This window comes from Lepisma saccharinum, chromosome 4 (assembly GCF_977018435.1).
Source record: "Lepisma saccharinum chromosome 4, izLepSacc3.1, whole genome shotgun sequence".
In the NCBI taxonomy this organism is placed as follows: Eukaryota; Metazoa; Arthropoda; class Insecta; order Zygentoma; family Lepismatidae; genus Lepisma; species Lepisma saccharinum.
In genome coordinates this window covers 111,700,456-111,772,544 of record NC_139232.1, presented here as the reverse complement: position 1 = coordinate 111,772,544, position 72,089 = coordinate 111,700,456, and the positions used below count along the sequence as shown (strand labels likewise).

General features: G+C 37.6%; 2 protein-coding genes across 2 annotated transcripts in view; both read left to right on the top strand.

The window, feature by feature from the left end:
• Positions 1 to 11,821, top strand: part of LOC145987335 (protein Star-like) — a 12,233-nt gene extending 412 nt beyond the window's left edge. Inside the window, exons 2-5 of the mRNA XM_083121855.1 lie at positions 3,538 to 3,731; positions 6,011 to 6,205; positions 9,270 to 9,479; positions 11,085 to 11,821. Coding sequence (XP_082977981.1) covers positions 3,538 to 3,731; positions 6,011 to 6,205; positions 9,270 to 9,479; positions 11,085 to 11,228 — 743 coding nt within the window. The 3' untranslated portion in view covers positions 11,229 to 11,821. The remainder of the gene's footprint in view (positions 1 to 3,537; positions 3,732 to 6,010; positions 6,206 to 9,269; positions 9,480 to 11,084) is intronic.
• A 1,702-nt stretch (positions 11,822 to 13,523) lies between these two features.
• LOC145986769 (protein Star-like) lies at positions 13,524 to 69,905 on the top strand. The gene is made up of 5 exons (XM_083121157.1): positions 13,524 to 13,651; positions 51,379 to 51,572; positions 56,403 to 56,597; positions 60,178 to 60,393; positions 64,415 to 69,905. The coding sequence occupies exons 1-5, from the start codon at positions 13,549 to 13,551 to the stop codon at positions 64,613 to 64,615; spliced, it is 909 nt and encodes a 302-aa protein (XP_082977283.1). The 5' UTR covers positions 13,524 to 13,548; the 3' UTR covers positions 64,616 to 69,905.
• The last annotated feature ends 2,184 nt before the right edge of the window (positions 69,906 to 72,089 follow it).

Here is a 72,089-nt window from a genome sequence, read left to right as displayed (position 1 = left end):
ATAAAGGTGCAGAATAGCGACGTGAAACAGATTGACCAATGAGTAGCTCTGCTTTAAACAAATAAAAATGAGGAAACTTTTGGATGCAAAAGAAAATGAACTGTTGGTCGTGCTTTGCCATTTACAAATATAGGTACAGAATGGATAAGTGATATAGCATGGAAGAATGAACCTTAAATTATGCTAACATAACCACGTATAACTGTTGCTAAGACAAATTAACTAACGTGACCAAATCAAACCTAGTACACAAAACTATACCTAACCTAACCTCAGCTTGCCATATTTCTCTTTTAGTGTATAAAATAATAGCTTTTTTACACTAACATACAAGAATATAAAATATATTGACACCAGAGAAACAGTGAAAATAAAATTTTACTTCTTAAATGAAGTACTTGTTTGTGAACTCTGAACTTAATTTGCATACGTTACAAGATCACGAGATACAAAAGTCATTTCTAAGAAACATAAGATGTATTCATATATTTGTCTGATGATTTGGCATTTCTTAATATTTCCTTGCAACATATAATTGAACAGAGCATTGCCCGATATATTTAAATTAACTAAAGACTGTACAATTGATTCCACTCTTGTCCCATAATATGTCTTGTTTCTATTGTGCATTCATTCATTAATGACAATATACGATCTACATTAGAATTATGGACTGAGAAACTATACATTACTTGTCATATTGACATCAGTGTGATGTATTGATTTTTGAATTGAATTTTCTAAGGCTTGTTAATTCATTTTTCACGACACTGCTTCTTGTTCCAATCATCTGAATTACATTTAAGTTATTCGAGAACACCGACCTCTGGAACAATTTATTGTTATTCACACTCTTTTAAGTTAAAACAAGTTTATTCAGCTTGTTCCCAAGTCATAAAGGTTGAAAGCGACATTCATGACAAGAGTAATTCAACTAAACAAATAGTTTCACAGAAGGTTTCAACTGATTGCTATTCACATTATTCCTCTAAGAAAGAAGAACTTGTGAGATCGACAAAACTATCAGGGCCCCTATCTAATTTTCTTCCCTCAATTGAAAAGTTTATTTTTAAACTATCCGTAGCCAGATACAGGGCAAATTTACATAATGTATAAAATTGTACAGGACATCAAAACAAATCATGAAATATAAAACAATTCTGTAATAGTGTAATGTCTGGCAACCTAACCTAACCCATCTTAACTAATCAAGGGTTCGATACCCGGTGGAGGCACGTGTGGTTCTGATCCCACTCTAAACTGTAGGTCCAGTTCCGATTAGCCTTATTGTGCATAAAGTGGACTTAAAACCAAAAACTCAAACTAATCAAGCTTAAGCTAAATGAACCTATTATAGTCTAACACTATGTATCTTGAAGCAACGAGTGCACATTGCACGGTGGTTCGAATCCCACTTTAAACTGTAGGTCCAGTCCCGATTAGATATGTGCAAATAATCATATCCTAACCAAACTTAATAAACTAATATAACTGGCTCCGACGAAACGTTTTCAAACCTTACTTAACCGTAAATTAACATAAACTAAACCGATAGAACCGACCTTGTTCTCTGATTCGAGTTTCTTGAAGGGCGTGCCGAAAGTAGGAGCACATGGGGCTGCTACCCCCTCCCAATGTGCATGCCGAAAAAAATTGGAAGAAATTGGAGAAAGCTACATGCAAAATTTGTCGGAAACGTCTAGAAATTTCAAAATAATTGCGAACCATTGACGCTAGCCCCACGAACCATTGACGTGTGGTTAGGTTAGGCAAACATAGTTAAAATTTGGTTTCGTTGTAGTATCAGGAATATATATATATATTTCCTTGTGAAACCAAAAAAAATCCCGAAAATCGACGGTTTCCATTCCGAAAACTAACGCCTTATTTTCGCTTATTTTGCAATATCTAGACGTTTCGGACAACTTTTAACTTCAGATTCGTGATTAGGAGGCCTCAATTAGTGAGTATGCCAAATATGAAGAACATCGGAGAGGTGTCCGGTCATCTTAAGAGTTCCCGAACTTCTGTTACTTATGAATGGAAAAGTAAGTAAGTGTGTGCGTGTACAGGGTGAGCCAAAGGTCACGATGGGATTATTGTGAAAGAAAATACTGCAGTAATCAATGCAGAGGCTTAATTGAACTGAACAAGATACGTTAAAGAGTGAAATTGGACAAAAATACCTGCACGCCGCCACAACATGGCCTTTACCTACAGCATTCCGGCGAACTTCTATCGGAAAATCTGCCTCCTAACCATACTATTGGTACTGACTGACCTCTATCGGAAAACAGGTGAATTATTACCACACAACGCATGCGAGAAACATAAACATTCCTTTCAACCTACGACAACGTTTTACGTCCACTTTGCCTACGATTAATGCATTCTTGCACTATAAATAGCATCCCACTATCACTTGGTGACGGGTAACTTATGTCAAGTAACATTACAATTCTCGGAGCCGCAGTTACATTTGAAAGGCAAGATTTCTGAAATTTTACCCCTGGTCAGGTGTGCAGAGTTCCCTTGTCGCTGTTACCTAGCTTCCTAATCCCGTAATTACAATTTATATCACAGGGTGTATACAATTTCAGAAAAACAAAATTCCTGGACTTTTCCAGGTTTTCCAGATCAAGAACCAACATTTTCCAGACCAAGTCATTGGGGCAATTCATGCATTTTAAATATGTGCGTAAAAAGGTCAATATATATTGGTTAAATACCACACTTAGAATGCCACTCCATGAAGTTTTTAGAAAATTCACTTGAAATGTAAAAGTGGTAACTAGAAGGGGAAACTGAAAAGAAAATGATTGTTGGAGATCATAATTATAACATAAGTAATACATAATTATAGTAAAATTCAGTAAGATATGCATTATTTTCCTGTAGTTTACGGTTATTACAAGCATAAGAAAACAGTTTTTCTTTGTGACGTCTCAGGAGAACACACGCTCCTTTCATCAGACATTTATTTTCATTTTGACTAAACATACAGTTATAACAATGGTTAGTAATTTTTTAAACAAAAAGAATCCGTTATATAATGGATGTTGTCAATGTTACATTGTTGTAATATAGCAACTTAACTGTGAAAAGAAGCAGTCTGTTTTATTTTTATTTCAGATTTTTTTTAGAAAAAAATTATGAATCCCAAATATCATCAGGTAATTTAAATTCATCATTGTTTTCACAATTGTTATAACTGTATATTTAGTCTGATGAAAGGAGCGTGTGTTCTCCTGAAACGTCACAAAGAAAAACTGTTTTCTTATGCTTGTAATAACCGTAAACTACAGGAAAATAATTCTACAATGCAAGCAATGCGTACATACAAGAAAAACTAAGATATGCATTAACGCAAATATCTACCAAACACAAAGTCCTAAATTAAAAAAACTCCTAACACCGCAGTGTTGCCGTACGAAACACAAACACTACGAACTTATTCATTACCCAATGTATTATATTCTATATGTTAAAAAAGCACAGTAGAGTTTTCTTGATAACATGGTTCTTATTATTTTCCAGGATACCAGTTCTACGTGGAGGACATTCTCCAAGGCCCTATTTCCCAGGATGACCCGCGTTTGGTGCAGTTCATACGGTGGAACCACCTCTCCCCGCCCGCCAGCCTTATGCAGCCCTACAACCTGAGTGCAGCCCCCCACGAAGACACCTCCATGGGGCAAGCCAAGGAAGTGCTCGCGCTCCTCAAGAATAAAGTAAGTGTGTTTACAAGCTTTGTGAGTTGCATGTATTTTGGTAGGCACCAGTCAGCATGGCTTCTGCTGTCCCAACCTGAATACAAAATTTGCTATATGTGAGTGAGCAACCACCAATATACACGTTGATACATGGTTCCATCCACGGAAATTCCTTATTTCTTACTCTACTTTTACATATCCGCTCTTATTTTAGAAATACTAATAATAGGACATTTTGATTGTATGCTATTAAGTAATTTATTTACATTGCAATAAAGAAAAGTGATTTTAAAGATAATAATAGGAGTAATATTAACAAGTGAAAATTATATTAAACAGGAAATAAAAAGTAGGCTTAATTCAGGAAATGCATGTTACTTCTCTCTTCATAATCTTTTGTCTTCTCGTTTAATATCTAAGAAACTAAAAGTTAAAATATACAAAACAGTAATTTTTGCATGTAGTATTATATGGGTGTGAAACTTGGTCCCTTACATTGAAAGAGGGACATAAATTGAGAGTATTTGAAAATAAGATCCTTAGGAAAATATTTGAACCTAAAAGGGATGAGGAGACAGGTGAGTGGAGAAGGTTACATAATTTAGAACTACATAATTTGTATTCATGTCCAGATATTATTAGAATGATTAAATCAAGAAGACTTAGGTGGACAGGCCATGTGGCACGAATGGGAGAGGAAAGAGGAGGTCACAGGATTCTTGTTGGGAAACCTGATGGTAAGATACCTGTAGGAAGGCCAAGACGAAGATGGACCTAAATGAAATCGGTAGGGATGGAAAAGAGTATATAGATCTTGCTCAAGATAGGGACAGATGGAAGGCCTGTGTTGCTGCAGCCATGAACCTTCGGGTTTAAGAAGGCTAGAGAGTTAGTTAGTTAGTTAGATTTTAAAGATAACTTCGTAATTTTCGGTCAATAATTATTATTTTGCACATCATTTCACAAGTATACTCCATTCTTTTCTCATTTTATATTCCCTTGTGTTTTTCAAATGCAAGGAGCCAAAATGGTATAACGAAGAGAGAGCCCGGTGGTAGTTCTCTCTTGATCTAAGGTTCAGTACACCCTTGCTTGGAAACAGTATTTGGGTGTAATTCGTCACACTTAGTTTTACTCTCTGTCGCTCCTCACCTTCAAATTTCCTCTTAAGTTGTAATTCTAATAAACCATGGAAGAAAGTTACATAGTACATATTTTGGTAAAGTGATATGCTTCCATTTTTTTACAAGTGGACATTATCAAACTGTAGGTCCACCCTTGCAGGTCCGTGTAACACAAAGAGTGTTCTTTAACTAACAATTAACAAACATTATGTTTGGAAGTAACGATTTATTTATTTCTATTTTAGTTAGCCACCTACATAAATTAGTTAGAATTGTTCATGCTTCTTTTCTTAAAAGTGTTGGTGCTTCATTTCACTTTCTATATTTAGATCACGTTCAACACTTATGTTACATTAGCACATAATATGTTGTATAAGTCTCAATATTACTTTTCTTTTAATATAGAGGAAAAAACTGCTACGTATTCGTCGTAACAGATTTAAGGCAATCATAAGTGACTATACCATTAAACTATCAATAAACTGATGATGATTTTTACTTTTAAAACAATTACAAAGCATATAATAATAATACTATTAACAACTCGAGTGTGAAAAACACTACGCTTGAGATTAAATAAGTATATAAACAGCTATTTCTTTTTCGATGAAATATACACTGTACACCTCATAAGTCATAAGTCATCCATCCAATCCGCACCAATACATCCCGGATGCTACGCTGCAGGGTTCAAACAGTACTTTCATAATAAGGGGAGGCGGATGTAGGGATGTTTTTTATGGGAGTGTACAGGTAAAGTTAGTGCCAAAAAGATCTTTCTGAAGAACTTTAGAGGGATTGTCTTGCTGAAAATTTGTGTAAGTCTTTTTTATGGGGGGGGGGCGATAAGAGTCATCCTATGTGTATCCTATGTGTATAACAAGTCTTTATCCTAGAGACAACAATATAACTTTTTGTAAGCAGTGAACAAACAAAAAAACATTAAATCAGTGATACTGTTAATATTAATTCTAATTTCCCGTTTCTCCCTTTGCTTCTTTGTTAAAATTGTATCTCTTGAGAAAGATACAAGTTTGTAGCATCAAACATAACAGTTGTACCATGGAAGGAATATTACTTGCGAATAAATTAAAGATTAGAAAAAATATCTTGCGAATCAGCACTTTAAAAGATACGCTTAGTTCATTAATTTCATTTTGGCTTTCCCACAAGACAGGTGGATTCTTCGTGGAATGCGGCGCGCTTGATGGGGAGACGAGATCGAACACCCTGTTCATGGAGAGAGAGCTTGGTTGGGAGGGGCTCTTGGTGGAGGCCGACCCTGACAACGTCCAGCTCGTCAAGATGAAGAACAGAAAAGCCTGGGTGGCAGACGTATGCCTCTCAACGAAGCCGTACCCGGAGAAGGTAAGTAGATGATGTAACTTAATGTTCTCTGTTTTGGTAGAAGCGAGGGGGCCCATTAAGTTGTGTTTTTTGATCAAGTATCTCTATGCGGCATCATGCTATTTCATTGACAATTATTCACGATCCTTTTTAGCAACATCCAAAGTTAATATAAGCCACAGGCTCTCAACACAAATACAAATACACCTATTAAATCACAGCGAGTTTTCAATATAGCACATAGCACAAACTCGCGAATGCAACGAATTAACAAGATATAGTGTGTGTGTATATATATATATATATATTTCAAGGTTGTAAATTTCAAATATAATCTGTAATACGTACTAACAAAAGGCAACTAACTAAAGTATGGATAATAATGAATAATTGTACGACCCGCGACATGGTACAGTGGGATCCATGAGTACTACCGTGCAAATTGTCCATCACCATGTTCGTGCACTTTATTTGACTCAATAAGAGCTTCAAGAATTAAAAGAAAACTCAAAACAAGCTGTTGACAACTTCTGCACCATCATACATAAAAATTCATCGCTTAAAAACACATAGGATGTAAGAGAAAAATTAATGAAAATAGTCATGGGCAATTTGCACGGTAATACTCAGGGATCCCACTGTACCGGGCTATGGCATCAATTATATGGGGCGGGTAGGGATAATATCATTAGATCCGTTGGTCGACAACTCATTTTATACTTGTTAACAAGCATACATAATAATCGAACTATTACTCTTTATGACTGCGCGATCATTTATTTATTAATATTTGATTTCAAGAGCATATATTCTTTAATGCACAACATTTTAAAAATTAGAAAGATATAAACAGTAAAATTGTCGGGACTGGGTCGTCGACCTTCAGAAAACGTATTTAGCGGGTCGAAGGTTGAGAACCACACCAGTATTCTATGATTTATTGCAAATCGGACCTTCCTTTCTTTCTTGGTGTTGCCTCTTTAATTACCTTCTTTCCCTTCCCCCGCTCTCTCTCTCTCTCTCTCTCTCTGTCTCTTGTATGTTATCTGTGTTATCTCTCTGTGTGTGAGAGAGAGAGTGTACTTGTCTTTCACCTCTTTATCTCTATTCTCTTCCATTTCCTTGTTTCTCACTTCTCTATTCCTCTTTCTCCCACTTCATATGTTTTCTATACCTCTCTTGAAACACATTTCGTTATGATGACACGTCAACATGACGTCATTATATTCTACTTAGGAGACAACCTTTCAATTTAGCACCTCTTAGAAATTTTTCTCTGGAAGTCCCTAGTCAATTAACTGTTAAAGACAGCGAGTGGCAATTCAAAACCAAACCTTAATTTGCACTCTGCTACTAGTGACGCAACCATATTTATTTCTTTAAAAGAAAGAAAGTTTTGTTGCTTACCAGCGGACTTTCATCTTTCCTGACCTCTCTTGATTTTGGAGGGTATCTACTCGTATATAAGTTGTTCCAGTTAATCATCTTCCACTAAAGGTACCACCTGTAAAAATGAGAATATTTTCATCACTAAACTATACAATGTAGCAGCCTAATCTGAATACATATCAGTAATTTTAAAATGCTAAGATCTATCTAGTACAACAAAAATTGTAATTTTCCTGCCAGCTTCAACAAACTGAGAACAAATTAACTGGTGAAATAGCTCATAGGCATTCATAAGCCTAAACATTTGGCGACTCCATCTAAAACAACTATTTTCTAATGTCAAAAAAGCATTTGCAAAAAAATGAAATGTAAATCTGGCAATTTTTAGGTCAATATTAGCATATAATATTCTCAAAAATACTGGTATCTAACAACAAAACTCGTGCACTTCTCTATTTGTTACATACTTAAAACTTGTTACGTTATGCTAGTCAAGTGGATTATGAAACAAAATTGTCATGTAGTGCTTGCTACACTGGAAGCTGCATTTCTAAAATATAATAATTCCATGTCAAATGAAATGCGCCTTGGGACGTCACAGGCTCAGATCAGATCCCACGGTGAACCAAATTTTATCAAAAAAACGAAGTATTAAGTTAATAGTTCCATTGTTATTAATTGTAGAAAAGTAAAATATGGTTGTAAACATTTGAGAAGTCAAAAAATGTCATAGCTTCATGACTATTGAACATATGGCGTTGAGACTGCGGTTTCATTTTTTAAACTCTTTATTTACAGGGTGTCTACCAAAAAAACAAATCCAAAATTCTTGACCTTTTCATGACTTTTTCTTGACCTTTCTTTCATTTTTCTGACCTCTTTTCCCTTTTTCTTAACATTTATTTAATCACCCCCTACTTAAGTATAGTTAGAAATTAAGAAAATATATTTTTATTTAAAAAAAAAAAAAACCTGCCACAAGGCCGGTTAAGGTATAAACTGAAGCTGTAATTTAACAATAATTTAATTATTAATGCATGTAAAACTTAATGCTTCAGACTTCATCCTGGATTGGGAATGGCTACGTTACTTTAATATTTTTACAAAACTTTATGCACACAAGAATATAATTCCGAAGAAAGAAAGTGAACGAATCTTAAACACAACTCAATACAATTTTAGATTTCCAGATATTCAATTTTATCAATCCCAGTACAGGTATATAATAATGTAAATTCACTATACTGTAAAAAAATATAGCAAAAATTCTTGACCATAAGCATAATTTCTTGTCTTTTTCTTGACATTCTTGACATTCTTGACTGGAAGACACCCTGTAAAACTCTCATTACAATGTTGATAACTTTTGTGCTTTTCATTTAATTTTTGAAAATTTCTGAAACTTATTTTTTTCTTCATATCAGTACAAGGATACTTCATATACTGAAATTCTCGACTCTATTAGCCTAACCCTATACGAAGCCAAAGATAAAGACATTTTCAGTGAAAATTAAAACATAATCTTTCGTGTTAACGAAATAAATATAGATAAATATGCATGGAATGTAAATAATTTATGGATATTTTTGCATCAATATCGTTGAAATTACCATAGTAGATTCATTTTCTAATAGTACAGGGATATTTTTCGCCTCGCACTATGAGTTAAAATTAAGATTACTTTAATAAATTACAGGTTATATTCAGGAAGTCTTTCAATGTTGGAAGGATAGAGAAAAACTTATCGAAAAACGAAAGCGCCGGTCTTATTGAAGTCCAGTGCATCCCTTTCTACTCCCTCCTGCTCGCTCTCAACCGAACGACGGTGGACTACTTCAGTCTGGATGTTGAAGGCGACGAACTCAACGTGCTGAGAACAATTCCATTCGACAAAATATATATTAAGGTAAGCTTTATTTGGTGATCTTCATATGCCACTTACGAAACTTCTCGGCACGCCACTGTTCGTATCAGTGTTTTCCAACAGATAAGAACTTTTAATTACTAATAAAACGTGATCGCGACGCAATTATTCAAAAAGATAAAAGGAAATATCTCGTGTCGTATCAAGAAATATCACCAACACTGAATTAAATGCATATTCAGCTGTAGTTGCCTAAAAGTAAATGCAATTCATCTTCATACGTTAAGAGTTAAACATGTATTCAAGAAAAGGAAAACAAATTAAATTTAGAGAATTCTGGATGTCATAATAAAATACAATTAAGAATAATGCTAAAATATTGTTCAAAGCAGCTAAAGAGATAGGTTTGGAAGTTAGCAAAGAGAAAACTAAATATATGCTTACAGGCCGAAACCAAGTGTTAGGTAATAATCAAAATCTAATTATTGATATCAACTCGTTTGAACCGTTTCCAAATTCAAATACTTAGGAATAATACTAACAAATGAAAATGATATTAAAGAGGAAATAAAAGCAGGCTTAATTCAGGAAATGCATGTTACTTTTCTCTTTATAAACTTTTGTATTCTCGTTTAATATCTAAGAAACTAAAAGTTAAAATATACAAAACAGTAATTTTGTCTGTAGTATTATATGGATGCGAAACTTGGTCCCTTACATTAAATTGAGAGTAGTTAAAAATAAGATCCTTAGGAAAATATTTGGACCTAAAAGGGATGAGGAGACAGGTGAGTGGAGAAGGTTACATAATTTAGAACTACATAATTTGTATTCATGTCCAGATATTATTAGAATAATTAAATAAAGAAGACTTAGGTGGGCAGGCCATGTGGCACGAATGGGAGAGGAAAGAGGAGTTCACAGGATTCTTGTTGGGAAACCTGATGGTAAGAGACCTGTAGGAAGGCCAAGACGAAGATGGAGGGATAACGTTGAGATGGACCTAAAGGAAATCGGTAGGAATGGGAAAGAGTATATAGATCTTGCTCAGGATAGGGACAGATGGAAGGCCTGTGTTGCTGCAGCCATGAACCTTCGGGTTTAAGAAGGCTAGAGAGTTAATTAGTTATAATAATTTACACTATGTCGTTAAGCAAGACACGATTGAATCTATAGTATCTTGATTAATCTATAATGAAGAATTTCCTGGTTCGGCGATTGGTGGAGGCACAAAAACCATCTGGCATAATCTACAGTACAATGTAATCCATGTAGGGAAGTATGTCTCTTGGGCAAGTAGTCTGAATAAATACAAGAGCACAAAATATCGCGATAGAATAAATCTGAATTATTCAAAAGTTCTCTCTGGATATAAATATTTTTGGACATCTTGGGAGTTCAATGAACAGCTTGTTTCTCTTTCTGGGGAACAAAACATGTAATGACAATTTTCTGTGTAGACAATACACTTCTGCAGAGATATTCAATCAAATGAAAGACATTGGAAAACAGTTTTTTGTTGAAATTTTTCGGCAATCAACGATAAGATTTATTAAATTTTGGTTTGCATTATCTATGCACATAACGCATGTCTTCAAAACGACTTAATATATGGTCAAAATAATTAATTATGTTATATTTTTTCAGACTCTTTCTGTGGAATATTACCATGTACCCGAAGGGGAGGAAGCTGTAAGGTTATTTCTGGAAGAAAATGGTTTTGTTGTGAAAACAAAAGTGATCGGTACGTTTAACAGAGCAAACGATTTTATTGCTATTCGAGAAACATGAACAGTGAGTGATTAGTGCAATGGAAAATCAACATTTTAAGGTTAATACGGAGACATTATAGCCTATACTATGTAGGCAGGACTACATGTAAGCGTATGGCTTGTAACTTTCACCTGGTGCTATAGCACTGAATGAATAGTCAGATTCGAAAAGTCTGCACACCTGCATGAAGTATATGTTTGATTTGAATGTCATGATAATGAGATGAATGTTTCTTTGTGAGTGTGGATGTTTCTATCTAATGGATGTACGTATATAGTTACAACTAAGTCAGGAAAAGCAATAAAGTTCACTTACGTTTCTTTAAATCGTAGGCGTATAAGGGATATGATGGATCTACAGCCCCGCGTTACTTCACTAAACATTTTTCATTAATCGTACAATGAAATAAAAATTAGTCGAAAAGCTATTGATTGAAAGGGTTAGCGAAATTTTATACATGTACGTGATCTACACATGTAGATGGATTCTAAAAACGTATTTTTCAGAAGTCTTACATAATTGTTTCGTAATCTATACATATGATACATCGAGGCAACAATTAATAACAGTACTTTTTTAAAAAAATACTATCTAATTTGTAAAATTTTAAAGTAAAAATTTAACTCCAACATAAAACTAAATTGTTATGAATTATATAATTAACATTCAATACGCCATACGTACTTGAAAAATATGTCATTAGTAATTTACTACTAAATTAGTAACAATAACAATAATCTTGGAAATTAAAATTGAATCCCTTGTTAGCATTGTTTTTTCTTTATGCAGCTATGCAGCGGTGCTTTAAATTTGTTTAAAAAAACAAGTAAATTAATTTTAATGAGCAGTATTTTTTATAATTTTAGTAAGGTTTCGGTTTCATTAATTTCTTATAGTCGGGCTCATTGACTGCTAGACAGGCGGTCCCAGGTTCGAGTCCTCGTGAAAGCATGTATAAATTTATTTATACTATCTACACACACACACATGAAAACTGGTATAAAAGTAGTGTGACGCACAATGAATGGAATTCTCTTATCGTTCATTTGACTTCATCATTCATACTTATCGGCACCATTAACCTCTAGAGGAAGAGAAACGATGTGGAATAATCAACACGGAATTAGAAAAGGTCCACTTATGTTGTTCAGAAGACTAGCAAATTGATTTCAGTGTTGCCAAATTACAGGAAGGAAAAGTACCTAAATCATGGTTTAAGAAACTAAATTACTTCAATTAGATTTTATCACGTTTTACAACCTGGTACCGTAATCTATCGATTAGCGTGAAGTTGTATAAAATAAAGAATTCGGAAGTCAAACATGGAAGAAAAAAGTATTAGTATTTCTTCGGTGAATGAGTTTTTTGTTACTGTTGCGATGTATAAGCAACAAATATAATGTTTTCTTTTCCTAAAAAAAAGTAATGTACGAAACACTACACCATTCTGCATAGGCAATTAAGCAAATCATCGAGTTCCTTACATGAACTAAAATCTTGAACTACAATAGTACTTTTACATCGTATTTTGTACATAAATCGTCAATTTTTAGAATTACCTCTCTAGAAAAGTTTAGGTTTTGCAGAATATATAGAAACACAACATAATTTCTCACCCGAAACAAGGTATTTTTAATCCAGTTTCAATGTTATGATTTGTAAAATAATAACAATAATCCGCACCCCAGTATCCTAACTTCGGGGGGAGGGGGCCTTTGCAAACTTTGGAAAAAACGGGGATGCTTATATGTGTCAACATGGAGAAATTACAGCAATGGATGGGGTAACGCTGACGCAAATTATCCTAGTGGAGAGACGCTTTATGATAATTTTCTTAACTCGGAGATAGCATCCCTCTGTTTCCCCCACTTCGAGCATTTTTGCCGCCCTGAGGAAAAAATTGCGGACGGCCTCGATACTCGCAGCTGTCATCCACAATTGGCAGAAGAAACCATGTAAAATATGATGCGTACAAAATACAAAACAAAAAGTTCGCAAATACGGAAGTACACAGAATACGGGTAATAATTAACACTAGGTCGTTAGGTATGTACAAATTATCAAAATGTGATTGCGACGTTTTAGTGTTATTTTACTCAACATTTAGTTTCCTTCCCGCATATGGAACATTATTATTATTATTATTGTCTCAAGGACATGGCAGGGTGATACGTTGTCACCCCTTCCGGAATCATCGATTCATTTGTTTGCAAAGTAGCTGTACTGACGCGCAAAACTAGACAGGTTGGCAACATTGACGCGCAAGGCTCTGCTAGCCCGAAGGTACGCATGCGCGCTGGGAGTAGTGCGGCGGCTTCATTGACCAGCGGACAGAGTTATGTGGCGCGGTTCCCGACCCGTGGTGCTGCTGGGTTTAGCTGTCGGAGCAGTATGCTTGACGTTTACAGTCTACCACTCGGATAAATTCACGACCAGCAATGGTGAGTACAAGTCTTTCATTTTACCGGACGCTTCGGCCTCGAAGATTCTTTCAAGTAGCAAGCGTAGTTTTTCCATTCTGCGAAACCGAGGCGGGCTCGACGATGTCTCATTCTGCCGTCAGCTTTTTCCCCTTGCTCTGCGAGCTTTTCCAATAACGTCACTTTTGACTGTGGTGTCGGCGACGATCCCATACGGGCTACAGTGCACGTCAAGGTGGATACATGCAGGTAAGTTAAACACGGGCAGTGAACAGCCATTGGTTGACCATATATGACGTCAAGAAGATGTTTGTGGGTTTCCGTATAGAAACTGTTGTGGCAAAATTAGCAGTATTTCAACAATGAACCGACCTCAGTGTCGGAGTGGTTAGCACAGCGTGATACGGGTTCCCGGGTTCGAACCTCGGCCTAGGCATAGGCATACTTGTTAGTGTTCCTTCGCCAATTTCATCATATCATCACTCATCGTCGCGATCAGCCAAAAATATCAGAAAAACAACGTAAAATAACCCAGTTCAGTCAATCAATCAATCACTAATTTCATACATAAACATGAAGATGAAGTTTGTTCGAAACGTAAAATTAGTTTTTCTCGTTCTTGCCTTCGAAATGTGAACATAACTCAATTCGTATTTTTATTTTACGCCGCTTTTCTGTATCTTTAGTCTAATCGCGACAAGGATGAATGATGAGATAAAACTGATAAATTGATACTCACTAAGGAACACCATTGCCTTGCACACGTGCCGAACCTAGGAGTGTCGAGATTTTTAAGTTCAGCATTCAACATCCTCGGCCACAAAGGTGGCTAGCCCATAGAAGATCTAAATCTTCCTCATCCTCCATTACTACTTTCATTCTTAACATACTGCGTTTTACCCACAGAGAAATGTACCATCTTATTTGAAAAAATCAACTTTCGTTTACTGACAAACACAATACTTCCTGGTGACGTATACTCGTAAGAAATTGACCGTTTACTTAACAAGCCCTAATAAACCCCACCTTTATATATTCAACTCGCGCTGTGTCAACCTTGGGTTGAAGATTCATTAATATTACGAAGCGAAGCTTTCAAGAATTGAGAAAAAAAGCCAACGAAACAGTTGATTTCCTCTACACCAGCACACATATAAAGTAGTTTGATTGGTTTGGTGTTTTAAGTCCACTTTATGTACAGTAAGGCTAATCGGGACTGGACCTACAGTTTAAAGTGGAATCCGAATGCCTCCACCGGGTACCGAACCCGGGACCCCTTAATTACAAGGCAACGACGCTACCATATATAAAATAGCGATGGGCAATTTTCTTGGGAATATCTGTGGATCCCACTCTACATATAAAATGAAACTGTTTTGGATATTCAATGAGCAAGGGATAGATGAGTCCAGACTAGGTGGCATTATCTCGGTCTCGCCTCAAGTAGTAAATCCGTGTCTCGTTCTTGGTCTCGTTCCGTCCCCATCCCAACATATGTGTACACCGGAAGAACAATAATAGGCATAGATGGAAAAAATAACCATAGTATAATCAACATGCGCAGCTTGTCACCGCACAATGTTTCACAACAGAGGTCATTAAGTCAATGGCGTTTTTTGTTTGACGCTTCGTTTCTACGCTACGAGCCCTCGAAAAACTGGATTAATTCTGAACCCGAGACCCCTTGATTACAAGGCGTTGACGTTAAGCAACGCCACCGGTAAGGCCCCTGTATATAATACTTACTTATCGTTCTCATGCGTTTCACAATTTCTAATATGCGCACGGCAACCCTGAAACTACGCCTAACACTATATGCAACACACCAACACCTTGAGTAACTTGGGTTTGCCTAGTATAAAATGTTTTCCGGTGTTTGCTGTTGAACGATACAGATGGTGTAAAGAAATCGATTGGAAGTCAGCAAATCGTCATTTGGAGTCTTAATGGATGCGCAGCTTATGCTACCCTCAAACATAGCGTATTGCGTGCTGTTTATCGCATTTGTTGGTAACAGCAAGGTCATTTGGAATATACCATAATCATACGTAAACATGGTAAGAAAATAAAGAAACTACGTCAAGTAAATAATGTATACTTACACGCACGTCACATAATATTATTGTAATCAACGAATACAAAAACTTTGCATTAAAATCCTTAGATCACAGCACACTAATCAACAATGAGTTTTCGATTCAAGTCCTTCCGATACAACAGCAATATTGTATTTTATGAAAACATTAAAAATATATATATACTTCATTGAAATCTTATTGCATTAATCACGTTTTAGGCTTACTACAGTCCGATTGTCTTTTATCTGCTTTACAACTCGCCTCAGCGGCAGCCGGCCGTGTATGGAACAACATGTATTTTAAACTATGTTCTCAGATTAACTTATTGTTGCTAATATTCAGCTGCTTTGCAACAGAGCCCACATGGCGTTTATCGCAAGAGCTTCTAGTGTTCCAATTAATGAGACTTGTCGCAAAGCCCCCCGGGTCGAATAGAGTGCTTGTAAACATAACTATACGTACAATCAATTTTATTATGGTTGTGGCCATTATTCACTGATAAGACGGATTGTAGGAAACAAAGACATTTACTGCATTAACAGCAATATGTTTCATTGATAGTAATCTGTACAATAATTGCACATACCCCAGTTTATTGGTTATAGATTTATAATTGCTAGCGAGGATAATCTATTAATTACCACTTGATTCCGAGTTCATTACACAGAATGTTATCTTTGTAGTATTAGTTTCCTAAATAGCAAAGTCGATAGAACTAATGTTTTATTACAACTATTACCTATCTAATGGGCATTTTTACCTACATTTCAACCAAACTATATCTGTTGATTATTCGGTTTGATTTGTTATTTACCGTCGCTTTTCTGCCACTTTTGGCTAATCGCGACGTTGAGAATGAGTGATGATATGAAATTGATGAAGGGACATCCATAGAGAACTTCATTACTGACATGTTTTGAAGTAAAGGTAAAAATAATAATAAAGGGCTTCCCTGTGCTTAGCACCACGCCATGAAGGCGTATAGGGGGTGTGAGGGTAACGTCCCACACTTTCTTGATCCGGTCGTTAGTGGGGGTGATGTGATCAGCATCACGCCCCTGACCGCCTTATCCCCAGGGTTTCCCCCAGTTACACATGTCATTCGATTCTGATAGGAATTTCTAATCCTTACCGGCTGTAAATGAGAATCATAAGGTTAGCATTGCAATTAAATATTGGCACATCGCTTCAACATAAAATTATTTCCAGGACCGTATTTTCAGTGAACAGTCGAAGGTCTGAACCGTACGTCCGTATGAGACATGAAATTAACTTACATGTACCGTGAGTACCGTACGATTGGCAACACTGACTGCCCGTAATCTAATTGTCAAGTTCAACCATAAGAGCAAGGTTATTGGCCCTCACCTAGAAAACGCCCGCCACTGCACGCTACCCAAGGTTGGTAGTACATTTCTTCATTCCTTAATTATGCACTTCAAGAGGCGACTGCATGTTCAAATTGTAAAGCGGCCTCTTGAAGCAATCCAACAAAACGGATGCGAACAAAGCGAAGCCGTTTCGCAACTCGCGAAGGACAAGGAAGCTCTGCCACACAGCAATTCACGAAGAAAAAAATGTACCAGTTGGATTTTTTCCCCTATTGTTTGTTTCAAAGGTCGTGGAATGCGCCTACCTCATGCAAGCCTGAGTAACATTTCGCTTTACGTGCCTGCTTTGTTGCGATTCGATATTATTGAGCTAGATTCCGTTACTATTCTTTAACGTTACTGTCAACCTCAACATTTTATTTTGGTAACTAGTAGGGCTGAGCCGATACCGATGCCAATGTATACCGATACCTGCCGATACTTTCCCGGTATTTTGGTCCTTCACGCAGTCCGCAAAAATGTCGGGTCCGTAGTCACATCCTACACCCTCGATTTCGCAAGGAATTTTTTTTTTAATGAAGCTTGTGTGTTGCAAATTCTGAAGAACAAAATTTTGGAGCGCGGAAAGAAGTATTTACCACTGTACAGTCGTTTAAAGTTGAGAAGTTGCGGGGTGGAACTGTACCATGTTAGTTTCGTTGCACCCGTATCGATGGATATATGTAAAAGTCGGTTTTTCAGGGACATACCCCAAGAAATTTCATAAAAATTGCTGGCTCCAAATTTCCCGCCGATTCCGGGCTCCGCCCCTGGGATAATTAACCTACCGCCTTCTACCGCTACCGCGGCCCGGCTTTCTCTATAGAGTCCCTTTGGAAGGCATGTTAGAAACTGGCTGGAGCCACCTGCTGAACACTATTTTTACCAAAAAAATTAAACCTCAGAAGGTAACTTACCTCTTTATCCCAAGGCCAGGCACTGAATTGCGGGTCGAAGTTAAGTCGTATGTTAAATGTCTTTGTTGTCCATTTCCACAGAATACTACCCTCCCCTCCCCTTCCGTTCGTAACAAGTCGCAAATTATCCCATCCCACAAGTCAAAAACCGTGTTGACGTTACGTACGGAAGGAATTTTAATATTACAAAAACGTACAAGTTTCGTAGCACGTAGATGTGAAAGAATTACCTTCCGCGCTATTTCTTAGAAGAAATTTATATTTTGACGAAAATATTTGAAATGTGCTCGAAATCGAGGGTGTAGGATGTGCGGAGGAAAGTATTGCGACACTTTCGCGGAATATACTTAACTATCCTGGAAATTATGTAAACTTTCGAGTTTCTTTTTTTTTTTTTTTGCACCCAGTTGTGTATGAAAAAAACTTAATTTTGTGATAATATAATATGTAATTTAATATTCTGATGTAATTCTCAAATACTTAAAATCAATGATATTAATCTATATTTTGAACAAGTCTTAATTAGAATTTTCAAGTATCGGTATAGGTTGGAATCGGTGAGAGTATCGGTTCAAAGTGGTATCGGTTCAAAGGGGGTATCGGTTCAAAGGGGTATCGGTTCAAAGGGGTATCGGTTCAAAGGGGTATCGACTCAGACCTAGTAACGAGGCAACTCTCGCGTAAGAAATCGAAACGAAACCGAGAAAGATAAGTCTTGACGATGCAAATTATTTAGACATGCCAAGGTTGAGCATTGATGAATTCAGGGAGTGGCCTGAGGGGAAAAATCTCCCGGAAATTAAAAAAAAGTCCCTCCCGAAAATTTCAGCAACCTGGCAGAGCATTCGGACAATAGCTAAGAAATTTGGCAAACCATGTTCGCTTTGGATCTCTTTCATTCGCTTTAATTTAACGTAGAACTACATTTTCTGTTGTTTTTTCTCTTAATGTAATAAGCACTAATTTAGTCCTCTTTATAATTAAAAGTCAAAATAATTAACGATTTAAATTACCGAACTTTTGTTAATTGCTAAATTAAGAAATATGACGGGGGTGAGGAAACCACAGAAAGTTTCATTGATCTCGTCTCGTCACCGGTTTCATAAAATTTCACCGATCTAGGTTTGAGAAAACTGGCGTGCGTGCCTTCAGAATCAATACAAGAGTGAAAGAAAGAGGAAATTGGATATAGCAAGGGTCAGTGAGTGATTGGGAGAGAGGGGTGAGGGGAGTAAAGGAAAACGAGAGAGAAGGGGAAAGAAACATTAGAAGGAGAAGTAATCAACAACAAAGTGAATAATATTGCAACATATAGTCCATGGGTTTACTTCGTTAACGTCGAAGAACTAAACAAAGCCGCCGCCACAAACGTGGATGGGGATAAATAGAGGGCGAGTTGTTTTCGTCCAATGACACTCAACCTTCAGCCAATGGGCGCAGCTGTTATTCTGCTCGTCTACTCCACGTGGAGTCTCAGTCACATGACTGCGGATACGCTGTTGCCGTACTTTGCAACTTCAACGTGGAGACCGTGGGAAGGTGGTTCTGCCCGGAGGGACAAGGTGGCGTAGAGTAGATGTGTGGCAACACTGTGCGGTGAATTTGATTGTTGCAGCTGGTGGGCGCGCTCCGTCGACTTCAAAGCGTAGCTAGCGCGTCGACTATACCAGGCGGATCCAGAATTATTTTCTGAGAGATCCACAGAATACGCATAAGTCTACAATAAGTATATCATAATGTCTAACAATGGAAATATAATGTGTAGATTTTCTACGTGCTAGTTGCAGAGCATAGTATATCGCGAGTTTTTTTGTAAAAAAAAAAAAAAAGTAGCAATGTTTGTTTTAGTCCCCCTTTGAATTCAGATATGCTAATTGAGACTTGCCCAATCCACTTGCCTCCACTGGAAATCCAACTTTGGACCTCTTTGATTTGATTTTCTTTATTTTACTTTGCTTTTCGTGCAACTTTTGGCTAATTTCCGAAGGTGGAGATGTTTGATATGATGAAATTGATGAATGAACACTCACAAACGTGCTAACCACTCCGGCACGGCGGCCGGAAGGAACTCTTGATTGCAAGGCAAGAGCGTTACCAGTTTCTGTGAAGCAGAATCAGTTTTGCAGTACTTGAATCAGCAATGATTTGAAAAGGAAAGAACCAGAGTTCAGAATTAATTTTCTAGGCCAAAACTGTCACAAACATCGGAAAGACCTGCATTGTGCATTTGACCTTCTACAATAGATCTCCATTAGCGTAAATATGTGTATAATCAGTCTCAATATTTTATCGCCTCCCAAGGGCGTAGTATTAAGGTTATCAATTTGTCCCAAATTCGATTACCGGAGTCGCACATTCCAGTGTCCAGAAAATCCAGTTCCAATTGAATTATTTTTGTCTTTGGTTGTCTGGCAAAGAATATTACCGAAGGGAAGTCACGCAAGGATTCTACCTTGGGTTGATCGATTTTTTCTTGTTGGGATACAGCGATGTCATTACTTTCCATAACATTTGGGAGGAATACATGCCTCCGTGCCCCTCCCGCTAAATCCGCCAATGCCAAATACAATTCTTCACAATTAGCTATGTTCGTTTGGTTTGAGTTGGTGTTTTAAGTCCACTTTATGCACAGTAAGGCTAATCGGGACTGGGCCTACAGTTGAAAGTGGGATCCGAACCACTTGTGCCTCCACCGGGTATCGAACCCGGGACCCCTTGATTACAAAGCAATGACGCTACCACTGCGCCATGGGGGAGGCCCTTAATTAGCCATGTTCATGAAGGCCTTACCATTCTCGCTTGTTGCCTTTTTGCGTTATTTACAAATTCAAAACTGCTCGTGCAACAGTATTTTCTGCAAGCTTGCTATTACCCCGAATAATAAAGCTAGCATTTAGAAAACGGTTAGCACGCAAAAAAGTTTCAGAGATTATGGCCGTCATTAATTTGTATCTCCCAACTTACCAATATTTGGAAATAAGTGAAGGTTTCTTAGTGGCAATATTCAAACGTTTGATCAACACTGTCATCACAAGACCTCGGATTTTTGGGTTCCTAAAACAGGCTCTAAAAATCCTAAAATAGGTTCTAAAACCTTAAAATAGGTTCTAAAAATCCTAAAATAGGTCCTAATAATTAAGCTCGAAAAATCCTGAAGTAGGTTCAAAAAAACTTAAAAATAGTTCAAAATTCTTGAAAAATACTGATTAGGTATAGTCACCGGCAATGAAAATGGGACACCTATATCCTGAAATACGCACTATCTTGCATAATGTTATGTGGGTTGCCTAACCCTACGGCGATGACAGAACTTACGATTGGAAATTTGCTATTAAAATCCACTCTTCACAGTTTAGTTAGGCAGCAATCTTTTTTCCATGTTATCCACAGTCAAACTCAGCAATTTTGTCTGCGAGGATCATCTTATATGCTGAAAATAATATTTCAACAAAAACATAGTCAGTGTTGCAAACTTCAATGCTGAAATGTTAGTTTGCAAGGCGTGAATGCCACTAAGCACCGAAGTGACGCGAAAGTGAGCAAGACCACACAGATCAGAAGTTTGCACTTTGGATTGTACAGGTAACAGTGGCACGAGACATTTTGCTTTGTTTAGAACTTTGAAATATCACAATGGACTTGGAGGAAGGGAAATCGACAGAGAGTATGTTCCAAACACGTTCGTCATTGAATTTTTGGTGACCAAACAAAGCAAATGCCTCTGTGTGACATAAAAATCCTGTAAACCTTAAAGAAAATATATAAAAACCTAAAAAAAAGCTTGATTTAGGCGCATAAACCCAAAATAAGTTCTAATAAGCAAAATAGGTTTTTTGGCCACTATAAAACTTCATGAGTTGTTGCATTTTTTAACAAAACGTTGGCATAACTTATTATTTCTTACATACCTGTAAAGGAAAAAATAGGTTAAAACCTAAGATCCGAGGTCTACTCATGACAACAGAAATGTGAACGCGGCATACAAAATTAACTTCCGTACTTTAATTTTCGGAAGGCATTTACGTAACAGTAGTTGTGACGATGAGAACTAGTGAAATATATAATGAAATAAAAAAAATGACAAACGGCAAAATATCCACGTCTTTCCTGGGAAGCAAAATGAATTACTGCCATGCTGTACAATGAGAAATAATTTTGTTTCTGTGGCGCTGTGTATATGACTTTGCATCCCTCAGGAATCGTTTGACCCAAAGTTATTCTTATCCACTTTTCACATAACGGTTCGTGAGCATTGTTGGGTGGTTACAACGTTTCCACTACTATCTGCACCTGTGCTGATATGACCCTGTTCGGTACAGAAGCCGAAAGGGTGACGTAATATCGAAGCCCAATTTTCGCTTTCACGACATGACACCAAAATTGAACGCGCGACAAGAGCCTCTGTCCCTGGGTTCATGTTACGCAAGAAGATTATTGTCTCCTTGCTATCACAGCGAGGAAAATAATTGCAGCGGGAATGCACGCAAGCTGCGTTTGAATTATCAGTGGTTAATGATATAGGAAGTTGAAAGGCCGACCGCTTGACTGTTGACGTCACTTCTTCCAAGTTTACGAACAATTAAACAATACTATTTCTGAGGACGAGCAAGCAACTTGTATTTTACGTTTTATTATTATTTTACAAATCATAAAATTAAAATTGAGTGAAATACCTTATTAGAATTACTAGAATAAATCAAGAAGACGTTGGTGGGCAGGCCACGTGGCACGAATGGGAGAGGAAAGAAGAGTTTACATGATTCTTGTTGGGAAACCTGATGGTAAGAGACCAGTGGGAAGGGCAAGACAGAGATGGAAGGAAAATGTTGAGATGGACCTAAAAGAAATCGGCAAGGATGGAAAAGATTGGATTGACCTTACCCAGTATATGGACAGATGGAAGGCTTTTGTTGCTGCAGCCATGAACCTTCGGCTAGAGAGTTTGTTAGTGAAAATACCTTGGCGATATTGACTTGAGTCCATTATTGAAATACAAACTGGATTCGCCTTGCTTCCTTTCCACAAACATCTATCACTTTGGTGATGAACAATTCTCTGTCTTTTTGCATTTTTCCCGATGCATACTTATCAGACAGAGACCATTTAATCTGCTCTCCTTCATTGCACCTATAATCCATGTTTTCACGCGTCAAAGGGTACTGTGTAAAAAAAAAAAGACTTTTCGGGATCACTAGCAGGCGAGAAATTCCAAAGGATCGTATTTGAAAATTGTTAATTCTTGGTAGTTTTTGCGCTAGAAGTGTCTAAAATTTCTTGAAATTAACAGTTTTTTTATTCCGGAAGTGCGGTGGAGGCACATAGTGGTTCGGATCCCACTTTAAACTGTAGGTCCAGTCCAAATTAGCCTTATTGTGCATAAAGTGGACTTAAAACACCAACTCAACCAATCAATTCGAGCTTTTCACCGCGTCTGGAAATTTCGAAATCTTCCCCATCCCGAGACTGGTCCGGAAGTGGTGTATTTTTCAGTCCCGAACAACAGGAGTACAAAAGATTCTCTGTGTTCTTTCGTAATTTTGTTAGACCTGACAGTAATTGCTGTAACTTATAGCCTGTAAGTCACGGAAAGCAGAATTGTTTGCAATAAAATATCACCATTCGAATTTCATTGTTCTTTTCCAGATATCTCCGAGAAAAGGCAAATGCCCGGCTTCCACCTACCCTTTCGGGGTAGTCATTGACTTTCAGTAAGATCGAAACCACCCAGAACTGTCCGTGACTGCACGCTGCGAATAGGGAAAGTGCACCAGCTTGTCCCTTGCAAACACAGTACCGTATTATTTTATCTCCACTGCATAACTGCAAGAAGCAAGATCTGTCTTCTTTCCTTCCCACAAGGCTAAAACAAGAAGGCAAAAAAAGCTGCTGAAGATATGAGTCACGTTTGCATCCCACAAACCTCCAGCACATTCACAGAAGTCCGGCTGTGCAAAGGAAGAGGACTTCTTTGTAGTACAGCAGAAACATCGTTCGCTGCTAAGAGGGGTTAACTGTTCGGTTCTGAAGTGTTTCTTCACCAGGCTGCAAGTGTAAAAAGAACAGTCTCTTGCACGTTGCTACGGGGGATGCCAGGAGTGCCCATCCACCCCAAGGCCAATGGCGCAATCCCCCCAAAATCATGTCATGCGTCCCCCAAATCATATCATGTGTCTCCCCCCACCCCAAAAATCTTATCATCCGTGCACTCAAACCACATCGTAATCCCCACAGAGTATTTAATTACGACAGCGTGTCTACCGAAAGTAACTTTTCTCTCAGCTTTACTGAACATACTCGATCTGCCCCTCCTCCATAAACAGGGATGCCCATCACTCAAGACCGCCCCTAAAATCGTTCATCATAATCCCCACAAAATATTTTTGTTGAATACATAATAAATTATATTTATTTGAATGAAATACCATGTTAAACTGTCCATGTTTTTTTAATGTTCGATTTTCGAAAAAAACTTAAAGCTAGCACATTGATTGGTTAAATGTAGTAAATTAAATTATGTAAAAATAGTGTTTGTGAGTGGGTTTATAAAACTCACAATTTGAGTATTTAACGCAACTTGTTCCACAACCTAAGATAAAGATAGAAAATTCAACCTTGGCAAACCAAATAACATACTCCAGCTGCATGACCGATTCTGTTTCGCGAGACATTACAGAAACCTAGCTAGAAAGTCTTAAGCTCAGGTCAATGACATAATACGGGTTTTCTTTCAAAGAACTCCCCCCCCCCCCACCCACGTTTTCTTGGGGTAAATATATTTTAGTAACTCATAACAATAATTAAGTGGATTTTATCTTCAGTGCAAATGTAACTTGTTAACGTAAACTTTTTCTGTGACATGAAGTTAGAAACGCTAATTCGATATATTTTTGTTACAAATGATGCACTTGCTTTAAATTAAGCAGTATACTAACCAAAGCATTATATCTTAAGAAGTGATGTTATTAATTAACATCGAGAATATCGCTTATGTCTTGTAATGCAGTAGTATAAAACTTCACATTCACTTAAGTAATGCGGCAAACACGCATTCACGCAACACATGATTGAGAGCAAGAAAATTTTTACATTCATTTCTTTGCAGGCTTTCAAGAATATTAATTTAATGGGGTGTCAATACTTTCTTAGGATCCCGAGATATTTAGTCTTTTCCTGCTTCTCTTTTCACACGTTCCGGGCCGAAAACGTGTGGATACCATATCGCTAAATACAGTCTCCAAAATTTAATGTTCGAACTCTCTCTCCACTACAGAAATCCCTTGACAATCTAACATTTAATACTTTATCAAGAGCTTCCTATCTTCCCTTTAAATTTCATACTCAATCCTACCACCAAAATTTCCATGCCAATTTTATTACTGTTAATATTGAAGAGTGGATATTGCCTCCTCCAAAAAATTAATTCTCAGTCTCCACATCAGAATTTCCGCAACAGTAGCCTATAAGACAATAGTAAAACACAAGAATTGGATATCCCACCTCAATTTAATGTTCAATCCCAATTTAATGCTAACTAAAATATCCACCATAATCTAAGAGCTATACTTGGATACTGTCCCCCCAACGTACCCCCCCCCCCCAGAACCCACGAGTCAATTAAGGCCTAATATGTAAGAGTTGGATATTCCCCCCCCCCATCCATTCGATAATACCCTTGAACACCTTCTTTTCTTCACCTAATGCATTAAATATGGTGCATTTAAGGTGAACAATTTTTACATATATTTTGAAAAAATATGTAAATGTTGAATTTTATATTATTTGAAGGTAAAAAATCCCTCCAAAAAATCTCGATGGCGCAACCTGCGCCATATTCCCCTCGTGTTGGCACTCCTGGGGGTTGCGATGTGTACTTAATCGGAAACGCTCTTATCTATATATTTTATCAGTTTTGTACACAGCGACTCAGCTTGAACAACGATATTGGATTAGTTATTTCTTATTTGCAATATTGATTTTGCATCTTTCATAACTATAGCAGGCGCGGATCCACGGGGGTCGATAGGGGCGATGGCCCCTCCCAACTGGCAAGTTTTTGAATATTTTATTATGCCTAATACTTTTTAAGACTCTGAGTCTTGTATTTTATCATCAAGTTTAACAGGCTCGAGAATGTTTTTTATTTATTTATTTTTTTAAAGTTTGATTTAAACCAACTTCATGTTCATGATAGGCTAGTAGGAGAACCGAATCAGGGATCCTTGAGATAATAGATTTTTGTTTCTTTGTTTATTCACTTTACTCCTATCTGATCGTTAAATTTACCGTGTAATTGGAAGAATTGTAATAACGACATACCAAATAATCATCTATTCCAGTCCTGAACCTCAATTCTCGCAAAAAATACTCTAATGTCTAGAACGGGGAAGTCAGCTCGATTCCTGTTCACAGTACTATTGTTTATATAAAACTGTGCAAGTGTACGTTAAAGTTGATTCTCGGTTAGGTGAGGCACTCGACTGAAATTCGCCCCCTCCCAACTGCAGCTTCTGGATATCCGCCACTGAACTTTAGGCCGCTGCTTTTGGCGCTATAATGTTCATACTCACAGCTTGAGGAAGAAGAAACACTCCTGTGGCGCTGTCGTCGAATTTTAAGCCACGTGCGGAGGGAGCAGGTGATGCAATCAGCTGCTTGCCGTGTAATCTTATCCTTGCGTTGCCAAAGTGTGTGACGTTGTTCAATATTTTGAATTTGAATTTAAAATTTTCGGTGCGTCAGCGCTTAGGCTATTTTGAACCCGTCACTTTATAAGGGGTCCAGCCCCTTACCATAACTAAAATAACATAACTGTAATGTCGTGTCGTAAGTATTAAAAGCTGAGGCTGTTAAGAGGCACTCAGCACACATAAGGTCAAAACACAGGACAACACACAACTCGCCATGGGGCCAGTCGCCAGAGCCTCGTAAGTGCAAAATGTAGTCCAGGGTGTACTACGTGGAAGTGAAGTTGACAATTGGGTGTACGGTTCCCGTGTAGCCAAATGGTTAGTGCTCTCGCCTTTTGTGCAAGAGGTCCCGGTTTCGATTCCCGATGGGAGCCCTAAAATTTCCACGCTGGCTTAGCATCGTGAGGACAATTGGAGAGCTACTTGAAAATATTCTTCTACATTTTCTAACTACAAGGCGTCTAACGCGGCTTCTTATGCCGTCGACTGATTGAGAAATCACTGTAGCCGACCGCACCTCTTTTCATGGGAATTAGATTGTGTCAGATGATGATGGATTAGGTCTAGATACCGAACGGTTTATAGATAAGGAGAATAAGAGGAAATCTATTTGGGAGCGATCATCGGAAGAGTATAAGATTTTTATTTTTTTTCTTACAGGGGAGGTTATCAAAGTGTCCCCCTCCGATTTCCATGAAACTCGGCAGGTGTATAGAGGGGCCCAAAGGAAGAAATACGTGTTTTTGTGTTTCAGCTTAAAAAAACAGTTTTAGGGGACAAAACTCCCTCAAATGTCAAGATGAAGACAAATTGACGCGGGGATCTGACCCCTGTGTCCCACTCCAATTTCCATTAAACTTGGCAGATGTATAGAGGGGCCCAAAGAAAGAAATACGTGTTCTTGTGTTTCAGCTAAAAAACTGTTTTAGGGGGCAATCCCCCCTCAAATGTCAAGATGAGGAGAAATTGAAGTGGGGATCTGACCCCGAAACCACGTAAATATGGCATAGGAAGAAACAGGGGGCATAGGGTCCCTCTATACACCTGCCAAATTTCATGGAAATCGGAGGGGGACACAGGGGTCAGATCCCCACGTCAATTTGTCCTCATCTTGACATTTGAGGGGGCTGTTGTCCCCTAGAACAGTTTTTTAGCCGAAACAAAAAAACACGTATTTCTTCCTTTGGGACCCTCTATACACTTGCCAAGTTTCATGGAAATCGTAGGGGGACACTTAGATAACCTCCCTTGTTAGTAAAAAGATCGCGCACGTCTGCTGCCTTAGTACAAAAAAATAAATATTGATACAGATTCAACTCTGTCAATATTCCTGTTTAATTTCAGATGTTTCCGATGCTGTGTTGTGAATCTTCCACATTTGTGATAAAAAGTCGATCGACAATTTATGTTTCAGGCGAAACAAGTGCATCCTACTAAATAAGCCACAGAAAAACGTCTCCATTTTGTATACTTTGGAAATAGTAAATTTGCATTCTCAGTTGGCGTCTTGTTATGTTTCATTCCCAGTAATATTCTCTGATGGGATGAACAGCCCAACATATCTTTTCCGTGTTTTCTCTGCTACTCGTAGATACATGAAATGAATCACGCATGTAGCCATCTCTCACTCTATGGGAAAAGAGATGGGATGGCAACACTATAACCATACGACTACCCCTATTCTTTTTCTTCTTCCTAACAGCAAATGTTACGTGCGTGAAATGAACCTGCAAAACGCAACCACTTTTGCGGTGCAGCAAAAAACGTTTCCACAAAAGGGGCCTCCACTACTTACTTATCTTTCTACACGTGTGGGATTCATTGTTGAAAGAGAAATCCAGAAACAAACAGGAAATTGTGCAAGTAAATTGTATCCACAAGTCATGTTGTGGTTCGAAACTGCCATAACATTGCATTGAAAGACACAAACAACTTTCAGCTTCACGCCTTGAGTGGTCACACTTCTGTGCTGTCAGGCAAAGCATTTAACGTTGTGCGCATTGACAATGCTGGACGTTTGAAACAATGCATCACGGAAGCTACCAAATCAGACACCACATCTGTGATCTCGGTATGGTGTGTCAAATAAATTGAGTATCACATACATGTCCCATATGGCTTTACAGGTTTCCATTACAGTTTCCCTATTGTGGTAGCTCCAGCGCGAAAGTGGCAGTGAAGAAAAAGAGAAACGGAGAGAGAGAGAGAGAGAGAGAGAGAGAGAGAGAGAGAGAGAGAGAAAGACGAAGAAAAAGGGTTAGAAGAGAGACAACGTGTGGGAAAGAAGGGAACAGAAGGAAGCAAGAGAGAGATACGTTGACACACAAACAGAGATGGACAAAGAAAAAGTGCGTGTATGAGAGATGTAAAGAGAATGAGAGAGAGAGAGAAGGAAGGAAGGAAGGAAAGAAAAGGAGAGGCAGAGAATGGAAATAAGAAGGAAGAGAAAGAGAAGAAATAGGGGATAGGCAGAGTGAGTGAATCAAATAAAGAAAACTCAAGGTTCTCTGGATGTAGTATAGCGTTCTGGAATGTACATAATTTACGGTATTATTTTTCCCTACATGTATGCTCGTTGCTCCAAAAGCAATGAATGTACATACAGTCAACAGCAAAGATAATGGTAGGCAAATTGTCCACCGCTATTTTAATTACTTATTTATTCTACGTCCTGTGTTGTTTTAAGGAATGAAACGATGTTGGTTCGAAGTAGCCATTGTTCTCTGCTTATTGACGTCATTATTTCAATTCATTCTCATCACATTGTGTAATACAGACCGAATTAAAATGGTGGTGGACAATTCGCCTACTATTTCTTTCGCTGTTGGGTGTACAAGCATGAGCAAAAGTTGATTGCAACCATCCCCCGATTATCAATAAAAGCATGGAAGCTTCAGGATAATTCTCACAATTTTACGATCAAAGTTCAAATTTAATATCCAAGGAGGTACACTCAACGGCAAAAGAAACAGTAAGCAAATTGTCCACCACCATTTTCATTCGGTCTGTATTACACAGTGTGATGACAATGAATTGAAATAATGACGTCAATAAGTAGAGAACAATGCCTACTTCGAACCAACATAGTTTCATTCCTTAAAACAACACAGGATGTAGAATGAATAAGTAATTAAAATAGCGGTGGACAATTTGCCAACCATTATCTTTGCCGTTGGCTGTACAAATTTCAATAACCCACTTTAAGGACTGAGAATAATAATAATAAAAATCCCCAATAACGTATGGCCACAAATTCATACCAAAATTCTAAAACCTGACTACACACAGCCCAGACATGTACCTTGCTGCTTATGTCTTGGTTTTGAATCTTTGCGTCGAACACTGCCCCGCTTCCCATGGCCTTTCCGGATGTTACAAAACAGCTGGCGCAATTAGCATTACTAGAGCGTGACACTCGCTCCCAAACCCATCTGCTGTCCATTGTTTTCTTTAATGAGAGCCAAATGTGACGTTTTCACTGCGGCAATTGTGGAGGACCATTCGTGTTGTTCGCGCGTCTATGGCGGGTATCTCAAGCTGCAATGGCTACAAAGATTAAACGTTCTTTACAGCTGGTAGAACGATACACTGAAATGAACAGTCACCGGGTATTGAAGCCGCCAAAACCTCTTAATCACAGTACTATAAAATTACGATATCTGTTGTAAGAAAGAGTAACTTTTGCTATTGTAGGAACAAAGAACACATATCCTCTCTTTGTTAATGGGACTAGTACGTTAATCTGAATCCATTATTCTATCTTGTAAGTTCAATTAACATGCACATGGACGTCAAGAAGCTCCCCTCCCCGGAAAATGAATGTTTCCACAAAATTACATATTACACACACACATACATTAATTGATTTGCTTTATTTTACTTCGCTTTTTGTGCCACTTTTGGCTAATTTGCGAAGATGAGTGATGAAATTGATGAATGGACACTCACAAACGTCCATACCCAGGCCAAGATTCGAACCCGGGACCCCTGGTTTCGTAGCACTATGTACTAACCACTCCGCCACGGGGTCCGGCACACACACACACATACAAATATGTATATATTTCAGTTACAGTAAATAATGTTAATTATTGGAAGGGTCTTACAGGATCATGATAAATTCAAACTGAAGGAGTTCTTTCTTAGGGGACAACCCTATTAAGTGGATACATATGCCTCGTTTGGCCCCCTGAAAAAAATTACCTAGCCCCCCTGGAAAAAAATCCTGCGGACGTCCATCAACATGCAGTTACCAAACTTGTCAGGAGAGATAAATTATCGATTGCTTTTGCCATCATATTAAACTAGATATTTTGACAAAAACAAAAGCTTGCTGATTCTAAACATAACAAATCCGTCCGCACGGCTGCGCACTCTCTTGGTAATATATGAATCTCCCAGCTGTCCCGCGTTATGTGCAACTAACACGCAGCATTTCGATGTATTTCTGTTGAAATAAAAAGACAAATGTGTCAGTTGGTGTGTATCACCGTGTACTTTTCAAATTGATTTTCTGTTGTCGTATTTAACTGTGAACGAAATGGAAGGCAGTGCAGTGTGAGAGGTTCTGCCGTTATATATTTTGCATGCATACTTAAAGAAAGGGGAATTTTTCAAAGCTTGGAAAACAAAACAAGTTCCTGTTGTTTTTAGGCGTGGTTCTTGGCTTCTTGCGTTGAGATGAAATGAAAGCTTTGGATTGAGATAAATTAACGGGAAGGGCGTGGTAGAAATGCTAACTCGTGTTTTTCTCTTCGTTGGCGTTATTTGATGTACACACGCTCAAGAAAAAAATAACAGTTAACTAAGTGAGTTTACTTGGAGCTATAAACCCATTATGATTTATTTCAATGATTGGACGTTTAGCACGGATTTGCGTCAAGGCAAAAATGAAGTGTGATTTCAGTTTTTTTCAGGATTAACTTACAAAATTTGAAAGCTACTTTTTTTTGTAAACATATTCCTATTTTCGAGACTATTAGCCGACCTCCGTGGCGTAGTAGTTAGAACGACACCAGGGGTCTTTGTGAGTGCCCTGTCATCACATCATCACTCATCCTCAACCTCGCGACTAGCCAAGCGAAGTAAAATATACCAAAACCAATCAATCGACACTAATACTTGCAAAATACAAGGTGGCGCAAAAAGAACGCATGTTTTTGGAATAAGTGTAACGTCGTTGATTTTCAAGCTCCAAACGTTCTAATAACACCAAAATCCTCGGTAAGAAATGCAGTTTGAATAGCTAGCTATACAGTGTTGATTTAAGTATGGAAGATGATGTCGGAAAGATGACGTCATTGTTGCTGTCGCCACCACGTAATCTCACGTTTCGGCGATGTCGCTTGGCCCCCACGCTCCCCAAATTTTTCTGTCTTCGACTTCTTTCTGGGGGGTTACCTCAAGTCGAAAGTCTACGTTCGCAAATCTCGCACAGTCGACAAGCTGAAAGTTGCCATTCGTGAAGAAATCACAGCTGTGCCAGACGAAGTGTTGGCAAAAGCAATGCGGAACTTTGAGGAGAGGTTCCGGATGTGTGTACAGCAACAATGACGTCATCTTTCCGACATCATCTTCCATACTTAACATCATCACTCTATACCTATTCATACTGCATTTCTTACGGATGGTTTTGGTGTTAATAAAACGTTTGTATCTTGAAAATCAACGACATTACACTCATTCAAAAAACAAGCGTTCTTTTTGCGCCACCTTGTATATGAAAAGGCATTTTTTTTTATCAGATCTCAAACCAATGAAAACTCTAACGAAACACTTCTGGATGGTATCGAGGCGAGGCTTGGCAGTCTCGAAATCTATAGTATAAACAACATACGAGCGTTTCATCAAGCAAACTTGAACAGCATACAGAGGCCATTAAAACAACCAACTTTCCTCATTGAGTTTGGTTTGGTTTCCGTTGGTGTTTTAAGTCAAATTTATGCACAGTAAGGCTAATCGGGACTGGACCTACGGTTTAAGGTGGGATCCGAACCACTGTGCCATGTGCCTCCACCGGGTATCGAATCCGGGGCCCCTTGATTGAAAAGCGACGACGCCACTACTGCGCCATCGGGGAGGCCCCTTTCCTCATTGACATTTTTCTGTTTGACGTCTCCTTTCAACGGCACGAGCCCTCGAAAAACTATTTTCTCCTGAATATATATTACACAGGTTCACAATTGCCACTGATGGAATTACTTGCAACAACTTAACAAAATATATAAATAATCACGTACGTATCCGCTTGCTATGTCTGAAGAAGTAGCATAGTGAGGTAAATTTGATTTAGCTAAATTTTTCAGCATCATATCAGAATCTCGAACGAGACTCGTCTTTGTACATTCCTGTTCACATAAAGTGGCACATTTTATAAGGTTGGGCAGTTGAAGTATGTGCCACTTTATCTGAACAGAAGTGTACCATCCCTAGACTCGCAGAATGAATGTTACTAGTTCACGTTTATGATGCAGAATTACAAGTCTCTAATGTGACATCGCTGCATCTTTAGACAACAGAAACACGCAGTTTCAGAACGGAGATTACTATTGTTTGCTAGAGGGAATGTTTAAAGCGTTAATGTGGATTTTCTGCACAATAATGTGGACTTTCTGCACAAATTTTCCACTGAGGAGTTTGTAGGCAAACTTGAAATATTACATTTATGAATGTTTTGTTGCAGTTGTTTGAAGTATCCGGGTAAGCTTTGCAAATTCGGTAACGTATTGGGATTACGCGGTTCAGCCTGTTTTACAGCTTTCCTGTGACGTATTCACGGCATGTAAGATAATGGCGATGAAATAAGTTTACGGCTGTCCGCTGTTTTCGCTGCGAGGACATTAGGCATAAAACGGACGATAAACGCGGTCTACGAAAGGAATAGCGTCTGGGTAGGGGATTTATGTAACGTTATGTAAGAGGGCTATTGCCGGAACAGGAAGGACATTACAAAGCAAGGAAAAATTGCATCGTGGCTTGTATTGTGATCAAGAGATGCGTGATCGTCATTGCCCACTCCGTTCGTGATTTGATAAACGTCCGTCAATCCTCCAGTCCTGTCGCTCATTGCGTCACAACTACCTCTAAACTAATGAAACATATTTCCTGCTTTTGCCGTCAAGTTCGACGAGTTTTCAGATATTCTTAGGAATGAATAAATAATAGTATCAAGGGTGGATATACCGAGTGGTCCAAAAGTCCTGGAACGGTCACATATCGTGAGGAATACACACCGAATCGGAAAACGAAAAAATACGTGTTTTAATCACATGTGATCGTAGACACCCCTCCCCTGCCATATACTCTATTGAAAAGTCTTGACGTGCAGATTCCGAATCTGCAATCGCTTCCACTCTAGCTCAATTAGGGGCAGAGATACGTCCCTTATAAAAAATTTCGGGTTTTATAAAATTTTCACCTTTCTTTCCGAAAATTTAAAATCGCCATATCTTCGTTGCTAATTGAGCTAGGAGGATGGTTGATAGCTCGTTGGACTCGGAATGAAGTCCTCTTTCCGATTCTACAATACAATTTCACAGTGGCCGGGGGTGGGGAATCCAGTATGATATCATTGAATAGCTTTCTTTCACTTATTAAACACGTATTTTTTCGTTTTCCGATTCGATGTGCATTTCTCACGATATGTGACCGTTCCGGGACTTTTGGACCACCCGGTATATACTTAAGTGTAAAATAAATTCAAATGTAAGCATTACCGTTTAAATTCGAAATTAGTTTAACTTATTTCTATCTAGTTTTACAGAATTCCTGTAGGGGAAACTCTTTAGTTGCTGTTGATTGATTTGGTATATCTTACTTCGCTTTTCTACTACTTTTGGCTAATCGCGAAGATGAGGATGAGCGATGATATGATGAAATTGATGAAGGGACACTTACTTATCGCGTTGTGATAGCCACTCTGCCACGGGGGTCGAGTTTGGTTGCTCTTGCCAGGAAACTTTCCAGTTTCTTTTTGGTTTCCTTCTATTTACTTTCGTAGGTTGTCATTAATATCACTTGGTATATTATTATTCGCAGTGTTCGGAAAGTTACTTTTAAAATGGTAACTAGTTATAGTTAAAGTTACTTGCTTTCAAAAAGTAACAGTTACAGTTACTCATCTTAAAAATTAACTCAGTTACAGTTACATGTGCTTCAAAAGTAACTGTAAGTTACTTTTACAATTACTTTCTGCTGAAAATTTTCTTGCAACCAAATTACACAAATCGATCATTAATTGTGATAAAATATTATTGTGAAGACTAACATGTATTTTACTTATGTTACTGGTATATAATATAAGTCTTCGTATATTCATATTTATTACAAAATAAAGTGCTCTCTTGTGCATTGCGCTACACCATGAAGACGTATTGTGGGTGTGGAGTAAGAGCCCCACACTTTCTTGATCACGGCCGAAGGTTGGGGGTGATGTGATCAGCACTACGCCCCTCGCCACCATTAACACCCAGAATTTCCTCCAGGTACCCATTATACGACGCTGGGTGGGCGCCGGAGCCGCTTCAACAGGTGGAAAAAAATCACAGTTCTCTCCCACCGACTATAGAATACGGGTCTCTCGCATGGTAGTCAGGCACCCTGACTTTTTTTTTAAGGAATACTCCTATGCGGTAGTATCCCCCGTTATTAATATTTTCTGTTTTCACGTATGTCAACTTTCTGTTTTCTGTATTCTCATTGGAACAAAGACAAACATCCATGTCCGAAACGAACTAGAATCCGGGACTCCTGACATATAGTGCGTTGTGCTAACCACTCCGCCACGGAGGTTGACCTGAGCTACTGCGACTTAAACATTTCTATTTATTATCATTGTTGTTATTAAGGAATGTCCATGGAGTGGGGGGGGGGTTCTAGAAACTGTATAGAAAGAGACAGAGAGATATCACTCACGTAGAATATATTCTAACAAGGGAGGTAGGTCTGTTGCGCATAAAGGGTGTGTCGGAGAGAAATAAATTTGTTGTACAATTTTAAGTGTTTATGAACAAGAAAATGGTAAAAAAGACAATTTAGTAGCCTATAATTTTGCTTTATCAAGGAAGGTGAAAATAGCATTTTAAAGTTACCCCTTCAGTTCTCTCTGAGACGATTACATAAACAAGCGAGAATATTGGCTAGGGTCTTCCTGATTCGTTCGTTTGCCACTTGAGTGTTGCAATTCACTGTGGTATCAATAATAGTGGTGAGATCTGTCATTTCAAGAAGATGGGTTCTCATTTACATCTTAATCGAATAGCACTTACCAAAATATATAAGTTTTTTTTTTCAAAATTTCCAGAAATGCTGAACAATCGTAAATAAACGACTTCTAACCGGAAATATTTTTACTTCCATTTTTAAATTATCAGGAACTGAGATAAATGAAATCACGTGGAAACAATTACATTGTTTTCCATTCATATGCGCATTTGCTAGCTCTCGTCGTCTTCAGTTTCGTTCATACTATCAGTACCGTTGAATTATTTCGTAAAAACACTGAAATATTGCAGTACGTCCCTTTTCAGTTTAATCCAATATTATAGCCTACCCGATGGCGCAGTGGTAGCGTCATTGCCTTGTAATCAAGGGGTCCCGGTTTCGAACCCGGTGGAGGCACCTAGTGGTTCGGATCCCACTTTAAACTGTAGGTCCAGTCCCGATCAGCTTTACTGTGCATGAAGTGGACTTAAAACACCAAATCGATGAATCAATAATCCGATATTATAGCAAAGAAAAAACTATCGGATGCTGCTTACAGAAGGGGGGACACAACAGAGGAACAAATTACAGAAACAAGAGACAATTCACATCACAAAACTGACAATGACAAACTGTCAGCAATAGGAAGGAATTCTCCTCCTAAAAGCTTATCTTCCCAATTCTGGGAAATCCACCCGTCTTCCGAGGTGTGTATATCGCTTTGGAATTCTGATATTCCAAATGAAAGATAAAACATAGGATAAACATTGAAATTCCTGGCACCTGGCTGGAGCCTACCGACTGACCACTGACAGGAGATAAATTTCGTACAACAACTTTCTCTTTTCCTTTGCAAGAATCAAAGGATGGACTTTTATATCGCAGCAGAAACTGAATTCCAGATCACTTTTAAGTCCTAAATAGCCAATAATTTACATAGCAATTTAAGTGTCGCAAAGTAACTGTAAAAGTAACTGTTAAAACGTTACTTCTATCTTAAAAAAAGTAACTCTGTTACAGTTACTTACTTTCAAAAGTAACTAGTTACATTTTCTCAAGAAAAGTAACTGTTACTTGTAACTGAGTTACTTCCAAACACTGATTATTTGTATATTAGCCCTCTGAGGGCTCAGGGTTGCTAAACGACCTTTGATTGGGTGTTTCTTGCTTGCCATGGAGTCCCATCGCTGTTTTATTGATATCCTTTTTTGTCATTTGTTTTATAATTAGATGGTATAATGTGCGATATTTTATACGGTTTTACTACCTCTAAAGATTAATAAACAATAAATAACTGATAGGATGAGGATGGGCTATAAACTGAACGTATAAAGGTGACAAATGTGAGTACAATAAGCCGCTGTGGTTGAGTCCCTATGGCACCTGACTGCTACTCGAGAGACTCATGTTCGATCCCGGGGTGGATGATCTCATGTTCTTGCAGAAAGCGGATCTGGGGCTCACCCAGCCTCCAAACAATGCGTACTTTGAGGACGATTGATTGATTGAGTTTCTTTCTAAGTACACTTTATGCAGGGAAAGACTAATCGGAACTGGATCTGCAATTTAAAGTGAGTTCCAAAATACGATATAACTCCACAAGGTATCGAATACGTGACTCCTTGATTACCCTTGAGGACAACTGGGGCGTATTACAGATCAAATCACTCCACTCCGCACGCCTCCTCAGTGCAATGCGCAGAGGATACTTTTTACAAACACAACTATAACGGTCTATACCTTACCCAGGATACGAACCCAGAACACTAACCACTCTGCCGCGGAGGCTGGAGGACACTGTTTGAACCAGATTCCAGATAAATCTGAACATAAACGTGCATGAATCATATTCACTGCTTCTTTCCGTAGTGCGTTAACCCAGAATGACGTCAGGTTAGCAAGACAACCATCTACTTTCACGTGGAAAATGTTGTCCTGTGGCAGGTACAACGAGACGGGGAACCCCCAAATAATGTTCAAGGCCAACCACCGTTCAATGACCTTGACCAGTCCTTGCTATTCCCACATTCCAATGCAAGAGGATTTTCATGTAATAATTAATTAATTCTGTCAAGTGGGCGGAGAGAAAAGACAAGGTTTTGGGTTTCTTGTATCTACCACCGTCATCGAGTACGGTCCCTTACTTCCAACCCCCTCCACTTCCGCTACTCTCCGTGCATTCTTGCTGTGGCACTCATAGCGAGTCATTCCACAATACTCTGATTACACAGTTTCGTATTGTTTTGTAGCCTTCGTAACGCTAGCTGCAGTGGCATGCCCAGGATTTTCGAAAAGGCGGGGGGATCAGTAGTCAGTACTCATTAAACCATATTTTCCTGCCATTGATTTCTTTCATAGGAATACTGGGCCATAGGGGGTTGTGACCCTCTCGAGCCCCTCCTTGGGCACGCCACTGAATAGCAGAACAAATTAATGTGATAAGGGTTTGGTTATAGCGTTTTGTATTAGTACTGCATTACTGCTCTGTGCCTTTCTGCAAAAGTAAAAGCGAATTCTCTGCTCATGCAGGTAAACTTTCCTTCCATAGTCCTCGACCTTTTTAAACGTCCTCCGTTTCCCCAATCGGAGAGAAAACTACAGCCATAAATCTTGGGATGCAGTAGACACCGACAAAGGAAGGCTAGTTCGGAGTTGCCAAGCGTTGATTTATTAAAGAACATGTAATTAAAATTTACAAAACAGCATAGGATAAGAGCTAGCTAGCGAGGCAGAAAAAAATGAAATTCCAATTTAAACTATACTAGTAAATTATTTATTTTGAGGACAAGTCGTGTCCGCTTGGTTATCATGTTGGTCATTTCTTGTAAAGCAGAAGATAACGATTATGATAACAGAATCAATAAAGAGGATAATAACTTACTTCCTTTTGTGATATACGAAATTAGTAGTAAATGTCAACGATGCAACAACTTTTATCACGAAGAAAGTATCACCTGTGAAAAGTGTGAAACAAAACGTATATCATCTCCACTAAACAAGGGGTGACCCTTTATAAAGACACCCAAATATGAAACTCTTTTCCACGTAGAACACCCTGGACTACATTTTGCAGAGTAGCGAGGCTTTGGCGTCTGCACTCGCAACCAGTGAGACTTGCGTTGACAGCTTTTTTTGCGTGTTTGTGATTGTCCTTGCATCCAATTCATCCTCATCTTTGCGATTAATCAAAAGTAGAAGAAAAGTGCAGAAAATAAATCAAATCAATCAATAAAAAGCCAACACATAACCCAGGGGAAAAAATGCGTTTCCTTAAAAATTGTAGTGACTCGAGCATGATTTCTCATGCCATTTGCGAAAATAAAATATGTGAGTGAAAAGCAAGGAAAGATATTTCCCCATAAAGTAATTTTCCGAAGCAGTTGTATGCAGTTAAAACATAATTCTGAATATATTTGTTCACGGCTTTTGTTTATGCAGTTATTAAGGGTACATTTGGCAACATTGTGACTAAAGTGGTAAAGAAGTTGAACTGAACCAAACGTACTATTATACTTTATCGTTATTTTGCAACGCTTTTCTGTGTCAAAATCGAACGATATACAGGGTGTCCATAAATGTTTAAATTAAATTTAAATTTAAATAGCGATAATCTCAACTACACTGATTTTGAGTGTTGCACACTTGATTCTTCTAAGATAAGTGCTGTTTTATCTTCATTATGATTCACTGCTGAAGTATTTTCAGCCTTGTCTTTCCTGCTTGTTTTGTTTTTTTGTTATTTGAAGACCACTTTGTACACAGATAGGCTAATCGGGACTGGGCCTACAGTTTAAAGTTGTATCCGAACCAACTTCGTTCCCTGCTAATAATGTTCGTCAATACCAGTGATGGACATCAAATGCTATTAGTCTCATGGCTAAACAGAATTTGCAATTAATTTATTGGATTTCAATTCCACCCCTACCTGATACTAACAAGCACATGTCTATCGGCTCAACAGGCCTGTCTACTTTCGGAATTCTTTATCGATCGGCTTCTCGGCATACCTATCCGGCCATTATCCAAGAGAATCGATAGACAAGCGTACCACGTGACTACAATTTCCTGTCGACCAAATCACACGCGGTGTTGCCCTCGGACCCTTACGTGCGGCATAAAGATTCAGTGGACCTTCCCTTCTCTGTTCCTGAATGGTAACAGAAGGGGTCCAATTTACATATAATTTTACGAACACGAGACGCAACGGAAGGGAACGCTGCTTTCCCGTGATTCGCGTGTTTGTTTCGGAACGGTCACGTGACGAGACATGTATCTAAATTTGGGGTTACCACTAATCTCTCGCTGTAGTGCGTCTCGGTTATTTTTGATTCCGGGTTCTGGGCACAACCACAAGGAGGGTCAAGGGGTCACGAGCCCCTTTTCCTTACATTTGCAACCTTTTTTCTTGTTTGTTTGTTTCCTTCCTTGTGCTCAGTGGCGTGCACGCAGGATTTTTTCGGTGGCCTTGAATTGTAATGGTAGATGTAACATAACTGTGTTCGCGGGCGGGATACACAACCAAACATTTCGTAATTACCTTTCTTAACCTTCGTCTTAAAAGTTGTTGAAAGACAAAAATGGTAATCCGGGTAATTTTATGGGGGTTTGCATTTATCACTTAACTTTTTCCACAGTTCTTTATAGATTTCATTTGAAAATTTTGATTTCGTCAAAATTTCTGAGGGTTTTAGGCCCCATTAGTCCCCCCTGTATACGCGAATGCTCGTGCCCACACATTTTCTTTCGCATACGCTTTACATAGGAATTGTTATTTATTTACTTATTAGAGGAATATCACCAAAACCACTTTGTTTTTTACTCTTAACTCTGAGTAGGGAAGGAATTGTCCGATGTGGAATACATCAATGTGTACATCAATTCCATGCCCAAGTATAAGCTGTGTAACAAGATCTATTACAACAACATTTTGTTTCACAAAATAGTTCTATCACAAACGGTACAATATATCATCTGAGGAAATGGGTTCCTAATCCGACATACCTGTATAAATAAATTAAATTACAAAGCAACACAAACAAATATATGTAAATGGTTTCTACTAGAGAATAAAGCAATTCCTTTAATCGTCATGAAACAAATGCAATTTCTTTGTGTCATTTACAGAAGACACAGACGTATAGGTCATATTCTGCACCTGCACATTGAACATGAGCCTAAAGATTGCACTTGATACACATTATTCATTCTTCACCACTGGCATCTTCAGAATAAAGTCCTTCGCCAAAATACATTTAGCATCTAGGATATCTTCATCTCGCGCAACGGTTTAGGGAACCCAATTATTGGCGTATGTCGGTTTAGGTAATCACGCCAACAATAACTTCAAAAATTTACAAACGCCACATCTTCACAAGTGAAAGAAATACATGTTCGGAATCATTATTCTGTCTAGAATGAAATGATAAAACTAAAAATTTACTCATCCTTCCAGTATGAATAATTAGTGTTATGCAGAGACAAACAAAAGTATTGAAATCACCCAAAAACAAAAATCTCTTCCTACAAAAAGAAAACCGCCAGCAGCGCTCGTTTCGCTGGTCACACATTATCTTGGAAGCCTAAAGAATAGATTTACCCTGTTAGAGCAAAGTGTCAGGACTTCTCGGCTGTGAAATAGTGGTGTGTCGGTTTAGGAGTTTTGGTGACTTTCCTCTACATAAATACATGTAAGACTGAAATCACATTTGAAATCATATACTTCTCTTGTATACCCATTCTTTTTTGTTGTTAAACGGGACTTTCACCTTTTCTTTTGGGCCGATATACATACTGAACAACAACAATGACATAACATTGATTACTTACTATCTGCTTTCAAAAACACGTTATCTTGTACTTTAATTGTTGTTGTGTTGCCTTCTATCTTTTATAATTTACATTACATTTCATATTCTTGGCTTTTGAAAGAATAAAATGAACGAATGAATGAAACATTTTTGATGCTTCGACACACATGGCCATTTTGCACCCTTCAATTTATGTGATGAAAATTCCCTTATCTAACCCTACCTGAAAATCGAAAAGGGAGTGTAAAAAGCCCCTTGAGAAAAGATAAAAATGTATTATCGTTGTAAAGGGACTTGCACAGGACATACACAACACATTAAAAAGGTACGGAAACGTTTAAAATTTCATCAGAGACAGTGTAAAAGTCCCGTGCTTCTCATTGTTAAAACACTATCGTCATCCTCCAACATGGATGACAAGGAGTCGGGAAGATGAACTGTTTGCCTCTTGAAAAAGATAAGTATTTGTAGTCCAAACATCGAACAAGATGAAACAAAACTTCTGATTAAAATTAATTTTCGAAGCTGAGAAGTTACGTGGTCGACTTGCGATCTCGCCACCGAAGATCCCGGGTTCGAGTCCCGGTCTGAGCATTGCTGTTCTTTGTGCGTGCCCTGTCATCAATTTCACCTAATTACAATGCGTTCTTGTCGTCGCTTAAGTGGCAGAAAAAGCGTCTTAAGATAAGGAAAATAAATATGCACGCTCGCACACACATGCACGCATATTGATTTTAATATGGATGATTATTCACGGACAATTTGCAAAGATTTAAATTGGAAAGCAAAGTATAGAGGAATTCTCCAACTTGCCGGTCTTCAATTTGCATTACTTCTTCCTAACAACCCAAGAGTAATGCAACTTTAACGCGTCCTGTGTAGAATTTCTGGTGAGGTTCAGTTTGTTGCACGTGCTTCTGGGATTGACAAGCGACATTCAGTTCAAGGGAAATAAAGAATTGAATCGTTTCCACAGTAAAAGTGTCGAGATTTCTTTCGAGATGATTTAGATTCGAACTGACAGCGGAAGAGAGAACGTTCCGAGCTATCGGCATCCCTTGCGTGCTGCACGCCACTGGCCTCTGACTCCTGCGCTCGCTCCTTGTGGATTATTCCGCCTTAGGTGCCTCGGCAGTTCCTTGCGAGACAGCTGGGCATTAATTCTCCATTAGGCTCCCGTGCTGTGCATTAACCCTTCAGACAATTGCTAACGGAATGCCTGCTCGAGTCGTTCAATTGTTATGTCGCGAAATACGTATCTTGGTGAACATGCCTGCAATGTGATATGAAATATGAAGGTTCTGAGAATCTTGCCTCGACTGTGTCAAATACTGCCCAGGTCAGTGGAGGTCAATGAGGAAACCGCTCTTTTAACTAAGATTAAGAGTATTGTTAAGGATGGGTCACGAATCCAGGATTCAAGAATCGGGCTTCGGGTAACGAAGTGGGTATTCGAACAACAAAATCTGGACTCTGATAACGAAATCGGAGTTCGGACAACGAAATTGGGACTCTGGCAACGAAATCGTAATCCATACAGGTAGATAACACTGATTGATTGATTGATTGATTGATTTGCTGTATTTTATTTCGCTTTTTGTGCAACTTTTGGCTAATTTGCGAAGATGGAGATGAGTGAATACATGATGAAATTGATGAATGGACACTCACAAACATCCACGCCCAGGCCGGGATTCGAATCCGGGACCACTGGCGTCGTAGCGCGATGTGCTAACCACTCCGCCACGGTGGCTGGCTTAGTAGATAACATTTACAGACAATTTTCTATTCGGGCAATTTGGATTCTACCTCCGACCATTCCTAATAAGAGGGTCAATATTTATATTTTGAGCCTAACAATGAAGAAACAGGAATTTGGCATTGAAAACTGCTTTATTGTTTTTCGAAGTATTCTCCTTTATGGTCAATACACTTTTGCATTCGTTCGAACCATTTGTCAAAGCAGTTTTTCCAATCTTCTTGAGACACCTCCATAATATGGTTTTTGAACGCATCAACGGCATCTTCCGCCAACGAAAATCGTTGTCCACGCAATTTATTCTTGAGATTCGGGAACAAGAAGAAGTCATTGGGTGCCAAATCAGGACTGTACGGCGGATGACCCATCAATTCGATTTTTTGACTGTTCATAAAGTCGGTTGTTAGACGAGATGTGTGACAGCTGGCATTGTCTTGATGAAGAATGATCCGACGGCGTTTGTTTGTTTTCCGTATTTGACCGAAGACCTCTGGCAAACAAATTTTTGTGTACCATTCAGAGTTGACCGTTCTACGTTCCTCTAAAGGCACAGTTGCCACATGACCAGTTTTTCCGAAAAAACAGGCGACCATTTGTTTGGATGTGCTTCGAGCGCGAATAACTTTTGTTGGATTGGGTTCATCTTGAAACACCCATACAGTCGACTGCTGTTTACGTTCCGGCTCATATGCATATATTCATGATTCGTCACCTGTTACAATCTTATATACGTCTTTTGAAGCACCACGATTGTATTTATTGAGCATTTGTTTGCACCAATTGACGCGAGCGTCTTTTTGAGTTTTTGTCAAATTGTGTGGGATCCAACGAGAAATACCTTTCTCACAGCTAAATGATCATGTAATATTTTATATATGCTGGTGGAACTAATGCCTATGGTTGCCTCAATCTCACACTATGTCACATGACGATGTTGCAGTATTAGGTTTTGCACAGCATCAATGTTTTCTTGAACAACAACTGATTTTGGACGACCTTCGCGAATCTCGTCGGTGAGCGAATGGCGGCCACGATTAAATTCGTTATACCAGCGTTTCACAGTGGCAAAGGATGGGGCTTCATCGCCAAACGTGGAAGTAAGTTGATCGATGCACTCTTGTCTTGATAATCCACGTCGAAAATCGTAAAAAATCATCGCACGAAAATGTTCACGAGTTAATTCCATTTTATTGTTGTCGCGCAATCTCCAAGGCAACATAAACAACACAAATGAAGCTATTGACAAAACATTTGAAGTACGTTATGGTCAATAATGCCAGACGATTCCGTGCAAACGTCAAATCGCGCCTAACTTCAATCAGTGTTGCCAAGGCTCAAAATATAAATAGTGGCCCTCGTATGAAGGTATCAGACTCCATTATTTTTTTGGAAATAATGGAACGAATTATATCCCATTGGAAAATGTGGAGATAAATAAAGTCGTATTGTCAGTGAAGCACCTCGTTTCTTCTTTCAGGATCCAAACCTGCATTCTTTTTTAGGGACTCGCGGTCTCTTCTCAAATGATCGAGGCTCTGCCGGGGGCATGGATGTTTCGCTGTGTTTGTTCATCTGCTTCATTCTATCATCATCATCGTCGCGATTAACTTAAAGATGTATAAAAGTGAAGCTAAAATTAACTCGGTAAATTTCTCGTATCGGACAAACGGCTGAAATTTGCTAGTTCATTTAATTTGAATATTCGTACTTAAGTATTCTGCATTGAGAAACATTGCTGAAGGTGGCATTTTGCTTATTTCACGGAAATAAGCTCTATTTGCGACATATCGAGTAAGTTTTCTTCGTTTCTTTTTGCCTTCGGTAACACGCAAAATGGCGGTCACAGTTTCACTACCGTACTCGGCATGAAGTGTTTCCACACCACTGCATCCAAAAATACCTACGTAGCCCCACAAACCATTGACGCATAGCCCCACGAACCATTTCCGGTAAGGTTAGGTTAGGTAGGGTCACGTTTAGGTTACAATAGTTAAAAATTGGTTTCGAAAAAAATATGCGTAGCCCCACACACCATTCTCGCATAGCCCCACGAACCATTGACACACAGCCCCACAAATCATTTGCGGAAACGTACCTTCTTCAGATACAAAAACACGTGTTTGGAAACACTGTAAATTTGAAGAAATCCGTTTGTCCGATACGAGAAATTTACCATTAACTCAAAGCAATGATAATAATGACAATTTACCCCTTCCCAAGCAATGGCTTCAGTTTATATTTCTAATGCGGTTGCTTTGATTTTCATTTTGTTTATTTTACTTCGCTTTTCTGGCTAATCGCGACGATGAGGGATATGACGGAATTGATGGAAGTACACTCACGAAGAACACCCATGCCCAGGTCGGGATTCGACTCTTGGCATCGTCGCGCTAACCCTCCGCCACGGAGGTCAGCTAATACCGTTACTTTATATTCATCTTTACGACAATCGCGAAAAAGAAATTTTGAGAAACGATTGACAGGAGACGATAAAAAAGAAGTATCCACATCTTTTCCTGAACTGGACCCAGATCCAGATGTTTCACAGTGTGCTACACAAAGCGCAACACCAGTAAGCATGAACTATTACTGTGGCTCTGGGTTAAGCGTTCCTCTCTGCCTTTCCACGTTTTTCCTTGAGGCATTTTTCTCATAACACATCGTGATTACACTTTGCTTCCGTCATATATACAAAACAAGATTCAAGTTCCTTCTTCTGGGAAGCTGCGTGACAAATAAACATCTGAAGACAAGAGGAAGTCATAACAAATTCAGAGAACAGCAGAGACGACGCATTCAGATCCCCGAAGCAAGGCATTGAACCGCGTTGCACTGTAGCCAACTCCGATGCCGGGCAATTCCCCAGAGGAAGGAAACCAAAATTAAACTTCTATAGTGAGAGTTTTTTTTTCACCTAATCCACACTCAAAAATCGGCATATCTAGTGATTTTCCCTTCCTTAATCTGATTACGAAGTCCTTTCTCAATTTCGTAGTTGGGAAGAAACAAGAGAAACACGAGAAAATAGCAATGTTCGGAAAATTACGTTTTAAAAGTGACGGAGTTACAGTTGCTTGGTTCAAAACCGTAACTGAGTTACAGTTACAATTACTCATTTCATAAAGTAACTCAGTTACACTTACTGAAAAGCAACTGTAAGTTAGTTTTACAGTTACTTTCAGCTAGAAGTCAGTGAAGAAGATGATGCGGAAAGAAACGAAAATTATAACAAGAGATAGATAGGGGGAGTTAGGAAAAGAAGAAAAGCAAGAGAAACTGGGAATGAGAATAAAAAAAGAAGGGAGGAGACAGAAAAATAAAGATAATGTGCGCGCGCACAAGAGTGAATACTGTAACATGACGAAAGAATGTTGAGGGAGAAAGAGACGTTAGAGGCAGAACAGCTCTAAAATTAAGATAAATGTCTGAGATTACTAGATGCCAAGTTATCATACTCACATGGTAGGTCCATTGGCGTACGCTAGGGGAGCTGATATGACTGCAGCCCCCTTCGAAGTTTTGAGGAAATCAAAATTTGCAAATGCAATGGGAAAATGCAAAATGATAGACATTTTTATCTTTGAAGAACTTCTAAAGCGAAGGTTAAAAATTTGAACTACAAAATATTCTTTTGTATATCCTGACCCCAAAGAACAAAGGTATGTAATATCCACCTTTACAACTCCAGCCCCCTCTCTGTGTACGCTAAAATAGTGCCGCCGTATGAACCGATCCCCAATCACAGGGTAGAACTATAACGGCTATTTTGACAAAATTCTGTTCCCCTGCTGGCTGCTTCGGGAAGGACAATTTCCCCTAGGTCCTTTCTCTTCGGCAGCTGCCGATCACTGTTGCCAGCTTCGCTCTTTTGGAGCCAGATCTGGCTCTTTCGTGCACTCGTTTGGCTATGAACTATGGCACCCTCCCCCTGCCCCACTATGATGCCACCACTGACTCCGGCTTACATAGACAACTTCTGTCATAAGTATACATTTTGCATGTGACGTGATATTGTTATATTGGCTGCTTCGCCCCACCTAATCTTACATCCCCAGCTATTTTTTCTTCATAGCATCTTGGCTGACGTGAAGAGAACGTAATATTGTTATCCGGGAATACTTTATTTTCGATTTCATACGACCATCGGAGGATTATTGAGATGGGTGATGCCGGCGGATCTAGACGGTGAAAACTAAGAATAAATTGCCAACACTTTAAAGCTAACGGTAATAACAGCGCCTCCTCACCCACACCCCCACTCATTTGACACCTAAAATTACCCCAGGAGGCACTTTACCCAGTTTCGTAAATCTAGCTCCTTGAAAGTTTTTACTCCGTTTACGGTGAAATTTAGCTCTTTTATGTGCATCAGGTTTGGCAACACTGCCAGGATGGCCGTAGGAGGCAAGGAGAAATACATTGCTCTTATGGAAGTATTATTTTATTTGTTCTCTTGGTACTCAAACTTCCGATGGCATAGAAAAATATATCAACGGAAAAAGGACAGACTGAAGTAGTAATTGAGAGACGGAAAAGTCGAAACGTCCATTTGATTAGCCGTAACTTTAAGTTGAAGTTGATTCCCCATAAGGAATACATGGGTTTCTGAAAATTCTTATTCATCATATATTTCAAACATCGTATTTAGCTTAATAATCAACTTTTAAAAACGCTTTCACTTGCAACGTGTGGAGAAATTCATACTCTATTGAACACCAGCTTTTTCCCTCAGTAGCATTGCCCATTCGGACGACATTGAAGTAAATTCACAACTGGTGCGAAATTGGCGGCGGAACTGCAGGGCCTCACCATCCATCCTAATCGACACGACAGTGGAAGGATAAACGAGACATATAAATGAAAATTCAATACAAATAAACGATTGTATCGATATCTTCGGATAAAATAACACCCTCACGAACAAGAATGCACAAACTTATTGCACGAAAGGTACAGAACATAAGACTTCAACCCAACTGAATAACAATGCTGGAATTGCATGCAGGGAGATAAAATTGCTTCCATTGCAAATCCGCTACACCGGAAATTCCACGAATTTTGTATCGTCAGATTACAAAATGTCGCACCGCACGCAAAAATAAAAGACACTCTTGTTTGAATAGATTTGAGGAATGTGATTGGGTTGGTGGAAACGTGACGGAAGCCCCCTTGCTCTCTACGCTCGAGTGGGTCAAGGAAATATGATCGCAAAGCACAAAGCGTTGCGTGAAAGTTATGCTCCGTTATATTAGTGAGAGCGGACTTCGTGCGGAAATGTTACATCCCCGCCCCCGCCTTGCCCTTTTGCTTCAGGCACGTTGCGATGCCAAAGGCGGGGGAGGGGGTCCGGATCATGCCAGTACCGTGTAGGTAAAAATGCAGAAAAGATTTACAGGGCAATTAGCAATTTAGTTATATGTTCACTCGGAAAGTAAGTTGAAAACCGAGACGGTATCGAGACTGCACTTGGTAGTCTCGGCTTGTCTCGTGTGCAACAAGGTCTGTCTCGTTCTTGATCCTTCTATTTATAAACACCCGTCTCGTTCTCGTTTAGTCCTCGAAAGGAAAGTCTCTAACTCGTTTCGAGTTTCTTTTTGTTTTTAAGTCCACTTTAAGATAGGCTAATCGGGGCTGGACCTACAGTTTAAAGTGGGACCCGAACCACTATGGGCCTGCATCGGGTACCGAACCCGGGACCCCTTGTTTACAAGGCGGCGATGTTACCACTATGCCACTGGGAAGGCCTGAACTCGTATCGAGTCTCTAAATACATACGTAGTTTTACAGAGTGTTTACCTCTCAAAATTCCACATTATACCTAGTCTGACCATAAATACTGTTACACACTATTTTGTGAATAAATTGAATATGGTTTCAGATTTTTAAACGTTCTTTTAGTATGTTACACTTACATGTATCACACACAAATAGCACCAATCAGTTTTCAAAATGTCCACTTTTCGCCCTCACACAGGCTCGAAGTCTCCCTGGCCAGGCATCTATTGCAGCACGGATGGTCTTGATGGGAAAGTCCGCCCCTCCTGCTATCAAGGAGCGCTTTTAATCATAGGGTGTCTCTTCTTGCAGACAGTCCCCTCTAGCTCTGGGCACAGTTTGTAGTCCAAGGTACTGAGATCATGGCTATCAGATGGCCAATCAAAAGTGGAGATGAAATCGAGTACACTGGTCTCCAGTCACCGTCGCGTCATCCTTGCCTTATGAGCTGGGGCAGAATATTTCTTGAACATCCAGGATTCATTGTACAATATTGTTTGGTTCAATAGTGTCACGAGAGGGTCCAGGACACTTTCCACATACACTTTCGCACGGCTTTTAAGCCCTTTTCTAAAAAATGACGCCTGGTGGAACTCGCATAGCTCAACCCCCACCAAACTAAGACTGAGGAGGGCTGGTGACATCTCTAATTTTTGGGAACTCTCTCACAAAGTTCTCGAGAGTTTCAAGCATACACCTTTTCATTTTGGCCATTAAAACTTTATTCAGTGGTGAACAATTTCTTATCAGTGAAGAGAATCCTGCAATGCCCATTGGCAACGTACCACTGCAGGAGCCGTCTCGATTTCAGTTCCCTCTGCTTCTTCACTTGTGTCGTCAGGAAATTCCAGTACTCCACGGGTAAGCTCCAATTCCAAGGTCTTCCTTAATTACCTTGAACATTGATTGTTGTGAAATATTCAGCTCCTGTGCCATTATCATTTGCTTCCGGATGGGATTTTGGCGGATGCCACTGCTTTAACAGCCGCCGCTGTTCATACGGTGTGAAGTCGACCAACTCTTGGACGATCTTTCATGCTACCAGTCTCAGTGAATCTCTGGATTGTCTGATACACAAACCTTTTGCTGATCTTCGGGATTTTTAGGGGCTGGAATATCTCAGTGTGTGACTTCCCAACCATATGCAGAGCAATTACGGCTACTCTGTTTTCATATTCGCCCCACTCCATGCTAAGCACATGAAGATACACGCTTGCTCTCTCACAGCTGAACACACAATGGTCAGGAGTGAAGTTCAGCGCAAGCATGGTTCATGAGCCTGACCACCAAATGTACAGTCCAAGCTGAAAGTTTGTAACAGTATTTATGGCCAGACTAGGTATAGAGGCTAGAAAGTCATGAAGGGGAAACAACTTTACTTGGCAACGTTTTTTTCTATTTGACGCCTCATCCCGACGCTACAAGCCCTTGAAAAACGGAATCGTATCCTGGATATGTGCAACCACCCCGCACAAGTCCAAAATTGTCAATGGATTATATTTCCAATTATTAGTCTAAATATACCCCCATCAACTTCTCTATCATATCCTAACCAATCACTGGCCCTTAAATTACCTTCTCTAGTTCCATATTTCACTAAATATCCAATGATCATCTTTTCTGACTGGTTCATACATATATTGCTTAAAATTTTAAGTTCAATTCAACTTTTTCTTGTCTAATTCTGTCAAGAGTAGGGTTTCTGATCTGTAAATAATGAATGTTTAAATATATTTTAAAATTAGTATTTTTATGCAGTCTTCTGTAGCATAGAACATTTTTTAACACAATCATCTATTTAATTTGTATGTAGTTCCCTAAAATTGTATTTCTTATACCACTCTTTTAGTGAAAGCAGTGCCTTGGCTTTCATGTACATCTAAATGTACAATCATGTTTCTCTGTCTCTACGTAGATTAAGACATTAATAATTGTGTTTGTTAACTTTGTTCCGTCATCATTATCTTTACTACTCTGTATTTAATTTACTAATTTTCTTTGATGCACTAAAATAGTGTTAAATCTATCCCATCTCATGGTGCAACTTGTACTTGCATGACCAAGTTAGTGGATAGCACCAAATCAAATAATAAATATTCTGGAAGTAGATATCCAAAAAATGTTTAACTTAGCACATTTTTTTTCTCTTTGCAGAGCCTGTATTCACTTTGAGTGAAATACTGAGGGGTCCTATATACCAAGACGACCAACGATTGGTCCAGTATGTGAAAGCCAAGCACCTGACTCCGCCCACAGACCCCTCCGTGCCTTACAATGTGAAAGCTGAGGAAGGCACTGATACTTCCATGGGGCAGAGTGAAGCTGTGAGGAAACTGTTGAATAACATGGTATGCTGACATATTAAATTTTGCACTGAATATCCTAAGAATTGGTAATAGCATAAAGTGCGAGTCCACGAATTTGAAACAAAAGGAAGGGAGTTATGACCAGAGTTAGTCAAAACTAACAAATAACAGAAGCGCCAGCCTCTTTTTCTCAGGAGCCAGCTTTTTTTTCTTCAAATGAGGGCTAACAAAGTGATGAATCCAACCAAGATAAAGCTACACATTTTTAAACGAGGTCTATAACATTTAATTTATTTATTAATGTAAGATTGACTGGAGTGGCCTTCCTAAAGAAGGATTAACTGCTAACGGCATAAATCAAATATCAAATAACCATGCAATACAATCTAATATATAGGCGACTCTGCCATATTGCTGCAGAACTAAAGCAGAATTTGATTCATATATAATCCCAACAAATAAAATAAATATTAACTCATTCTGACAGGAAACAAACAAACGTTACAAAAAAACAACAAAAAAATGCAGTACTAGTTACTTTTAAAAAGTAATGGAAATTTCATTAAGTAAACTTGAATTTTTTTTTAGAACTGAATTTGAAAACTTAGTTGCCATGTGAAGATTTTCAAGTGCCATGGTGACTGTAGACCCTGCATTTTTCTACTCCTGGCTATGACACCCACCAACCCCTCCGCTGCCCCTTCCCTGGGCATGCCACTGATAGCACGTCAAGGTGTAGATTCATAGACAATGTTCAATTTGAGTAGGAATGGTGCAATAAAAGGGTAGACAATACCTAGCTTCGATAGCTTTTGACTGTCAATGGGCAGTTGTATTTATTCTATATTAATGTTTTTAAAAAGTACCTGCATGTGACAGCAGGTTGTAAATGTTCAAGACAATTGCCTTGATTCTTTTCATTACTGGACATATTTGGTATGTAATAAGCCACTTACACATGTACCAATATAACATGTGTTCAACAATGTACAACAATGAACTAGAGAGACAAGTTAAGCCAGATATCTGTTAAATCCCCTCCAGCTTTCTACAGCAGCGTAACTACAAGTCCATTTTTGGTAGCAGAAGAGCGTCCAAGTTGATCCGTTCAGTTACAAATTATTACATGCATGTCAAGAAAGAAATTCAAAACTTTAAAATTCAAAATAGATGCCCTAGCAGGTTGGTTAGTGAGTCAAGGGGGTCCAGATTCTTCAATTCTGCTATAGTTATGCCCATGGTAAAATATACAGAATGTAGGCTATTCACCTGAGCATCAGACTTTTGACAGATTACTTATTTTGGCTATTAATCTATGTATTCAACTAAAAATTTTCATACAGGCCTATACATTCAATAAATCTTCATTTTAAATATGGGATGATAGAACCATAAATCAAGCATCTAAATAAAGTCATATTTACAGTGTTATCATATGTTTACATTCAAGGGTCATGCTAAATTGTGTGTCGCAAGTAGTTTTTAGTCTAAAACCCATGTTCCTATATGAAGTTTTGTACAGTGAATTTAATCATAAGGGTACACACCTGTAAAATATTATCAGGAAAGAACTGTGTATATCTCTTGGCTTCTGAAGCAAAGTGGTCAGAATACTGCGTTGGGTGGTCCCAGAATTGAACCCTGGATAAGACGTGCATATCATAGTGTCCCATCATCTATCACACCAGCTCATTGTTCATCCTCATTACCTCAATTAACCTGCGAGGTAGAAAAACAATGTAAACTAATTGAAATAGAAGAAGAAGAACTATATAATTTCATATACCTGAAACTCATTTTCCACAAATGATTGCTATTTTTATTTATGTTCTCCACATATATACACACACTCATAAATACATACTCATAAACATGTATTACCTATTATTACTTAACAAATAATTGCTTAATTAGTATGCTAATGAAATAAAAAAGCAAAAATTATATAATGTAAATTTAAACTAATTAACTCTCTGGTATCTAAAAAAGTAAAGTAAAGTTCTCTCCTGTAATTTTGTATCACGCCATTAAGCCATATAGGGGGTGTGGAGTTAGGGCCCCATACTTTGTTGATCACAGCCAAAGGTGAGGGTGATGTGATCAGCACCACGCCTCTGGTTGCCTTTAGCCCCCAGAGTTTCCTCCAGGTACCCACTTTATACGACACTGGGTGGGTGCCGGAGCCACTTTAACAGGTGGAAAAATCCCGGTTCTCTCCATCCAAATATGTATTTCTGCAGCAACATATGTTTCCACCTGTCCCTATCCTGGGCATCATCAATCCATTCTGCTTGACTAGCCTTATCAATTTCCTTCAGGTCCATCTTAATATTGTCATTCCATTTTCTTTTTGATCTTCCCACCGGTGTCTTACGATCAGGTATCCAAAAAAAAACGAAAAAAACAAAAAAACAATAAAACTTTTCTATTCTCTTCCATGTGTTTTATGGTCTGCCCACCAAAGTCTTCCTTATGTTATTATTCGAATATCAGGGGTTCAATACAGATTTATGTAACCTTTCCTGTTTGAATGTGGATTTGACTCAAAATCATCAGCTCAAATCACATTTTCAATACGATTCTTCTTAAGTGTATCAATTTTCCTAACCTTTTATATGGAAATTCTATCATTATTATCAATTATGTATTTTTTATTGTAGTGTAATTAAGTGTATTTTACTATTTTTACTTTGGTGTAGTGATGTAATGTACTATACAATGTTTCTTCCTTTTTGATATAATGTACTTAACTAAATACTATTTTCTATCTTGACGTTTTCCATGGCCTTTAAATCAAGCGCCTCATCTACAGAAGAAAATAAAATTCAAATTCAAATTGTTTCATCCAGTTTAGGCCCACATATCTTTCTTAGGATTTTATTTGGAAAAACTCTTATGTTCCTCTCTTTGCGTACATCCACACAAAATTATAGGCATAATTACTGTTTTGTATATTTTAGTCATTAGAATCTTTCTTCATAATTGGAAGAATAGAAATGCGGTAGTATATAAATACGGAGAAACTAGTACTCACTTAATCTGCAAAAAATGCTCTTTTCTTCTTTGTTCTATTAATTTCAGTGACCACTGCCACCATCCTCGTTGGCTCTTGTTGTACGAGGATGGTGGCAGTGGCCACTGAAATTGATAGAACAAAGAAGAAAAAAAAAGCAGTTTCGCAGATAAAGTTAGTACTAGTTTATCCGTATTTATAGAACTTTTGGATGAGAGGAAAAAGTGAAGAATTGAATTGAAAAGTAGCATGCATTGCATGAATGAAGTCTGCTCTTAATATCCTCTTGCTTAAGATTGATTGCTTTGCTTTATTTTATTTCTCTTTTCTTCCACTTTTGGTTAACTGCAAAGATGGGGATGATTGGTGGTAAGATGAAATTAATGAAGAGACGATCGCAAACATATATGCACAACATGAGTACCATAGAGGATCATGCCAGCTGTGAGTCTAGATGCCAGAACCTTTATCATTTTCATTTGTTAATACAGTAAACCCTCGTTAACACAAAGTCGCTTAATACGAACACTCGGTTAACATGAACAAAATGTTGGTCCCGGCAGGGATGTATTATATTTTATAGAAAGTTTTATCGGTTAACGCAAATTTTGGTTACCACGAATCACAAACTGTTTTTTAGTCCGTTGCATCATTAGATCTCATTTAACACGAACTTTCAAAGTTTTTCATATTTTTTTTCTGTCGTTCCTCTGCTAGGTATGTAAAAAATCACTCAACAATCTTTACCATCTTGTCAACAATCAACTTATGCAGTATTGTAACCAACAGATTCAGATCAACAATGTGTTCAAATGTGTTTTTCTATTCTTTAAAACATAGCCAGTACGAGTAACATCAAGATTAAAACTTGGGTGCAATTGCTCACAATCGCGATCATCAGGTCAACAATGAGCTTATATGTATTTAACCAACAAATTTAGTTGCGTGTTCAGATGTGTTTTTCTATTCTTTAAAACGTAGCCAGTACGAGTAACATCAAGTTGCAAGCAGTAATATGGGAGTCATGGCCAAGAGGAAGCAGACAGGTATAGACAAAACTGAGAATCCTCGAGGAAGTAGACCGTGGTGCATTGAACAAAACGACAATTGCTGAACAGTATGGAATTGCCAAATCTACATTTTCTACAATACTTAAATACATAATACGTATTGTAAATGGTTAATGTGTAGAAAGAACTATATATATTGCAACAATAAAATTTGAATCCCCGGTTAGCACGAATTTTTTTTAACACGAACTCTTGATTTTTCGGTCTCTTGGGATTCGTGTTAACGAGAGTTTACTGTACTATAGATCGACCACAAGGAAAAAAACCTTGGGACGAGAAGTCCCCGCGCAACTTTCCCTTCTTCCCTCCACCTCGGGCCATAAGGAAGCATGGTGAACTCTCCCCCTCCCCTACTCGCGGGGGTACGGTGCACATGACTCGCGGGTCTGCGCAGGTTGTTTTGCTCGTGGTTCCACTATACTCCAAAGTATTTCAATTTAGAATCTGATTCAAGTTAATTGTCATCTATAATTAGGTTATGTTTATTACCTAACACTCAGTTCCATCCTGTAGCCATGTATTTAGTTTTATTCGCAATATTAAATTTCTACTGTTAATAGATTTGGATTTATTGACTGGTAGTATTAATGAGAAAATTAAGTGGCATGAAAATAAGTATTAACCAGGAAAGAAGTTGGTCATAAAATATGAAATAATTAAGGTTCAAGAAAGAATTGCTAAATAATGAATTTAATATGAAGATTACTATCCTGTAGGAAGATCATGTTCAACAAGTTATAAGATAAATTGTAAAGAATCCATAGAATAAATCTGCTCTCTATCTTTCAGCGAGGTGGCTTTTTTGTTGAGTGTGGAGCGCTGGATGGCGAGACGAGATCAAACACCCTTTACATGGAGAGGGAACTTGGCTGGCAAGGTTTATTGGTAGAAGCTGATCCTAGCAACGTGGATCTCATAAGGACAAAACATCGACGAGCATGGATAGCAGATGTCTGTCTCTCAGTACATCCTTATCCTGAGAAGGTAATTTCAACACAACAAATACCAGTATATTCTAGTAACTACAGTAGCATGAAATCAAGAACCACAATTATGGGCGTAATTGGTCATATATCTCGTTACATCGGGTTTATTGCCAAAATAATTAGAATTATGTGTGAATGGTGACAAATATTTTTCTTCCTCAATAGTGACATGGAATTATTATGTAGTTCTATAAAAAGTGAACGAATAGGTTATTTTACAGTAGTCATTCTCACCTTAATTATAATAGTTCATGGTCTGTTATGAACCTTTTTTTTTTTTACATTTTCAATGTTTCAGTCCACTACCATGCATCTTCAGTATGCACGTCAGTTAAAAAATGGTTAATTTAAGTAAGAAATAACAGTTTAAATATACCTACTGTAAATCAACACTATATCACATTGGCCAGCAAATTTTAGCCTATTGAAGTACCATATTTCATCACATAATCATCACAGATTTTGTGCAAAAATTTTCTGCAAAGAAAGTAGGGTGCAACTATTATGCGAAGCTTTTTTCAAAGAACAAATTTTACTGTATTACTGGTACTTAATAATCATTTATTACTAAATCACCTTTGGTGCAAGATAAAGATGCATGGAATACTCGTGAATATACGTTAAAATTGTAGTCCAAAACAATATACATCATTATTTCCTGACTGCTTAGCTAATATTTTTACAGTTGTTACCGATTTGTGCATTATAGTCGAAATATTAAACTTAAGGAAATTTACTACAGTGTTGCAAAGTAAGGACTTAGAAATTTAGTCTTCTTTGTGGAAAGATTCTCACTGTTAGCTGCTATTATTGGTTTGGCTATCTGACACGCATGTGCAATGATTGTGTGATAAAAGGTTACAAACCAAATTCTTGTCTGAAAAATAGGGTGCAACGATTATGCAGTGGCGACGATTATGTGGTGAAATACAGTATATCATTCTTCAAAATAGTGAGAAATGGGAAATAAAAATTATGCAAAAAAGTACTAAAAATGTGTAAAATTTAAAATGAGATCATTTTTAAATGATTCCCATGTGACTGTTTACACATTTATTTTGGAGAATTACTTATTTTGAAGAATTACTTATTTAATAAGCTAAAATATAGTAGTAAACATAAACCCTGGACCACTTGATTACAAGCTGACAATGTTATCACTATGCCATCGGGGGAGGACCGATCCTCACTTGATGCAAGGTATTTTATTCCTTCCCCATGGGCGTCCGGAAGGGGGGGGGGCAATGGGGGCCGTGCCGCCCCCTGGAAAATGAAAGTCAACCAAAAATTATATATTTTTCACATATAATTTCATTTCAGCCACAATAACATGTGTTAATTATTGCATGAATATGATAAATCCAAATTTAAGCAATGTTTTTTTGAGGGAGCAGCACTATTATTGGAAAAAATGTGCCTTGTTTGCCCCCCTGAAAAAAAATACCTTCCTTGCCCCTCCCTGGAAAAAAATCCTGCAGACCTCCATGTCCTTCCCCTGTAAATGTTCAAAAATATCAGCTACATATGAAACTTCTGAACACCATGTATTGTCATTAATGCTGGCAGCAAAGTTTTCTCTGTGGTTCGTAAAATGTGGAGAGTATCTTTCCTTTGAAAAACCTGTGAATGTTTGTGGAGCAGAGTTTTCTCAGTATTGTGTTCCTGGCACACGACTTTCAGAATTCTAGTTTTTACTGCTCTACTTTTAATGTAATAATTATTAAAAATGGAGAACTGAGTCCATTACACTCCTTAAGGCTGGAGGAATGGCATTTGCTACCAAAATTTCCTGATGTAAAAAATAATGGGTAGACCGTGTGTTAGGAAAACGTTGCTGTTATCTTGAAGTAAAACATTTCATTTGACTAGCCATTCCTGGTAAGCCATCAATCTGTGCACACTGAAATGCGACCTTACACCATAGTTCAATGTCTTCCAACATAGCTGTCATAGAATTGTAGATGTCACATCCTGTCTACGTCAGAGGCAATTGTCTCCACGACAGGCACTGTTCTGTAAGAGAATCTGTCAAAAACTATGTAGGACATGTCTTCTTTGCAGTGGGAAATTGTATCCTTGGACAAAGGTACTTTTGATATTTCCCTCTCGGCAGCCTCTCCTACACATATTTTATTATTTCTTTACAAACAGGTAAAATCAGTTCTGCTGTATGTGGCTGCATTTTCCTGGCAATTCTTTCTCCTACTTCATACCTTGCTACTTGTGCTTTTCCTGCAATTGTTATTGTATCCTATATCTTGACTTGACAGGAGAGCAAACAACTGAAAAAGGCTTGACCTTCATCTATTAAATTACAATGTTTCGTATTCACGTGTGTCTGTAGCTTGCTCGGAACTAATCTTTCATTGGTCAATTTTTCACTGCATACAACACACACAGAAAGTTCACAATTTTCAGATTCCGTGTACATGAATCTATAACTTCATAAGATTCTTGATATCTGCTGATAGCACCTGAAGATGAACAGATCTGGGAAGGTACTATGGCACTGACACTTAATCTTGGCGATTCACTTGTATTTCCACAATGCTGTTCTTCACTTAGGCTGCTTAATCATTGGCATTTAACGACAAACTTATCCAAATTAATGAAAAAACGTGACAACTAAAAATGTTGCAATGTGATTAACGAACTGCAAACAGTATAGTCAACTAATTACTCACTCTTTCAGGTTTAGCATGTAAATCGAATCGGGAAAGAGTGTTCATTGGTTTATATATGCTCCACTAGAATTTTGGAATGACCAAGATTCTTCAAGTGCATTCGAGTGGTTTCTGCTGGATTTGCGACGTATTGACACTTCTCCCGAGTGTTTGAAATGCTTGAGCATGCAGTCTTGCAATCTACTGTGTTGCTAGAGAAATAGTTGGGAGACATTTTAATGCTTTTTTCTGACACCTCGAAAAAACCTTCACCATTGCATTTCTAGTGAAATTCTAGCCTGATTTGATATATCATATTACCCCCTTCCCATTTAAAATTCTGAAGTTGAATTCAAGATGGCGGTCATTACTGTCATATGCTCTATAACATTTCTCCCACCCCTATTACAAACCTACAGTGTTAGTTTTGCAGAACAGTATGCCACTCAACTTTTATTCGGGTGTTTGCATACTTTGGATCACCCTGTAGTATAATTACCTGTGGACTACGTTATGCATTGTGCTATTTACTCCATGACAACGGCCAGGTTTGAAAAGTTTAAATTTTTAAATAATTTGATTTGATTTTCTTTTAGTGTTGCTTTACTGCAACTTTTCGCTAATCACAACAATGAGAATAAGTGATGATATGTTGAAATTGATCACTCACAAAGGACACCCAGCCTTGTATTTAAACCCAGTGTACTGTGCTTACCACTGCACTACAGAGGTCTACATTTCTTTCTCTTTTTTAAAGCAATCTACAGTACGGATGTACCAGAATATTCTACATGGTGCAACAGTGTGCCACAATCCAAAAAAAATTGAGAACCACTGTTTTGAACTAAATAAATACTAAAAATTCAGATTACAATCTTGAACTTCTAAAATATAAAACTCTTGTTATACTTTCAGGTAATGTTCAAACAGGGATTCAACATAGGAAAAATAGCATCTTTTGTTACAGAGGCAACTGAAACTACAAAAAGAATTGTAGAGGTGCAGTGCATACCCTTGTATACTCTTCTAGTCGCACTGAACCAGACAACCATTGATTATTTCAGTTTGGACGTGGAAGGAAATGAGTTGGAGGTTCTGAAAACAATTCCATTTGACAAAGTGGACATTAAGGTGGGTACACAGTTTCTTTAACACTCTTATACAGGCTGATACAGTACACATATTGTGAAACATGCAATATTCTACTAGAGCAGTGTTTTTTTAAAAGTCGATGCCCTGATCTAAACAATTTTACCCATGAATAGCTTTCTATTTTTTTAAACTTTATGCGTTAATAAATATGTGCCCAGGAAATTTAATATTAACAAATAAATTATGGCATAATCATAGAGAGAATTAGATCGAATATTTAGGCTGGTTGACAAATACAAATTTGGTTTAAATTAGTTGACTGGATCTAATGGAATATTTTAGTTTCTTTTGGCCAATATCATTGAATTAATTTCGTAAGTGCTGATTTTCATTGGCATGTTCCATTTCGCACACCAAAAACTTCCAATTAATCATAATTTCCATTTCAATAAATTTGTTAATAAAAATTGCTGCACAATTTAAATTGACCATGGTGCTCGTTTGTCAACCTCAAAATTTGGAGATGAGAAACAACGATCTCCCAGGTTAGATCATTTGATCACTCATCACGACACAACCTCGAACGAAAGGCCATATTTCCAGGTGGTTGCCAGTTTGGACTGCAAGTAGCTTCACCTTCCTGCCCTGACTCGAGAATGACTTCACGGTTGTCATTCAAATTTGGAGGCAGTCTCCTTTCAGCAGTTTTAATTTATCACCAGATGGCGAGAAAGAATTTCTTCTTATAACTGGTGAATACCAAATGAGAGGCCATCTTTCCAGGTGGTTCTCTCTCTACATATTTGTTATAAGATAATATATTCTAGAGATGGACTGATATGAAAATTTACTGATACTGATATAAAATGTACAATATCATTAACCAATATTCTACATACTGATCCAATATAAAGTTGTAAATGTTCTTCCAAGAACATTAATGGTTAATTATGTAACCAGGTGATTCCAATGGTTTTGTCTCCAAAAGAGAAGCTGCATACAGATTCAGCATTTGAAAATTTACTTTACACTCCATGGTGCAACAGCCCTGTAAGGACCAGGGTCTGCAAAGTGGCTTTTTCTGTTGGTGAGGCGTAGTCAGCACAATGGGTGCCAACGCTGTTGGTTTCAGGCTTTTCTAGACCGGACTTTACAATAGCAGAGCATATGAATTAAGCAGAATTTTGCGCAAAATCACAGGCTACTTGTGGTTATATTGAATTGGTAAAAATAAAACTGATGGCCCAATATGCCTGTATTTGATACTTTATCTGATAAAGTTAGGCCCTCCTCAAATCATTTTAGAAGTAAATGGTCGCCAATAGACAGTCTATTAATGCATGAAATAAAATAAGAATTAAATTTTGTTCACTTTGCAAACAAAGAAGATGTTCATTTCAAATAGTATATGATACTATAGTAAATAGTATATTTCAAATAGTGGCCGCGGTGGCTCAGTCGGTAACGCGTCTGACTACCATGCTCAAGGTCCCGGGTTCGAACCCCGGCCGGTTCAAATCCGGGAACTTTTCTAACGGTGAAAGCGGCCCCGGCGCCCACCCAGCGTCGAATAACATGGGTACCTGGGGGAAACCCTGGGGGGTAAAGGCGGTCAGGGGCGTGATGCTGATCACATCACCCCCACTCACGACCGGATCAAGAAAGTGTGGGGCGTTACCCCCACACCCCCTATACGCCTTCATGGCGTGGTGCTATGCACAGGGGAACACTTTACCTTTTTTTATATGAAGCATCAAGTTCAGACTCCCCAAAATGAAATCCTGCATTCATTACTGCTTGCAACACAAATTTAAGGAGTATGTAAGCATCATGGCTAGGACATGCACTGAAACTTAAGCCACTACAGAATATATATCTTATTTTTCTTCATTCATCCAATATATTGCAATCTCTGCTGAAAATTGTGTCTGCAAACATATCAATAGGTGTTTTGAAAGCTCTACTGTGTTCAGTAGAAAAACATTGGGTTTCAGTAGATTTCCAAGAACACAGTATGATATAATTGATAACAGTAGAATTTGCCAACTGTGAATAGTAGAAATTTCCAGCAGGAATTGCATTGTCTGTTTTGAAGACAGACAATGTAAAGCTGACAAGGTGAAGTTTGTGACAATATAGTTTATAATTATAACATAACATGAAGAACCAAATTAAAAAGTAAGGAAAATCAAAGATGCAGCCTTCATAGCAATGGTCCAAAACCCTATAAGTCATCCCAGTTGTTGCGTTTTGTATTTAAACACTGGATGACTATTTACACTATCACTGGACTACATTGGAATGGTCTCGACCACCGTGTAGCAATGTTACTTGTTGCTCTCCTGTTCGTGTTGGGTATTCCCAGATACCTACTATGCCTTAAACAGTCTCCAAAGAAGAGAGTCTGCATAATCCTGCCACCTGGTGGTGACAAGTTAGATAGACACTTAAAATGTACAACTTCTCACACATTCATAATACATATAATAATAATACATACACCAATCTATACCAAACACCAGTTTAGAATTCAAGCACATATAATCTCCTCTCCTCAAAAATTTCAAAGAGTAGCATTGAGGAAAAATTAATACTGAATTCGGGGGGAGGGGCGCCATGGAGTAGTTGGTGACAGCAATGTACAGGGTGTCCGGCTTAGACCTTTAACATTACAAAATATCATAATTTTGCAGAGAAACCCAATTTTATTACCAAAATTTACATTTTGGTAGAAAAGCTCATGCATTTTTTTGTCCCAGCACCAGCACATGTTCTCGACGGGCATACTGTAGACTTGGTCCTTGATGAACCCCCTAAAGAAAAAGTCTAGGGGGAAAATATTGGGCAAACGCAGAGTCCAAGCAAGTGGTTTAGATCCTCTTCCTATCAATCTTCTAGGAAAATGCTCATCGAGAAATGATAGCAAAATGTGCCAGAACTCCGACTCATGAGGATTGTCACTTCTCCAAATACGGCAATTCTGCTTGTTAACTTTGAAACACGTGTGGAATGCAGCTTCATCAGAAAAGCACACCTTGTCCAGAAAAGCATTGTTGTTGTCAATTAACATTTTACCCAAAAACATCTGTCTTTTAGGTTTATCATCAGGATAAATTCATTGATCTAACTGGATCTTGTACGCCCGTAGACGTAACCTTTTGTGCACAACATCACGGATAGTAGACCGAGGAATTTTGAGCTCTAAACTTGCACGTCTTATTGATTTTCTTGGACTTCTTGTGAATGCAGTGCAAATCCAATGTTTTCCTCTGATACCTTCCGCCATATGCTTCCGCTTCGCATACTTCCTGTGCACCGACACAACACTTCCAGTTTCTCTTAGTTGTTTATCTCACTTAACAATACTCACATAGGAAGGAACTTTGTCGGGACGTTGAAGATTGAATTCACGCCGAAAAGCACGTTGAACAAGCTTCACAAATTTGTTTTCTGCCAGTGAAAGAACGCAGAACACTTTCTGCTGAACCGTCCACTCCGCCATCTTGGAATTTATGCGTTACACACGCATGCGTGTCACGTTAACTCGAAGTACTGGTGATTCTCGCAAATGGCCACAGTTGCCAGTGCTATACAAACAATAAGTTTCATTTGAAATTGAATGTAACTTAAGTTATACTATTTTGTAATGTTAAAGGTCTAAGCCGGACACCCTGTATTTGTAGTAAAAATTATGACTCTTGTAGGTTTGATTTCCACCACAGGCAAAAAAAATTCACCTGAAGACGAGAGAAGAGGTTCTCTCTCAAAACATAGTATTAGAATAAGTATAGTTTAAAGCACTGGACAATGGATAATGTCCAATTAACATTGCATGCTAATGTAGAACCATTGTCATTAACATTCAGAGAATTAATTATTTTCTTATTTCTTTCCAACAAGGACATTGTTCATGTTCTGTGTTTTGAAAACATTGATTCTAAACTGATCAGAAAACACAAGTACAGTTTTCTTGCTTATATAAAATTATGCAAATCTGTACATAACTATATATTTCCAGAAAAATGTTTATCTAATTGTTTTATTGTCCTTCACTGTGTAGACACTTTCTGTGGAGTACATCCATGGTCCTGAAGGTAAAAAAGGACTCCGGAAATTCATGGAGGGCAAAGGCTACAAAGTTATGGCAGAAGTTACGCACCATCAGTGGTTAGCAAATGATTTCATATTCGTGAAAAGCTCAATCATGAAAAATTCCAAAATCAAACCATTTGCGATACACGATGGGTACAAAACAATATGATCTTCAAGCAAAATGTTGTGAATGTATAAATAAAAGATATATCAGTATGTCGAATAGAAGCGAGCCATATAAAATCAGTAACACACGTGATAAATTGTGAAAAAGAAGTCGGAGAAAGATGAATTTTATGTTGGTAAAATGTGCACATGTGGAGTTTCAACAGGGCATAAGAGGAGCTGGCCTTCTGCATTAGCGCAAATGTGTGTGTCCTGCTGGTTTACAGTTTGCATTGCAATACCGCTGGAAGATGGCAGTGAAGGCATAAGAAGAAGCATTTGGCCTAATTTCTCATTGATGTTGTGTCTTCACGTATTTTTACTATGTTGATCAAATTTGAGATATTATTCCAAGTACCAGTCCTATAACTAAATCCATGCATTTTATCACTTTGATTTCTGATTATTGAACCCATTTGAATCTTTCTTAAAAATCACTAATTTTCACTTTAATTTATAAACTATACTGGTTGTTTTCTAACTTGTACACTGTAAAAACCCCACCCAACGTGATGTTCATGTATAATAATTACTTTCTTACATTCCAACCATAGTTCCACACACATATATTCTTATTGCATGTACTCGAATCTATTGTGAAATTCTAATGAGAATAGTATAGAATAAAAAAAACTAGTGTTTCTTTATTTGCATGGCTGGTAAGTCTTTACGCTTTGACACTGAAATCACAAAGAAACTGCTCTCCAGAGCAATACCCAAATTTCCATGTACCTATTATTGTTCCTAATTAAAATAAGTTGTCGATACTTTTGTCTTATATATATGAAAAGACTAATAGTTTCAAATCATTCCATCTGTGATAATAGTTAAATTTTGAATTTCATTCTACATTTACAAAAGAGAATTGAGTAGAAACTGTGTGATTTGAAAGGATTTTGTGTAAAAACACAATCTTTCTGCTCTGTGTACATATCATTTTCATTTAGTTATTATTTTATGAACAGTCTTATACTCTCCACTTTGCCATATTTATCCATGGACAGATATAACTGAAATCTTTAGGTAATATTCATCTTTTATCATGTTAAATAAATCAGGCATTTACTTTTACGTTCCTTGTAAGTTGTGTTTGGTAAACCCCACAACTCCTCCCCTTCAAATATGATAAATCACCATGGTGTTGAGCACCAGTTTCATAAACGAAATCCAATATCCGACTATAGGATTGGAGAACAAGTGTTGTTCTTAAAAGTTATTGTTAGAACCTAAGAACAGCAATAGAAACAGGAAATATCTTCTTCAGCCATAGCAGCCAAGATCACCAAAGCAGAGCCTACCCACCTGTCAATATGTTGTCCACCTCAGTAAAATATTCTCTGCTAATACTGCTACAAGATTGGAAGCCCCCGCCCCCTTCCCATTGTAAATTGCTGTGGGGTCATTACTTCAGATTTATCATTTAACACTTATTGCAACTTGTCTTCAGAACCTTCAAATATTTCCAATACACAATGATAATGACATTGACAATAATAATGTACTTACCTTCCTTAGTGCCCCTACTTCTTCTCATTCAAACTCCAAATGAGCATCAGGTCCTTAACAGAACTATGAAGTGTGTCAACCTGTGTAGAAAAAATCAACAGAAAAGTTTACATTTTTATCTAGTGGTAACAATCAAGTCATAGGCTACTGTTTCTATTTCTTTCATATATATTTCCAGTGACAAACACTATCCTCTTTCTAGGGGATTTGGTATTGAACATTTCTGTCAACATAGTGAGTGTGAAAAGAAAAATGAATTCCATATCCACGTATATTGTGAAATATGAAGGGTGTGTGGGTGTTTTGTACCTCCTTGTACCCTGTCTTTTGAAAGGAGTGTTTGTCACTATATTTCTAGTGCATAAAAAGCTTTTAATGAACCATCTGTCTCACAAGGAAAGAAAACGTTCCTCCAATGCATATAAATGTTTAATAATCTACATCAATCTACAGATAATGTTTATAATATCATTAACTGATTTAATGCTTAAGTTAATAACTTCTTAGCAGCTGATTGTAACATGTTTAAATTTTTTCATTATTTTCTGACAAATTCCAAATGTACTTAATACTTCTAATAAACATAGAACAGTTTATACTATGTAACAAAAAAGTACATTTGCAACACAAAAACCAAATACAATCTATATTTTTTAAAAAAATAGATTAATTGAAAATTGTTGAAAAGCAAATGTGTCAGTATGATGATAATGTTCCTAACATCAAATCATTAAGGCATGTATCAAGTATTGAAACTGATAAGCTAGCTAGTTGGCTATCTCTGTGCATTGCACAATGTTGAAAGCACACGGGGCTGCCAGCATGCTGGAAGTGGTGCGATCAGCTCCATGCTCTAGCCATCTTTATTCCCCCAGGTACAGAGACTATGTGAGCCCCACTAAATGCACGCACGGCCATGAAAATAGGTGGCTGGACAGAATCACACTGATGCCACATGTGCAAAGAGCAAAGCGATAGCAGGTCAAAAGTCAATGGTTCCCGCACACTGTGTGGCAATGTCAACCGGGCTTTGCCAAGTTCGACCAACCTCTCTCTGAAGCATACAGTTGTTGCCCCTGACCTTTCGAGCAAATACTGCCTCTCTTAAAAACCTCCGAGCACACGGGGTTGTGCAACAGCGCGAACTTCTGCCACCTACCTAATTTCATAGCCGTGTGTTTAAGATCACTCACCCTAAGAATCAAACTTGAGTCTCCAGCAAAGCAGTCAACTGAAACATGGAGACTTTGAAACTGATAAACATTTTCTGTAAATGTTGAGGATGTACCTATTTTTTAATTGAAAAGAAAATGTATACTCAAATCACAAACTGGTGATAAAAAGACAATTGTTGATACAGTCACTACATTTGTCTTTGAAAAAGCTCATTCCTAGCTATTTCCCAAGAATGTTCACATTTGCTTTCATTGTAGTTGAATTTTAGTGAATTTCTATTAACAACTTATCTTCACTGTAGTATTTATCTGTATCCACCACAAAAACATTCAGTACTTTGCATTCATGCACTTGTATAATATTGTCACTACATCTACTTCATTTTGAAAATAGCTTGCTTTAAAGCATCTCTATCATCTTTATATTTTCTTGTTCTAACTTGGTCTGCAGCATATTGTTTCCTCCTAATTTGATGTGAGGTAAGATGGTTATTAAAATAGTGAAGCTCTTGAATTTTATGCATAGCACCTTGTAAACAGAATATTAAGCCTAACGTTTTCTTTGAATCATGCATTTTTGTTATTCCTTTGTTAAAAATAACAAATTGTAGATTTTAATATTAATCATCATTCCATGTTCATCTTGTTAATTATCATATTAATGCAGGTATGTTGCATTTTTGGTTTGAGAGTTTCAAGTTATGTAAGATGTTCATGTTTGAGATGGTTTGTGATTTTTTTCACTGCTGTTCATGTGTATAGAACCAAAGATTTTAATTTATATTGTATGAAAGATTATGATTCTAAATTTGGATTCCACAATGTCTTTGCACCAAAGTACTAGTCAAGAACTTTTTTTTTAAATGAATTTCAGGGTAATGGGACCAAATAGTATATACATATGTACTTTAACAGTTAAATTTTAGTTGATTTTACTTGTATGTTTAATTTCCATTTTAAATGTGTGTAGTTAAAGAAAACAATAATATTTGAGTCACTGTTATGTGGTATTAGCTTTAAACAAAGAATTGTTTCAAAGTGCTTATATTTTGTCTTTTTCACTCACTCATTTTTTTTTAATGAAAATCTGTTCCAAATCAAATATTAATTGTCAGTTCTAGGTTATTTTTCTCTGATGCAAATTTTTTTAATGTTAATAAAGCCAATTCATTTATCAGCAGAAAAGCATACTACATAATCTCAAATGTTATATGCAAATTATGATTAAATGAGATATATTAGATGCGTTAATATACTTTATGGATACCGTAACATATTGTAACACAATATGCGGTTTCAGCCTAGATTCAATTGTGAATTTCTAATTTTAATTTGTATATCATAATTTTCCAGCAAAGAACAGCATTTATGTGAAATGTTCCACTTAGTGTATATATATATATATGGGGATTTAAGAGGTCTGACTAGATATTGAATTATTGGAAAACAGTCTCAATCAGTAACATTTTGGCTATGGGCAAGATGAAAGCTTGATCAATAATATGAAGTATTTTTGATGTATGGTTTGTGATTTTTTTTAAGTGCCAATTGTACATAGTTATGACTTGTGATTTTACAAATTTGGAAGTAAATAATATGTTATTTTTTGTATTATAATTGTGCAAAATTGGTTTAGCTAGAAATAAAATAAACTTTGTAATACATACATCAATCATTTGATGTATTGTGTGGTTTGCAAGAGGATGTTTGTTTAAATCAATGACAGGTTATTGTCTGAACTCTATTATTGATGTAAATGGGTAGGTTTCTTTCCTCTTTCTTTTTTTTTTCCACAGATATGTTATTGTCTTGAGCACAAACCAGAACTTCATTCTGTCATGTTAGTAGGTACAGACAAGTGGGGTACATGAACTCTCAATGTTTTGTTTTTTTTCAAAAATTTGTTTGGATATACTAGGATGCTAAAATTTAAACCAGTACATGCATTAATTAAGTTCATGGCAAACCTTAAACAAAATTAAATTCTATAGACAGAAAACAAAGGTGGACAGTAGCACACCTATGAGCCAAACCAAATTACTGACATACTAAATTTTTAAATAATGCAAATAAGAATTTTATAAATTTTGTATTTTGTATCATCACCATTTTTGCATTGCTCTCAAAATCAGTCTTGGCTAATTCTTGTTCAATAAGATCTCATTTGTCTGCAAGATTCTGGGTCGCTATTAAAATGATATGAATGAAACTATCACACATCTGGACACTCAATAATAATTTAATTCCAATGCATTAACTTTTGATTTAGACATCTTTATGACTGTCACAACAAGTTTGTTTACAATTATGTTCATGTACACTGAATTTAGTTCATTGAGAGAGAAGTACCCCATATTTTCAGAAGTTTTGTAAAGTTACAAGGCACTTTGAGATTGTAATTTATAACTGAAACTCTTTCCTGTCATGATATTATAGTTCTCTCAAAATTTATTTGCAATGCTTGAAAGACTTGATGCAAAGAAGTGTGTTGTGTACTATTCATTGTAATTAATATAATTATGTACAAAATCATAACCAATTCAACTGTTATTTTTTTGGTGCACTTGAAGACTGTACATCCAAAACCTTTGTTGATTAAATTATTTTCTTACATTTTGTGCCTAATTTTTATTAATTACATGTACAATAAGCCTAATATTTTACTTTAATAGAATATGTAGATGATATAACTAGAATTAGAACACATTGCATCACAGCCTGGGTCATAACAGGATACAGGAGTGCCCACAGGGAGAAGGAGAACAGCATGGAATGCACCATCAAAACTTGAGGGGGGTCCTAAAAATAATATAAAATTCAACATGTATATATTTTTCTAAAATATATGGAAAAAAATTGACACCTTGGCACAGCTACAATTTGTACAATGAGGCAATGAGGGGGGTCAGAATATATTTCCTTACTAATTAATTTATTTCAGCTGGTTCCAAATCACTTTTGCTACTAAATACACCATATTTAATCCGTTAGATGATGAAATGTAAGAACTTAGGGGAATTTGATCAAGTAAAGTGTTCAGTAAAGCTACAAACAAGTGACTTTCATTAATAGAATAGTAATAGACATGCTGTCATAATTAAATACTAAATACAACACCAATACTAAATACATTAAAGTTTTATATAATGTGGCATTGGTTCATTTTTATTAAAACTAGTGTGGAGCTAAATATTAAAATGAATTCATTGGAGAACTGTTAACAATCACCAATGAAGTAGTTGGCTATCTATTCTACGCAACACAAAAGAAAACAAATTACTACAAAATACACACTGGTCCATCCACCAGTCTTATGATGTGAAAAAGCATAATTCCTGCATTATCTTCTTATCTACTGACAATATTATTATTTATATTGATATAGTACTCAATAACTTTGACAATTTCTAAAAAAATATATCATGGGTTATTCCACTTAAAATTATGTTATCTTGATTGGGCATTCCAAATTATATTGCCCAAGTCTCCTTGGCATGTCTGTTTCAAGGAGGAATAAGGTAAGCATAGATTCTAATGATTATCCCATTCTTATCTGCTGTAGCATTAAGAGGATAAAAACCTTGAATAAATATGACACACATCTGTTGAAACCAACATATAAGTGGCGAAGCGTGCTGTCTATGAAAATTATTTACTACTTCAATAACAGTCTTGTAAATACTTCTCGCATTAAAGAAATGGATCACTCTGCAGCAGATTGGTTATAACAGCGTGCTATGACAAGGACCTCGGGTTCGAATCCCCACCTGAGCATACTTGTTTTTTGTGAGTGTCCCTTCGTCAATGTCATCATATCATCGCTCATCCTCATCTTCCCAATTAGCCAAAAATGGCAGAAAACCAAGAAAAAAAAATCTATCAATCAATTATTTGTTTTTAACTCTTTTATGCATATAATTCTTCTTTAACACGTGACTTTTTTAAAAATTATAATATGATTTACAAAATGATGAAATGCTAAATGAGAACACAGACACCTTTCTGTGTAACACACCGACCAGAAAATTTCAGAAACATGGATTCTCTCAATATGTTTGCACTGTACTTTGTTCCCTTTTGAAAGTAGTGCATTTTCAGTTATGTCACTAATCACGAAAGAAAATTTGCCTCAATATCCCTTTCCTCAAAGTAATAATTTTACAATAATTTCCTTCTCCGAATCGAGATTGGTGTGCGGTACATCCAGCAGCTAACACTTTGCGAAAAGCGGTTCCTATAAAAAGAGGAAGCACCAAACTTAATACTGGTAACCAACGTACATGCATTATTTGCAGTTAGAATTCTAATAATTAGAGAGCGGAAGTTGATGACCTAAAAAATATAGATATATGACCTATAGAATGTCCTAAAAAATGGGAAAAAATTACGTAAAAAATGCATAAAATGACCATTAAATTTGTTAGTTTCAGATTAAAAATTGAAATGAGAAGGTAATTAAACAAAATGCAACCTGGCTTTAAAAAAAAAAAGGCACCAAATGATACCACATGCGCATTCAATTAAAATATGCAACAAAGATTTCCAATGGAAACCACCGAATAATTTTAAAACAATTTAATGAAAAGTCGTATACACTGAATGAATTGGTGTAAAATGCATTAATTCACCTTGGTGAAAAGACTCAAGAATATTACCAAAATGAAAGAAGTGACAAAATACGACGAAACAATACACCGAATATGCGAAAAATGACGGGAAAATGTCGAAAATCGGGGAAAATGACCTAAAACCTGAAAATTGGCAAAAAAATTCACTTTAAAATTACTTTTTTTGGGT

Coding starts and splice junctions, on each gene's coding strand:
- LOC145986769 (XM_083121157.1), top strand. CDS start 13,549: ATGTGGCGCGGTTCCCGACCCGTGGTGCTGCTGGGTTTAGCTGTCGGA. Junction 56,598..60,177: donor TACATCCTTATCCTGAGAAG/GTAATTTCAACA, acceptor TTATACTTTCAG/GTAATGTTCAAACAGGGATT. Junction 60,394..64,414: donor TTGACAAAGTGGACATTAAG/GTGGGTACACAG, acceptor TTCACTGTGTAG/ACACTTTCTGTGGAGTACAT.